Raw genomic sequence first — 72,089 nt, forward strand, 5'->3', positions numbered from 1 at the left:
GGCCTGCAAAAATGAAGAAAACTTTGGAGGTGGAAAAAAGGGGTTTAGAGGCATCCTAGACCCCTTAAAGTCCAGAAAATGGTTGTGGCCCAGAAAATGGTGTCAGAGAGCCCTGAATGTCCCAAAAACATTTGCAGCCCGAAAGGGACATTAACCCGCATCCTAGACCACTGAAATTCCCAAAAATATTTTTGGCACGAAAAATGCATCCTACACCCCTGAAAGTTCAGAAAATGGTGGCAGCTCAAAAAAAGGCCTTAAAATGCATTTTAGGCCTGCAAAATGTTGAAAACTTTGGAGGCCCAAAAAAGGGGTTTACAGGCATCCTAGACCCCCTAAAGTCCAGAATATGTTGGTGGCCCAAATACAGTGTCAGAGAGCTCTGAATGTCCCAAAAAGATTTGCAGCCTGAAAGGGGCATTAAGTCGCATCCTAAACCACTGAAATTCCCCAAAATATTTTTGGCACAAAAAATGCATCCTACAACCCCTAAAAGATCAGAAAATGTTGGCAGCTCAAAAAAAGGACTTAAAATGCATCTTAAGCCTGCAAAAATGTTTAAAGCTTTGGAGGCCCAAAAAAGGGGCTTACAGGCATCCTAGACCCCCTAAAGTCCAGAAAATGTTGGTGGGCCAAAATCGGTGTCAGAGAGCTCTGAATGTCCCAGAAACATGTGCAGCCTGAAAGGGGCATTAAGCCGCATCCTAGATCACTGAAATTCCCCAAAATATGTTTGGCACGAAAAATGCATACTACACCCCTGAAAGTTCTGAAAATGTTAGCAGCCCAAAAATGCCTTAAAATGCATCTTAGGCCTGCAAAAATGTAGAAAACTTTGGAGGTGGAAAAAGGGGGTTTAGAGGCATCCTAGACCCCCTAAAGTCCAGAAAATGGTTGTGGCCCAAAAATGGTGTCAGAGAGCCCTGAATGTCCCAAAAACATTGCAGCCTGAAAGGGGCATTAACCCGCATCCTAGACCACTGAAATTCCCAAAAATATATTTGGCACAAAAAATGTATCCTACAACCCTGAAAGATCAGAAAATGTTGGCAGCTCAAAAAAAGGACTTAAAATGCATCTTAAGCCTGCAAAATGTTGAAAACTTTGGAGGGCCAAAAAAGGGGTTTACAGGCATCCTAGACCCCCTAAAGTCCAGAAAATGTTGGTGGGCCAAAATCGGTGTCAGATAGCTCTGAATGTGCCAAAAACATGTGCAGCCTGAAAGGGGCATTAAGCCGCATCCTAGATCACTGAAATTCCCAAAAATATTTTTGGAACGAAAAATGCATACTACACCCATGAAAGTTCTGAAAATGTTAGCAGCCCCAAAATGCCTTAAAATACATTTTAGGCCTGCAAAAATGTAGAAAACTTTGGAGGTGGAAAAAAGGGGGTTAGAGGCATCCTAGACCCCCTAAAGTCCAGAAAATGGTTGCAGCTCAAAAATGGTGTCAGAGAGCCCTGAATGTCCCAAAACCATTGCAGCCTGAAAGGGGCATTAACCCGCATCCTAGACCACTGAAATTCCCAAAAATATTTTTGGCACGAAAAATGCAACCTATACCCCTGAAGCTCAGAATATGTTAGCAGCCCAAAAAATGCCTTAAAATGCATTTTAGGCCTGTAAAAATGTTGAAAAGTTTGGAGGCCCAAAAAAGGGGTTTACAGGCATCCTAGACCCCCTAAAGTCCAGAAAATGTTGGTGGCCCAAAATCTGTGTCAGAGAGCTCTGAATACCCCAAAAACATTTGCAGAGTCAAAGGGGCATCACCTGCATCCTAGACCACTGAAATTCCCAAAAATATTTTTGGCATAAAAAATGCATACTACACCCCTGAAAGTTCTGGAAATGTTAGCAGCCCAAAAATGCCTTAAAATGCATCTTAGGCCTGCAAAAATGTAGAAAACTTTGGAGGTGGAAAAAAGGGGTTTAGAGGCATCTAGACCCCCTAAAGTCCAGAAAATGGTTGTGGCCCAAAAATGGTGTCAGAGAGCTCTGAATGTCCCAAAAACATGTGCAGCCTGAAAGGGACATTAAGCCGCATCCTAGATCACTGAAACTCCTCAAAATATTTTTGGCACGAAAAATGCATACTACACCCCTGAAAGTTCTGAAAATGTTAGCAGCCCAAAAATGCCTTAAAATGCATCTTAAGCCTGCAAAAATGTTGAAAACTTTGGAGGCCCAAAAAAGGGGTTTACAGGCATCCTAGACCCCCTAAAGTCCAGAAAATGTTGGTGGCCCAAAAACAGTGTCAGAGAGCTCTGAATGTCCCAAAAACATGTGCAGCCTGAGGGGCATTAAGCCGCATCCTAGATCACTGAAATTCCCCAAAATATTTTTGGCACGAAAAATGCAACCTATACCCCTGAAGCTCAGAATATGTTAGCAGCCCAAAAAAGGCCTTAAAATGCATGTTAGGCCTGCAAAAATGTAGAAAACTTTGGAGGCCCAAAAAAGGGGTTTACAGGCATCCTAGACCCCCTAAAGTCCAGAAAATGTTGGTGGCCCAAAAACAGTGTCAGAGAGCTCTGAATGTCCCAAAAACATGTGCAGCCTGAGGGGCATTAAGCCGCATCCTAGATCACTGAAATTCCCCAAAATATTTTTGGCACGAAAAATGCAACCTATACGCCTGAAGCTCAGAATATGTTAGCAGCCCAAAAAGGCCTTAAAATGCATGTTAGGCTTGCAAAAATGTTGAAAACTTTGAAGGCCCAAAAAAGGGGTTTACAGGCATCCTAGACCCCTTAAAGTCTAGAAAATGTTGGTGGGCCAAAATCGGTGTCAGAGAGCTCTGAATGCCCCAAAAACATTTGCAGAGTGAACGGGGCATTAACCCGCATCCTAGACCACTGAAATTCCCAAAAATATTGTTGGCACAAAAAATGCATACTTCACCACTGAAAGTTCTGAAAATGTTAGCAGCCCAAAAATGCCTTAAAATGCATCTTAGGCCTGCAAAAATGTTGAAAACTTTGGAGGTGGAAAAAAGGGGTTTAGAGGCATCCTAGACCCTTAAAGTCCAGAAAATGTTGGTGGACCAAAAATCGGTGTCAGAGAGCTCTGAATGTCCCAAAAACATTTGCAGCCTGAAAGGGACATTAACCCGCATCCTAGACCACTAAAATTCCCAAAAATATTTTTGGCACGAAAAATGCATCCTACACCCCTGAAAGTTCAGAAAATGGTGGCAGCTCAAAAAAAGGCCTTAAAATGCATTTTAGGCCTGCAAAAATGTTCAAAACTTTGGAGGCCCAAAAAAGGGGTTTACAGGCATCCTAGACCCCCTAAAGTCCAGAAAATGTTGGTGGCCCAAATACAGTGTCAGAGAGCTCTGAATGTCCCAAAAAGATTTGCAGCCTGAAAGGGGCATTAAGTCGCATCCTAAACCACTGAAATTCCCCAAAATATTTTTGGCACAAAAAATGCATCCTACAACCCTAAAAGATCAGAAAATGTTGGCAGCTCAAAAAAAGGACTTAAAATGCTTCTTAGGCCTGCACAAATGTTGAAAACTTTGGAGGCCGAAAAAAGGGGTTTACAGGCATCCTAGACCCCCTAAAGTCCAGAAAATGTTGGTGGGCCAAAATCGGTGTCAGAGAGCTCTGAATGTCCCAAAAACATGTGCAGCCTGAAAGTGGCACTAACCCACATCCCAGACCACTGAAATTCCCAAAAATATTTTTGGCACAAAAACATGTATCCTACAACCCTGAAAGATCAGAAAATGTTGGCAGCTCAAAAAAAGGACTTAAAATGCATCTTAAGCCTGCAAAAATGTTTAAAGCTTTGGAGGCCCAAAAAAGGGGTTTACAGGCATCCTAGACCCCCTAAAGTCCAGAAAATGTTGGTGGGCCAAAATCGGTGTCAGAGAGCTCTGAATGTCCCAAAAACATGTGCAGCCTGAAAGGGGCATTAACCCGCATCCTAGACCACTGAAATTCCCAAAAATATCTTTGGCACGAAAAATGCATCCTACACCCCTGAAAGCTCAGAATATGTTAACAGCCCAAAAAAGGCCTTACAATGCATTTTAGGCCTGCAAAAATGTTGAAAACTTTAGAGGCCCAAAAAAGGGCTTTACAGGCATCCTAGACCCCCTAAAGTCCAGAAAATATTGGTGGCCCAAAAACAGTGTCAGGGAGCTCTGAATGTCCCAAAAGCATCTGCAGCCTGAAAGTGGCACTAACTCACCCCAGACCATTGAAATTCCCAAAAATATATTTGGCACAAAAAATGCATACTACACCCCTGAAAGTTCTGAAAATGTTAGCAGCCCAAAAATGCCTTAAAATGCATCTTAGGCCTGCAAAAATGTTGAAAACTTTGGAGGCCCAAAAAAGGGTTTTACAGGCATCCTAGACCCTTAAAGTCCAGAAAATGTTGTGGACCAAAATCGGTGTCAGAGAGCTCTGAATGTCCCGAAAACATTTGCAGCCTGAAAGTGGCACTAACTCACATCCCAGACCACTGAAATTCCCAAAAATATTTTTGGCACAAAAAATGCATCCTACAACCCTGAAAGATCAGAAAATGTTAGCAGCCCAAAAATGCCTTAAAATGCATCTTAGGCCTGCAAAAATGTTGAAAACTTTGGAGGCCCAAAAAAGGGTTTTACAGGCATCCTAGACCCTTAAAGTCCAGAAAATGGTTGTGGCCCAAAAAATGGTGTCAGAGAGCCCTGAATGTCCCAAAAACATTTGCAGCCTGAAAGGGACATTAACCCGCATCCTAGACCACTGAAATTCCCAAAAATATTTTTGGCAGGAAAAATGCATCCTACACCCCTGAAAGTTCAGAAAATGGTGGCAGCTCAAAAAAAGGCCTTAAAATGCATTTTAGGCCTGCAGAAATGTTGAAAACTTTGGAGGCCCAAAAAAGGGGTTTACAGGCATCCTAGACCCCCTAAAGTCCAGAAAATGTTGGTGGCCCAAATACAGTGTCAGAGAGCTCTGAATGTCCCAAAAAGATTTGCAGCCTGAAAGGGGCATTAAGTCGCATCCTAAACCACTGAAATTCCCCAAAATATTTTTGGCACAAAAAATACATCCTACAACCCTTAAATATCAGAAAATGTTGGCAGCTCAAAAAAAGGACTTAAAATGCTTCTTAGGCCTGCACAAATGTTGAAAACTTTGGAGGCCCAAAAAAGGGGTTTACAAGCATCCTAGACCCCCTAAAGTCCAGAAAATGTTGGTGGGCCAAAATCGGTGTCAGAGAGCCCTGAATGTCCCAAAAACATGTGCAGCCTGAAAGGGGCCTTAAGCCGCATCCTAGATCACTGAAATTCCCCAAAATATGTTTGGCACGAAAAATGCATACTACACCCCTGAAAGTTCTGAAAATGTTAGCAGCCCAAAAATGCCTTAAAATGCATCTTAGGCCTGCAAAAATGTAGAAAATTTTGGAGGTGGAAAAAAGGGGTTTAGAGACATCCTAGACCCCCTAAAGTCCAGAGAATGGTTGTGGCTCAAAAATGGTGTCAGAGAGCCCTGAATGTCCCAAAAACATTTGCAGCCTGAAAGATGCATTAACCCGCATCCTAGACCACTGAAATTCCCAAAAATATCTTTGGCACGAAAAATGGATCCTACTCCCCTGAAAGCTCAGAATATGTTAGCAGCCCAAAAAAGGCCTTACAATGCATTTTAGGCCTGCAAAAATGTTGAAAACTTTGGAGGCCCAAAGAAGGGGTTTACAGGCATCCTAGACCGCCTAAAGTCCAGAAAATGGTTGTGGCCCAAAAATGGTGTCAGAGAGCCCTGAATGTCCCAAAAACATTTCCAGCCTGAAAGTGGCACTAACCCACATCCCAGACCACTGAAATTGCCAAAAATATTTTTGGCACAAAAAATGCATCCTACAATCCTGAAAGATCAGAAAATGTTGGCAGCTCAAAAAAAGGACTTAAAATGCATCTTATGCCTGCAAAAATGTTGAAAACTTTGGAGGCCCAAAAATGGGGTTGACAGGCATCCTAGACCCCCTAAAGTGCAGAAAATGTTGGTGGCACAAAAACAGTGTCAGAGAGCTCTGAATGTCCCAAAAACATTTCCAGCCTGAAAGGGGCATTAACCCGCATCCTAGACCATTGAAATTCCCAAAAATATTTTTGCCACGAAAAATGCATCCTACACCCCTGAAAGCTCAGAATATGTTAGCAACCCAAAAATGCCTTAAAATGCATCTTAGGCCTGCAAAAATGTAGAAAACTTTGGAGGCCCAAAAAAGGGGTTTAGAGGCATCCTAGACCCCCTAAAGTCCAGAAAATGTTAGTGGCCCAAAATCTGTGTCAGAGAGCTCTGAATACCCCAAAAACATTTGCAGAGTCAAAGGGGCATCACCTGCATCCTAGACCACTGAAATTCCCAAAAATATTTTTGGCATAAAAAATGCATACTACACCCCTGAAAGTTCTGGAAATGTTAGCAGCCCAAAAATGCCTTAAAATGCATCTTAGGCCTGCAAAAATGTAGAAAACTTTGGAGGTGGAAAAAAGGGGTTTAGAGGCATCTAGACCCCCTAAAGTCCAGAAAATGGTTGTGGCCCAAAAATGGTGTCAGAGAGCTCTGAATGTCCCAAAAACATGTGCAGCCTGAAAGGGACATTAAGCCGCATCCTAGATCACTGAAACTCCTCAAAATATTTTTGGCACGAAAAATGCATACTACACCCCTGAAAGTTCTGAAAATGTTAGCAGCCCAAAAATGCCTTAAAATGCATCTTAAGCCTGCAAAAATGTTGAAAACTTTGGAGGCCCAAAAAAGGGGTTTACAGGCATCCTAGACCCCCTAAAGTCCAGAAAATGTTGGTGGCCCAAAAACAGTGTCAGAGAGCTCTGAATGTCCCAAAAACATGTGCAGCCTGAGGGGCATTAAGCCGCATCCTAGATCACTGAAATTCCCCAAAATATTTTTGGCACGAAAAATGCAACCTATACCCCTGAAGCTCAGAATATGTTAGCAGCCCAAAAAAGGCCTTAAAATGCATGTTAGGCCTGCAAAAATGTAGAAAACTTTGGAGGCCCAAAAAAGGGGTTTACAGGCATCCTAGACCCCCTAAAGTCCAGAAAATGTTGGTGGCCCAAAAACAGTGTCAGAGAGCTCTGAATGTCCCAAAAACATGTGCAGCCTGAGGGGCATTAAGCCGCATCCTAGATCACTGAAATTCCCCAAAATATTTTTGGCACGAAAAATGCAACCTATACCCCTGAAGCTCAGAATATGTTAGCAGCCCAAAAAGGCCTTAAAATGCATGTTAGGCTTGCAAAAATGTTGAAAACTTTGAAGGCCCAAAAAAGGGGTTTACAGGCATCCTAGACCCCTTAAAGTCTAGAAAATGTTGGTGGGCCAAAATCGGTGTCAGAGAGCTCTGAATGCCCCAAAAACATTTGCAGAGTGAACGGGGCATTAACCCGCATCCTAGACCACTGAAATTCCCAAAAATATTGTTGGCACAAAAAATGCATACTTCACCACTGAAAGTTCTGAAAATGTTAGCAGCCCAAAAATGCCTTAAAATGCATCTTAGGCCTGCAAAAATGTTGAAAACTTTGGAGGTGGAAAAAAGGGGTTTAGAGGCATCCTAGACCCTTAAAGTCCAGAAAATGTTGGTGGACCAAAAATCGGTGTCAGAGAGCTCTGAATGTCCCAAAAACATTTGCAACCTGAAAGGGACATTAACCCGCATCCTAGACCACTAAAATTCCCAAAAATATTTTTGGCACGAAAAATGCATCCTACACCCCTGAAAGTTCAGAAAATGGTGGCAGCTCAAAAAAAGGCCTTAAAATGCATTTTAGGCCTGCAAAAATGTTCAAAACTTTGGAGGCCCAAAAAAGGGGTTTACAGGCATCCTAGACCCCCTAAAGTCCAGAAAATGTTGGTGGCCCAAATACAGTGTCAGAGAGCTCTGAATGTCCCAAAAAGATTTGCAGCCTGAAAGGGGCATTAAGTCGCATCCTAAACCACTGAAATTCCCCAAAATATTTTTGGCACAAAAAATGCATCCTACAACCCTAAAAGATCAGAAAATGTTGGCAGCTCAAAAAAAGGACTTAAAATGCTTCTTAGGCCTGCACAAATGTTGAAAACTTTGGAGGCCGAAAAAAGGGGTTTACAGGCATCCTAGACCCCCTAAAGTCCAGAAAATGTTGGTGGGCCAAAATCGGTGTCAGAGAGCTCTGAATGTCCCAAAAACATGTGCAGCCTGAAAGTGGCACTAACCCACATCCCAGACCACTGAAATTCCCAAAAATATTTTTGGCACAAAAACATGTATCCTACAACCCTGAAAGATCAGAAAATGTTGGCAGCTCAAAAAAAGGACTTAAAATGCATCTTAAGCCTGCAAAAATGTTTAAAGCTTTGGAGGCCCAAAAAAGGGGTTTACAGGCATCCTAGACCCCCTAAAGTCCAGAAAATGTTGGTGGGCCAAAATCGGTGTCAGAGAGCTCTGAATGTCCCAAAAACATGTGCAGCCTGAAAGGGGCATTAACCCGCATCCTAGACCACTGAAATTCCCAAAAATATCTTTGGCACGAAAAATGCATCCTACACCCCTGAAGCTCAGAATATGTTAGCAGCCCAAAAACGGCCTTAAAATGCATTTTAGGCCTGCAAAAATGTTGAAAACCTTGGAGGGCAAAAAAAGGGGTTTACAGGCATCCTAGACCCCCTAAAGTCCAGAAAATGTTGGTGGCCCAAAAACAGTGTCAGAGAGCTCTGAATGTCCCAAAAACATGTGCAGCCTGAAAGGGGCATTAAGCCGCATCCTACATCACTAAAACTCCCCAAAATATTTTTGGCACGAAAAATGCATACTACACCCCTGAAAGTTCTGAATATGTTAACAGCCCAAAAAAGGCCTTCAAATGCATTTTAGGCCTGCAAAAATGTTGAAAACTTTGGAGGCCCAAAAAAGGGGTTTACAGGCATCCTAGACCCCCTAAAGTCCAGAAAATGTTGGTGGCCCAAAAACAGTGTCAGAGAGCTGTGAATGTCCCAAAACGATTTGCAGCCTGAAAGGGGCATTAAGTCGCATCCTAGACCACTGAAATTCCCCAAAATATTTTTGGCACAAAAAATGCATCCTACAACCCTGAAAGATCAGAAAATGTTGGCAGCTCAAAAAAAGGACTTAAAATGCTTCTTAGGCCTGCACAAATGTTGAAAACTTTGGAGGCTGAAAAAAGGGGTTAACAGGCATCCTAGACCCCCTAAAGTCCAGAAAATGTTGGTGGGCCAAAATCTGTGTCAGAGAGCTCTGAATGTCCCAAAAACATTTGAAGCCTCAAAGGGGCATTAACCCGCATCCTAGACCATTGAAATTCCCAAAAATATTTTTGGCACGAAAAATGCATCCTACACCCCTGAAGCTCAGAATATGTTAGCAGCCCAAAAAAGGCCTTAAAATGTATTTTAGGCCTGAAAAAATGTTGAAAACTTTGGAGCCCCAGAAAAGGGGTTTACAGGCATCCTAGACCCCCTAAAGTCCAGAAAATGTTGGTGGACCAAAAACAGTGTCAGAGAACGCTAAATGTCTCAAAAGGATTTGTAGCCCGAAAGGGACATTAAGTCGCATCCTAGACCACTGAAATTCCCCAAAATATTTTTGGCACGAAAAATTCATCCTACACCCCTGAAAGCTCAGAATATGTTAGCAGCCCAAAAAAGGCCTTAAAATGCATGTTAGGCCTGCAAAAATGTTGAAAACTTTGGAGGCCCAAAAAAGGGGTTTACAGGCATCCTAGACCCCCTAAAGTCCAGAAAATGTTGGTGGCCCAAAAACAGTGTCAGAGAGCTCTGAATGTCCCAAAAACATTTGCAGCCTGAAAAGGGCACTAACCCACATCCCAGACCACTGAAATTCCCAACAATATCTTTGCCACAAAAAATGCATCCTACAACCCTGAAAGTTCAGAAAATGTTGGCAGCTCAATAAAAGGACTTAAAATGCATCTTAAGCCTGCAAAAATGTTGAAAACTTTGGAGGCCCAAAAAAGGGGTTTACAGGCATCCTAGACCCCCTTAAGTTCAGAAAATGTTGGTGGGACAAAATCGGTGTCAGAGAGCTCTGAATGTCCCAAAAACATGTGCAGCCTGAAAGGGGCATTAAGCCGCATCCTAGATCACTGAAATTCCCCAAAATATTTTTGACACGAAAAATGCAACCTATACCCCTGAAGCTCAGAATATGTTAGCAGCCCAAAAAAGGCCTTAAAATGCATTTTAGGCCTGCGAAAATGTTGAAAACTTTGGAGGCCCAAAAAAGGGGTTTACAGGCATCCTAGACCCCCTAAAGTCCAGAAAATGATGGTGGCCCAAAAACAGTGTCAGAGAGCGCTGAATGTCCCAAAACGATTTGCAGCCTGAAAGGGGCATTAAGTCGCATCCTAGACCACTGAAATTCCCCAAAATATTTTTGGCACAAAAAATGCATCCTACAACCCTGAAAGATCAGAAAATGTTGGCAGCTCAAAAAAAGGACTTAAAATGCTTCTTAGGCCTGCACAAATGTTGAAAACTTCGGAGGCCGAAAAAAGGGGTTTACTTGCATCCTAGACCCCCTAAAGTCCAGAAAATGTTGGTGGGCCAAAATCTGTGTCAGAGAGCTCTGAATGTCCCAAAAACATTTGCAGCCTCAAAGGGGCATTAACCCGTATCCTAGACCACTGAAATTCCAAAAAATATTTTTGGCACGAAAAATGCATCCTACACCCCTGAAGCTCAGAATATGTTAGCAGCCCAAAAACGGACTTAAAATGCATTTTAGGCCTGCAAAAATGTTGAAAACTTTGAAGGACCAAAAAAGGGGTTTACAGGCATCCTAGACACCCTAAAGTCCAGAAAATGTTGGTGGCCAAAAAATGGTGTCAGAGAGCCCTGAATGTCTCAAAAAGATTTGTAGCCCGAAAGGGACATTAAGTCGCATCCTAAACCACTGAAATTCCCCAAAATATTTTGGCACGAAAAATTCATCCTACACCCCTGAAAGCTCAGAATATGTTAGCAGCCCAAAAAAGGCCTTAAAATGCATCTTAGGCCTGCAAAAATGTAGAAAACTTTGGAGGTGGAAAAAAGGGGTTTAGAGGCATCCTAGACCCCCTAAAGTCCAGAAAATGGTTGTGGCTCAAGAATGGTGTCAGAGAGCCCTGAATGTCCCAAAAACATTTGCAGCCTGAAAGGGGCATTGACCTGCATCCTAGACCACTGAAATTCCCAAAAATATTTTTGCCACGAAAAATGCATCCTACACCCCTGAAAGCTCGAATATGTTAGCAGCCCAAAAAAGGCCTTAAAATGCATTTTAGGCCTGCAAAAATGTTGAAAACTTTGGAGGCCCAAAAAAGGGGTTTACAGGCATCCTAGACCCCCTAAAGTCCAGAAAATGTTGGTGGGCCAAAATCTGTGTCAGAGAGCTCTGAATGTCCCAAAAACATTTGCAGCTTCAAAGGGGCATTAACCTGCATCCTAGACCACTGAAATTCCCAAAAATATTTTTGGCACGAAAAATGCATCCTACACCCCTGAAAGCTCGAATATTTTAGCAGCCCAAAAACGGCCTTAAAATACATTTTAGGCCTGCAAAAATGTTGAAAACTTTGGAGGCCCAAAAAAGGGGTTTACAGGCAATCTAGGCCCCCGAAAGTCCAGAAAATGTTGGTGGCCCAAAAACAGTGTCAGAGAGCTCTGAATGTCCCAAAACGATTTGCAGCCTGAAAGGGGCATTAAGTCGCATCCTGGACCACTGAAATTCCCCAAAATATTTTTTTCACAAAAAATGCATCCTACAACCCTGAAAGATCAGAAAATGTTGGCAGCTCAAAAAAAGGACTTAAAATGCTTCTTAGGCCTGCACAAATGTTGAAAACTTCGGAGGCCGAAAAAAGGGGTTTACAGGCATCCTAGACCCCCTAAATTCCAGAAAATGTTGGTGGGCCAAAATCTGTGTCAGAGAGCTCTGAATGTCCCAAAAACATTTGCAGCCTCAAAGGGGCATTAACTCACATCCTAGACCACTGAAATTCCCAAAAATATTTTTGGCACGAAAAATGCATCCTACACCCCTGAAGCTCAGAATATGTTAGCAGCCCAAAAACGGCCTTAAAATACATTTTAGGCCTGCAAAAATATTTTAAACTTTGAAGGGCCAAAAAAGGGGTTTACAGGCATCCTAGACACCCTAAAGTCCAGAAAATGTTGGTGGCCCAAAAACAGTGTCAGAGAGCTCTGAATGTCCCAAAAACATTTGCAGCCTGAAAGGGGCATTAAGTCGCATCCTAGACCACTGAAATTCCCCAAAATATTTTTGGCACAAAAAATGCATCCTACAACCCTGAAAGATCAGAAAATGTTGGCAGCTCAAAAAAAGGACTTAAAATGCTTCTTAGGCCTGCACAAATGTTGAAAACTTTGGAGGCTGAAAAAAGGGGTTAACAGGCATCCTAGACCCCCTAAAGTCCAGAAAATGTTGGTGGGCCAAAATCTGTGTCAGAGAGCTCTGAATGTCCCAAAAACATTTGAAGCCTCAAAGGGGCATTAACCCGCATCCTAGACCATTGAAATTCCCAAAAATATTTTTGGCACGAAAAATGCATCCTACACCCCTGAAGCTCAGAATATGTTAGCAGCCCAAAAACGGCCTTAAAATGCATTTTAGGCCTGCAAAAATGTTGAAAACTTTGAAGGACCAAAAAAGGGGTTTACAGGCATCCTAGACACCCTAAAGTCCAGAAAATGTTGGTGGACCAAAAACAGTGTCAGAGAACTCTGAATGTCTCAAAAAGATTTGTAGCCCGAAAGGGGCATTAAGTCGCATCCCAGACCACTGAAATTCGAAATTCCCCAAAATATTTTTGGCACGAAAAAGGCAACCTATACCCCCGAAGCTCAGAATATGTTAGCAGCCCAAAAAAGGCCTTAAAATGTATTTTAGGCCTGAAAACATGTTGAAAACTTTGGAGCCCCACAAAAGGGGTTTACAGGCATCCTAGACCCCCTAAAGTCCAGAAAATGTTGGTGGACCAAAAACAGTGTCAGAGAACGCTAAATGTCTCAAAAGGATTTGTAGCCCGAAAGGGACATTAAGTCGCATCCTAGACCACTGAAATTCCCCAAAATATTTTTGGCACGAAAAATTCATCCTACACCCCTGAAAGCTCAGAATATGTTAGCAGCCCAAAAAAGGCCTTAAAATGCATGTTAGGCCTGCAAAAATGTTGAAAACTTTGGAGGCCCAAAAAAGGGGTTTACAGGCATCCTAGACCCCCTAAAGTCCAGAAAATGTTGGTGGCCCAAAAACAGTGTCAGAGAGCTCTGAATGTCCCAAAAACATTTGCAGCCTGAAAAGGGCACTAACCCACATCCCAGACCACTGAAATTCCCAAAAATATCTTTGCCACAAAAAATGCATCCTACAACCCTGAAAGTTCAGAAAATGTTGGCAGCTCAATAAAATGACTTAAAATGCATCTTAAGCCTGCAAAAATGTTGAAAACTTTGGAGGCCCAAAAAAGGGGTTTACAGGCATCCTAGACCCCCTTAAGTTCAGAAAATGTTGGTGGGACAAAATCGGTGTCAGAGAGCTCTGAATCTCCCAAAAACATGTGCAGCCTGAAAGGGGCATTAAGCCGCATCCTAGATCACTGAAATTCCCCAAAATATTTTTGACACGAAAAATGCAACCTATACCCCTGAAGCTCAGAATATGTTAGCAGCCCAAAAAAGGCCTTAAAATGCATTTTAGGCCTGCGAAAATGTTGAAAACTTTGGAGGCCCAAAAAAGGGGTTTACAGGCATCCTAGACCCCCTAAAGTCCAGAAAATGATGGTGGCCCAAAAACAGTGTCAGAGAGCTCTGAATGTCCCAAAACGATTTGCAGCCTGAAAGGGGCATTAAGTCGCATCCTAGACCAGTGAAATTCCCCAAAATATTTTTGGCACAAAAAATGCATCCTACAACCCTGAAAGATCAGAAAATGTTGGCAGCTCAAAAAAAGGACTTAAAATCCTTCTTAGGCCTGCACAAATGTTGAAAACTTCGGAGGCCGAAAAAAGGGGTTTACATGCATCCTAGACCCCCTAAAGTCCAGAAAATGTTGGTGGGCCAAAATCTGTGTCAGAGAGCTCTGAATGTCCCAAAAACATTTGCAGCCTCAAAGGGGCATTAACCCGTATCCTAGACCACTGAAATTCCGAAAAATATTTTTGGCACGAAAAATGCATCCTACACCCCTGAAGCTCAGAATATGTTAGCAGCCCAAAAACGGCCTTAAAATGCATTTTAGGCCTGCAAAAATGTTGAAAACTTTGAAGGACCAAAAAAGGGGTTTACAGGCATCCTAGACACCCTAAAGTCCAGAAAATGTTGGTGGCCAAAAAATGGTGTCAGAGAGCCCTGAATGTCTCAAAAAGATTTGTAGCCCGAAAGGGACATTAAGTAGCATCCTAAACCACTGAAATTCCCCAAAATATTTTGGCACGAAAAATTCATCCTACACCCCTGAAAGCTCAGAATATGTTAGCAGCCCAAAAAAGGCCTCAAAATGCATTATAGGCCTGCAAAAATGTTGAAAACTTTGAAGTACCAAAAAAGGGGTTTACCGGCATCCTAGACACCCTAAAGTCCAGAAAATGTTGGTGGCCCAAAAAGAGGGTCAGAGAGCTCTGAATGTCCCAAGAGCTCTGAATGTCCCAAAAACATTTGCAGAGTGAAAGGGGCATTAACCCGCATCCTAGAACACTGAAATTCCCCAAAATATTTTTGGCATGAAAAATCCATCCTACAACGCTGAAAGTTCAGAAAATGTTGGAAGCTCAAAAAAAGGACTTAAAATGCATCTTAGGCCTGCGAAAATGTTGAAAACTTTGGAGGCCCAAAAAAGGGGTTTACAGGCATCCTAGACCCCCTAAAGTCCAGAAAATGTTGGTGCGCCAAAATCTGTGTCAGAGAGCTCTGAATGTCCCAAAAACATTTGCAGCCTGAAAGGGGCATTAACCCACATCCTAGACCACAGAAATGTCCAAAAATATTTTTGGCCAGAAAAATGCATACTACACCCCTGAAAGTTCTGAAAATGTTAGCAGCCCAAAAATGCCTTAAAATGCATCGTAGGCATGCAAAAATGTAGAAAACTTTGGAGGCCCAAAAAGGGGTTTACAGGCATCCTAGACCCCCTAAAGTCCAGAAAATGTTGGTGGCCCAAAAACAGTGTCAGAGAGCTCTGAATGTCCCAAAAACATTTGCAGCCTGAAAAGGGCACTAACCCACATCCCAGACCACTGAAATTCCCAAAAATATTTTTGCCACAAAAAATGCATCCTACAACCCTAAAAGTTCAGAAAATGGTGGCAGCTCAAAAAAAGGACTTAAAATGCATTTTAAGCCTGCAAAAATGTTGAAAACTTTGGCGGCCCAAAAAAGGGGTTTACAGGCATCCTAGACCCCCTAAAGTCCACAAAATGTTGGTGGGCCAAAATCGGTGTCAGAGAGCTCTGAATGTCCCAAAAACATTTGCAGCCTGAAAGGGGCAGTAACCCGCATCCCAGACCACTGAAATTCCCAAAAATATTTTTGGCACAAAAAATGCATCCTACACCCCTGAAAGCTCAGAATATGTTAGCAGCCCAAAAAAGGCCTTCAAATGCATTTTAGGCCTGCAAAAATGTTGAAAACTTTGGAGGCCCAAAAAAGGGGTTTACAGGCATCCTAGACCCCCTAAAGTCCAGAAAATGTTGGTGGCCCAAAAACAGTGTCAGAGAGCTGTGAATGTCCCAAAACGATTTGCAGCCTGAAAGGGGCATTAAGTCGCATCCTAGACCACTGAAATTCCCCAAAATATTTTTGGCACAAAAAATGCATCCTACACCCCTGAAAGATCAGAAAATGTTTGCAGCACAAAAAAAGGACTTAAAATGCATCTTAAGCCTGCAAAAATGTTGAAAACTTTGGAGGCCCAAAAAAGGGGTTTACAGGCATCCTAGACCCCCTAAAGTCCAGAAAATGTTGGTGGGCCAAAATCTGTGTCAGAGAGCTCTGAATGTCCCAAAAACATTTGCAGCCTCAAAGGGGCAGTAACCCGCATCCTAGACCATTGAAATTCCCAAAAATATTTTTGGCACGAAAAATGCATCCTACACCCCTGAAGCTCAGAATATGTTAGCAGCCCAAAAACGGCCTTAAAATGCATTTTAGGCCTGCAAAAATGTTGAAAACTTTGAAGGACCAAAAAAGGGGTTTACAGGCCTCCTAGACACCCTAAAGTCCAGAAAATGTTGGTGGACCAAAAACAGTGTCAGAGAACTCTGAATGTCTCAAAAAGATTTGTAGCCCGAAAAGGGCATTAAGTCGCATCCTAGACCACTGAAATTCCCAAAAATATTTTTGGCACGAAAAATTCATCCTACACCCCTGAAAGCTCAGAATATGTTAGCAGCCCAAAAAATGCCTTAAAATGCATGTTAGGCCTGTAAAAATGTTGAAAACTTTGGAGGACCGAAAAAGGGGTTTACAGGCATCCTAGACCCCCTAAAGTCCAAAAAATGTTGGTGGGCCAAAATCGGTGTCAGAGAGCTCTGAATGTCCCAAAAACATGTGCAGCCTGAAAGGGGCATTAAGCCGCATCCTAGATCACTGAAATTCCCCAAAATATTTTTGGCACGAAAAATGCAACCTATACCCCTGAAGCTCTGAATATGTTAGCAGCCCAAAAAGGCCTTAAAATGCATTTCAGGCCTGCAAAAATGTTGAAAAGTTTGGAGGCCCAAAAAAGGGGTTTACAGGCATCCTAGACCCCCTAAAGTCCAGAAAATGTTGGTGGGCCAAAATCTGTGTCAGAGAGCTCTAAATACCCCAAAAATATTTGCAGAGTCAAAGGGGCATCACCTGCATCCTAGACCACTGAAATTCCCAAAAATATTTTTGGCATAAAAACTGCATACTACACCCCTGAAAGTTCTGAAAATGTTAGCAGCCCAAAAATGCCTTAAAATGCATCTTAGGCCTGCAAAAATGTAGAAAACTTTGGAGGTGGAAAAAAGGGGTTTAGAGGCATCTAGACCCCCTAAAGTCCAGAAAATGGTTGTGGCCCAAAAATGGTGTCAGAGAGTCCTGACTGTCCCAAAAACATTTGCAGCCTGAAAGGGGCATTAACCCGCTTCCCAGACCACTGAAATTCCCAAAAATATTTTTGGCCCAAAAAATGCATCCTACAACCCTGAAAGATCAGAAAATGTTGGCAGCTCCAAAAAAGGACTTAAAATGCATCTTAAGCCTGCAAAAATGTTGAAAACTTTGGAGGCCAAAAAAGGGGGTTACAGGCATCCTAGACCCCCTAAAGTCCAGAAAATGTTGGTGGGCCAAAATCGGTGTCAGAGAGCTCTGAATGTCCCAAAAAACATGTGCAGCCTGAAAGAGACATTAAGCCGCATCCTAGATCACTGAAACTCCTCAAAATATTTTTGGCACGAAAAATGCATACTACACCCCTGAAAGTTCTGAAAATGTTAGCAGCCCAAAAACGGCCTTAAAATGCATTTTAGGCCTGCAAAAATGTTGAAAACTTTGAAGGACCAAAAAAGGCGTTTACAGGCATCCTAGACACCCTAAAGTCCAGAAAATGGTTGCTGCCCAAAAATGGTGTCAGAGAGCCCTGAATGTCCCAAAAACATTGCAGCCTGAAAGGGGCATTAACCCGCATCCTAGACCACTGAAATTCCCAAAAATATTTTTGGCACGAAAAATGCATACTACACCACTGAAAGTTCTGAAAATGTTAGCAGCCCAAAAATGCCTTAAAATGCATTTTAGGCCTGCAAAAATGTAGAAAACTTTGGAGGTGGAAAAAAGGGGTTTAGAGGCATCTAGACCCCCTAAAGTCCAGAAAATGGTTGTGGCCCAAAAATGGTGTCAGAGAGTCCTGACTGTCCCAAAAACATTTGCAGCCTGAAAGGGGCATTAACCCGCTTCCCAGACCACTGAAATTCCCAAAAATATTTTTGGCCCAAAAAATGCATCCTACAACCCTGAAAGATCAGAAAATGTTGGCAGCTCCAAAAAAGGACTTAAAATGCATCTTAAGCCTGCAAAAATGTTGAAAACTTTGGAGGCCAAAAAAGGGGTTTACAGGCATCCTAGACCCCCTAAAGTCCAGAAAATGTTGGTGGGCCAAAATCGGTGTCAGAGAGCTCTGAATGTCCCAAAACCATTTGCAGCCTGAAAAGGGCACTAACCCACATCCCAGACCACTGAAATTCCCAAAAATATTTTTGCCACAAAAAATGCATCCTACAACCCTGAAACTTCAGAAAATGTTGGCAGCTCAAAAAAAGGACTTAAAATGCATCTTAAGCCTGCAAAAATGTTGAAAACTTTGGCGGCCCAAAAAAGGGGTTTACAGGCATCCTAGACCCACTAAAGTCCAAAAAATGGTGGTGGGCCAAAATCGGTGTCAGAGAGCTCTGAATGTCCCAAAAACACGTGCAGCCTGAAACGGGCATTAAGCCGCATCCTATATCACTGAAATTCCCCAAAATATTTTTGGCACGAAAAATGCATCCTACACCCCTGAAAGCTCAGAATATGTTAGCAGCCCAAAAAAGGCCTTAAAATGCTTTTTAGGCCTGCAAAAATGTTGAAAACTTTGGAGGCCCAAAAAAGGGGTTTACAGGCATCCTAGATCCCCTAAAGTCCTGAAAATGTTGGTGGCCCAAGAACAGTGTCAGAGAGCTGTGAATGTCCCAAAACGATTTGCAGCCTGAAAGGGGCATTAAGTCGCATCCTGGACCACTGAAATTCCACAAAATATTTTTGGCACAAAAAATGCATCCTACAACCCTGAAAGATCAGAAAATGTTGGCAGCTCAAAAAAAAGGACTTAAAATGCTTCTTAGGCCTGCACAAATGTTGAAAAATTCGGAGGCCAAAAAAAGGGGTTTACAGGCATCCTAGACCCCCTAAAGTCCAGAAAATGTTGGTGGGCCAAAATCTGTGTCAGAGAGCTCTGAATGTCCCAAAAACATTTGCAGCCTCAAAGGGGCATTAACCCGCATCCTAGACCACTGAAATTCCCAAAAATATTTTTGGCACGAAAAATGCATCCTACACCCCTGAAGCTCAGAATATGTTAGCAGCCCAAAAACGGCCTTAAAATGCATTTTAGGCCTGCAAAAATGTTGAAAACTTTGAAGGACCAAAAATGGTGTTTACAGGCATCCTAGACCCCCTAAAGTCCAGAAAATGTTGGTGGCCCAAAAAGATTGTCAGAGAGCTCTGAATGTCCAAAAAACATTTGCAGAGTGAAAGGGGCATTAACCCACATCCTAGAACACTGAAATTCCCCAAAATATTTTTGGCACGAAAAATCCATCCTACAACCCTGAAAGTTCAGAAAATGTTGGAAGCTCAAAAAAAGGACTTAAAATGCATCGCAGGCATGCAAAAATGTAGAAAACTTTGGCGGCCCAAAAAGGGGTTTACAGGCATCCTAACCACCTAAAGTCCAGAAAATGTTGGGGGGCCAAAATCTGTGTCAGAGAGCTCTGAATGTCCCAAAAACACTTGCAGCCTGAAAGTGGCACTAACCCACATCCCAGACCACTGAAATTCCCAAAAATATTTTTGGCATGAAAAAAGGCATCCTACACCCCTGAAAGTTCAGAAAATGTTGGCAGCTCAAAAAAAGGACTTAAAATGCATCTTAAGCCTGCAAAAATGTTGAAAACTTTGGCGGCCCAAAAAAGGGGTTTACAGGCATCCTAGACCCCCTAAAGTCCAAAAAATGGTGGTGGGCCAAAATCGGTGTCAGAGAGCTCTGAATGTCCCAAAAACATGTGCAGCCTTAAACGGGCATGAAGCCGCATCCTATATCACTGAAATTCCCCAAAATATTTTTGGCACGAAAAATGCAACCTATACCCCTGAAGCTCCGAATATGTTAGCAGCCCAAAAAAGGCCTTAAAATGCATTTCAGGCCTGCAAAAATGTTGAAAAGTTTGGAGGCCCAAAAAAGGGGTTTACAGGCATCCTAGACCCCCTAAAGTCCAGAAAATGTTGGTGGGCCAAAATCTGTGTCAGAGAGCTCTGAATACCCCAAAAACATTTGCAGAGTGAAAGGGGCATTCACCTGCATCCTAGACCACTGAAATTCCCAAAAATATTTTTGGCACAAAAAATGCATACTACACCCCTGAAAGATCAGAAAATGTTGGCAGCTCAAAAAAGGACTTAAAATGCATCTTAAGCCTGCAAAAATGTTGAAAACTTTGGAGGTGGAAAAAAGGGGTTTACAGGCATCCTAGACCCCCTAAAGTCCAGAAAATGTTGGTGGCCCAAAAATGGTGTCAGAGAGTCCTGAATGTCCCAAAAATATTTGCAGCCTGAAAGGGGCAGTAACCCGCATCCCAGACCACTGAAATTCCCAAAAATATTTTTGGCACAAAAAATGCATACTACACCCCTGAAAGATCAGAAAATGTTGGCAGCTCAAAAAAAGGACTTAAAATGCATCTTAAGCCTGCAAAAAATGTTGAAATCTTTGGAGGCCCAAAAAAGGGGTTTACAGGCATCCTAGACCCCCTAAAGTCCAGAAAATGTTGGTGGCCCAAAAACAGTGTCAGAGAGCTCTGAATGTCCCAAAAACATTTGCAGCCTGAAAGTGGCACTAACCCACATCCCAGACCACTGAAATTCCCAAAAATATTTTTGGCATGAAAAATGCATCCTACAACCCTGAAAGATCAGAAAATGTTGGCAGCTCAAAAAAAGGACTTAAAATGCTTTTTAGGCCTGCAAAAATGTTGAAAACTTTGGAGGCCCAAAAAAGGGGTTTACAGGCATCCTAGACCCCCTAAAGTCCAGAAAATGTTGGTGGGCCAAAATCTGTGTCAGAGAGCTCTGAATGTCCCAAAAACATTTGCAGCCTCAAAGGGGCATTAACCCGCATCCTAGACCACTGAAATTCCCAAAAATATTTTTGGCACAAAAAATGCATACTACACCCTGAAAGATCAGAAAATGTTGGCAGCTCAAAAAAGGACTTAAAATGCATCTTAAGCCTGCAAAAATGTTGAAAACTTTGGAGGTGGAAAAAAGGGGTTTACAGGCATCCTAGACCCCCTAAAGTCCAGAAAATGTTGGTGGCCCAAAAATGGTGTCAGAGAGTCCTGAATGTCCCAAAAATATTTGCAGCCTGAAAGGGGCAGTAACCCGCATCCCAGACCACTGAAATTCCCAAAAATATTTTTGGCACAAAAAATGCATACTACACCCCTGAAAGATCAGAAAATGTTGGCAGCTCAAAAAAGGACTTAAAATGCATCTTAAGCCTGCAAAAATGTTGAAAACTTTGGAGGCCCAAAAAAGGGGTTTACAGGCATCCTAGACCCCCTAAAGTCCAGAAAATGTTGGTGGCCCAAAAATGGTGTCAGAGAGTCCTGAATGTCCCAAAAATATTTGCAGCCTGAAAGGGGCAGTAACCCGCATCCCAGACCACTGAAATTCCCAAAAATATTTTTGGCATGAAAAATGCATCCTACAACCCTGAAAGAGCAGAAAATGTTGGCAGCTCAAAAAAAGGACTTAAAATGCTTTTTAGGCCTGCAAAAATGTTGAAAACTTTGGAGGCCCAAAAAAGGGGGTTACAGGCATCCTAGACCCCCTAAAGTCCAGAAAATGTTGGTGGGCCAAAATCTGTGTCAGAGAGCTCTGAATGTCCCAAAAACATTTGCAGCCTCAAAGGGGCATTAACCCGCATCCTAGACCACTGAAATTCCCAAAAATATTTTTGGCACGAAAAATGCATCCTACACCCCTGAAGCTCAGAATATGTTAGCAGCCCAAAAACGGCCTTAAAATGCATGTTAGGCCTGCAAAAATGTTGAAAACTTTGAAGGACCAAAAAAGGGGTTTACAGGCATCCTAGACACCCTAAAGTCCAGAAAATGTTGGTGGCCCAAAAAGAGGGTCAGAGAGCTCTGAATGTCCCAAGAGCTCTGAATGTCCCAAAAACATTTGCAGAGTGAAAGGGGCATTAACCCGCATCCTAGAACACTGAAATTCCCCAAAATATTTTTGGCATGAAAAATCCATCCTACAACGCTGAAAGTTCAGAAAATGTTGGAAGCTCAAAAAAAGGACTTAAAATGCATCTTAGGCCTGCAAAAATGTTGAAAACTTTGGAGGCCCAAAAAAGGGGTTTACAGGCATCCTAGACCCCCTAAAGTCCAGAAAATGTTGGTGGGCCAAAATCTGTGTCAGAGAGCTCTGAATGTCCCAAAAACACTTGCAGCCTGAAAGGGGCATTAACCCACATCCTAGACCACAGAAATGTCCAAAAATATTTTTGGCCAGAAAAATGCATACTACACCCCTGAAAGTTCTGAAAATGTTAGCAGCCCAAAAATGCCTTAAAATGCATCGTAGGCATGCAAAAATGTAGAAAACTTTGGAGGCCCAAAAAGGGGTTTACAGGCATCCTAGACCCCCTAAAGTCCAGAAAATGTTGGTGGCCCAAAAACAGTGTCAGAGAGCTCTGAATGTCCCAAAAACATTTGCAGCCTGAAAAGGGCACTAACCCACATCCCAGACCACTGAAATTCCCAAAAATATTTTTGGCACAAAAAATGCATCCTACAACCCTAAAAGTTCAGAAAATGGTGGCAGCTCAAAAAAGGACTTAAAATGCATCTTAAGCCTGCAAAAATGTTGAAAACTTTGGCGGCCCAAAAAAGGGGTTTACAGGCATCCTAGACCCCCTAAAGTCCACAAAATGTTGGTGGGCCAAAATCGGTGTCAGAGAGCTCTGAATGTCCCAAAAACATGCACAGCCTGAGGGGCATTAAGCCGCATCCTAGATCACTGGAATTCCCCAAAATATTTTTGGCACGAAAAATGCAACCTATATCCCTGAAGCTCAGAATATGTTAGCAGCCCAAAAAATGCCTTAAAATGCATTTTAGGCCTGTAAAAATGTAGAAAACTTTGGAGGCCCAAAAAAGGGGTTTACAGGCATCCTAGACCCCCTAAAGTCCAGAAAATGTTGGTGGCCCAAAAACAGTGTCAGAGAGCTCTGAATGTCCCAAAAACATGTGCAGCCTGAGGGGCATTAAGCCGCATCCTAGATCACTGAAATTCCCCAAAATATTTTTGGCACGAAAAATGCAACCTATACCCCTGAAGCTCAGAATATGTTAGCAGCCCAAAAAGGCCTTAAAATGCATGTTAGGCTTGCAAAAATGTTGAAAACTTTGAAGGCCCAAAAAAGGGGTTTACAGGCATCCTAGACCCCTTAAAGTCTAGAAAATGTTGGTGGGCCAAAATCGGTGTCAGAGAGCTCTGAATGCCCCAAAAACATTTGCAGAGTGAACGGGGCATTAACCCGCATCCTAGACCACTGAAATTCCCAAAAATATTGTTGGCACAAAAAATGCATACTTCACCACTGAAAGTTCTGAAAATGTTAGCAGCCCAAAAATGCCTTAAAATGCATCTTAGGCCTGCAAAAATGTTGAAAACTTTGGAGGTGGAAAAAAGGGGTTTAGAGGCATCCTAGACCCTTAAAGTCCAGAAAATGTTGGTGGACCAAAAATCGGTGTCAGAGAGCTCTGAATGTCCCAAAAACATTTGCAACCTGAAAGGGACATTAACCCGCATCCTAGACCACTAAAATTCCCAAAAATATTTTTGGCACGAAAAATGCATCCTACACCCCTGAAAGTTCAGAAAATGGTGGCAGCTCAAAAAAAGGCCTTAAAATGCATTTTAGGCCTGCAAAAATGTTCAAAACTTTGGAGGCCCAAAAAAGGGGTTTACAGGCATCCTAGACCCCCTAAAGTCCAGAAAATGTTGGTGGCCCAAATACAGTGTCAGAGAGCTCTGAATGTCCCAAAAAGATTTGCAGCCTGAAAGGGGCATTAAGTCGCATCCTAAACCACTGAAATTCCCCAAAATATTTTTGGCACAAAAAATGCATCCTACAACCCTAAAAGATCAGAAAATGTTGGCAGCTCAAAAAAAGGACTTAAAATGCTTCTTAGGCCTGCACAAATGTTGAAAACTTTGGAGGCCGAAAAAAGGGGTTTACAGGCATCCTAGACCCCCTAAAGTCCAGAAAATGTTGGTGGGCCAAAATCGGTGTCAGAGAGCTCTGAATGTCCCAAAAACATGTGCAGCCTGAAAGTGGCACTAACCCACATCCCAGACCACTGAAATTCCCAAAAATATTTTTGGCACAAAAACATGTATCCTACAACCCTGAAAGATCAGAAAATGTTGGCAGCTCAAAAAAAGGACTTAAAATGCATCTTAAGCCTGCAAAAATGTTTAAAGCTTTGGAGGCCCAAAAAAGGGGTTTACAGGCATCCTAGACCCCCTAAAGTCCAGAAAATGTTGGTGGGCCAAAATCGGTGTCAGAGAGCTCTGAATGTCCCAAAAACATGTGCAGCCTGAAAGGGGCATTAACCCGCATCCTAGACCACTGAAATTCCCAAAAATATCTTTGGCACGAAAAATGCATCCTACACCCCTGAAGCTCAGAATATGTTAGCAGCCCAAAAACGGCCTTAAAATGCATTTTAGGCCTGCAAAAATGTTGAAAACCTTGGAGGGCAAAAAAAGGGGTTTACAGGCATCCTAGACCCCCTAAAGTCCAGAAAATGTTGGTGGCCCAAAAACAGTGTCAGAGAGCTCTGAATGTCCCAAAAACATGTGCAGCCTGAAAGGGGCATTAAGCCGCATCCTACATCACTAAAACTCCCCAAAATATTTTTGGCACGAAAAATGCATACTACACCCCTGAAAGTTCTGAATATGTTAACAGCCCAAAAAAGGCCTTCAAATGCATTTTAGGCCTGCAAAAATGTTGAAAACTTTGGAGGCCCAAAAAAGGGGTTTACAGGCATCCTAGACCCCCTAAAGTCCAGAAAATGTTGGTGGCCCAAAAACAGTGTCAGAGAGCTGTGAATGTCCCAAAACGATTTGCAGCCTGAAAGGGGCATTAAGTCGCATCCTAGACCACTGAAATTCCCCAAAATATTTTTGGCACAAAAAATGCATCCTACAACCCTGAAAGATCAGAAAATGTTGGCAGCTCAAAAAAAGGACTTAAAATGCTTCTTAGGCCTGCACAAATGTTGAAAACTTTGGAGGCTGAAAAAAGGGGTTAACAGGCATCCTAGACCCCCTAAAGTCCAGAAAATGTTGGTGGGCCAAAATCTGTGTCAGAGAGCTCTGAATGTCCCAAAAACATTTGAAGCCTCAAAGGGGCATTAACCCGCATCCTAGACCATTGAAATTCCCAAAAATATTTTTGGCACGAAAAATGCATCCTACACCCCTGAAGCTCAGAATATGTTAGCAGCCCAAAAAAGGCCTTAAAATGTATTTTAGGCCTGAAAAAATGTTGAAAACTTTGGAGCCCCAGAAAAGGGGTTTACAGGCATCCTAGACCCCCTAAAGTCCAGAAAATGTTGGTGGACCAAAAACAGTGTCAGAGAACGCTAAATGTCTCAAAAGGATTTGTAGCCCGAAAGGGACATTAAGTCGCATCCTAGACCACTGAAATTCCCCAAAATATTTTTGGCACGAAAAATTCATCCTACACCCCTGAAAGCTCAGAATATGTTAGCAGCCCAAAAAAGGCCTTAAAATGCATGTTAGGCCTGCAAAAATGTTGAAAACTTTGGAGGCCCAAAAAAGGGGTTTACAGGCATCCTAGACCCCCTAAAGTCCAGAAAATGTTGGTGGCCCAAAAACAGTGTCAGAGAGCTCTGAATGTCCCAAAAACATTTGCAGCCTGAAAAGGGCACTAACCCACATCCCAGACCACTGAAATTCCCAACAATATCTTTGCCACAAAAAATGCATCCTACAACCCTGAAAGTTCAGAAAATGTTGGCAGCTCAATAAAAGGACTTAAAATGCATCTTAAGCCTGCAAAAATGTTGAAAACTTTGGAGGCCCAAAAAAGGGGTTTACAGGCATCCTAGACCCCCTTAAGTTCAGAAAATGTTGGTGGGACAAAATCGGTGTCAGAGAGCTCTGAATGTCCCAAAAACATGTGCAGCCTGAAAGGGGCATTAAGCCGCATCCTAGATCACTGAAATTCCCCAAAATATTTTTGACACGAAAAATGCAACCTATACCCCTGAAGCTCAGAATATGTTAGCAGCCCAAAAAAGGCCTTAAAATGCATTTTAGGCCTGCGAAAATGTTGAAAACTTTGGAGGCCCAAAAAAGGGGTTTACAGGCATCCTAGACCCCCTAAAGTCCAGAAAATGATGGTGGCCCAAAAACAGTGTCAGAGAGCGCTGAATGTCCCAAAACGATTTGCAGCCTGAAAGGGGCATTAAGTCGCATCCTAGACCACTGAAATTCCCCAAAATATTTTTGGCACAAAAAATGCATCCTACAACCCTGAAAGATCAGAAAATGTTGGCAGCTCAAAAAAAGGACTTAAAATGCTTCTTAGGCCTGCACAAATGTTGAAAACTTCGGAGGCCGAAAAAAGGGGTTTACTTGCATCCTAGACCCCCTAAAGTCCAGAAAATGTTGGTGGGCCAAAATCTGTGTCAGAGAGCTCTGAATGTCCCAAAAACATTTGCAGCCTCAAAGGGGCATTAACCCGTATCCTAGACCACTGAAATTCCAAAAAATATTTTTGGCACGAAAAATGCATCCTACACCCCTGAAGCTCAGAATATGTTAGCAGCCCAAAAACGGACTTAAAATGCATTTTAGGCCTGCAAAAATGTTGAAAACTTTGAAGGACCAAAAAAGGGGTTTACAGGCATCCTAGACACCCTAAAGTCCAGAAAATGTTGGTGGCCAAAAAATGGTGTCAGAGAGCCCTGAATGTCTCAAAAAGATTTGTAGCCCGAAAGGGACATTAAGTCGCATCCTAAACCACTGAAATTCCCCAAAATATTTTGGCACGAAAAATTCATCCTACACCCCTGAAAGCTCAGAATATGTTAGCAGCCCAAAAAAGGCCTTAAAATGCATCTTAGGCCTGCAAAAATGTAGAAAACTTTGGAGGTGGAAAAAAGGGGTTTAGAGGCATCCTAGACCCCCTAAAGTCCAGAAAATGGTTGTGGCTCAAGAATGGTGTCAGAGAGCCCTGAATGTCCCAAAAACATTTGCAGCCTGAAAGGGGCATTGACCTGCATCCTAGACCACTGAAATTCCCAAAAATATTTTTGCCACGAAAAATGCATCCTACACCCCTGAAAGCTCGAATATGTTAGCAGCCCAAAAAAGGCCTTAAAATGCATTTTAGGCCTGCAAAAATGTTGAAAACTTTGGAGGCCCAAAAAAGGGGTTTACAGGCATCCTAGACCCCCTAAAGTCCAGAAAATGTTGGTGGGCCAAAATCTGTGTCAGAGAGCTCTGAATGTCCCAAAAACATTTGCAGCTTCAAAGGGGCATTAACCTGCATCCTAGACCACTGAAATTCCCAAAAATATTTTTGGCACGAAAAATGCATCCTACACCCCTGAAAGCTCGAATATTTTAGCAGCCCAAAAACGGCCTTAAAATACATTTTAGGCCTGCAAAAATGTTGAAAACTTTGGAGGCCCAAAAAAGGGGTTTACAGGCAATCTAGGCCCCCGAAAGTCCAGAAAATGTTGGTGGCCCAAAAACAGTGTCAGAGAGCTCTGAATGTCCCAAAACGATTTGCAGCCTGAAAGGGGCATTAAGTCGCATCCTGGACCACTGAAATTCCCCAAAATATTTTTTTCACAAAAAATGCATCCTACAACCCTGAAAGATCAGAAAATGTTGGCAGCTCAAAAAAAGGACTTAAAATGCTTCTTAGGCCTGCACAAATGTTGAAAACTTCGGAGGCCGAAAAAAGGGGTTTACAGGCATCCTAGACCCCCTAAATTCCAGAAAATGTTGGTGGGCCAAAATCTGTGTCAGAGAGCTCTGAATGTCCCAAAAACATTTGCAGCCTCAAAGGGGCATTAACTCACATCCTAGACCACTGAAATTCCCAAAAATATTTTTGGCACGAAAAATGCATCCTACACCCCTGAAGCTCAGAATATGTTAGCAGCCCAAAAACGGCCTTAAAATACATTTTAGGCCTGCAAAAATATTTTAAACTTTGAAGGGCCAAAAAAGGGGTTTACAGGCATCCTAGACACCCTAAAGTCCAGAAAATGTTGGTGGCCCAAAAACAGTGTCAGAGAGCTCTGAATGTCCCAAAAACATTTGCAGCCTGAAAGGGGCATTAAGTCGCATCCTAGACCACTGAAATTCCCCAAAATATTTTTGGCACAAAAAATGCATCCTACAACCCTGAAAGATCAGAAAATGTTGGCAGCTCAAAAAAAGGACTTAAAATGCTTCTTAGGCCTGCACAAATGTTGAAAACTTTGGAGGCTGAAAAAAGGGGTTAACAGGCATCCTAGACCCCCTAAAGTCCAGAAAATGTTGGTGGGCCAAAATCTGTGTCAGAGAGCTCTGAATGTCCCAAAAACATTTGAAGCCTCAAAGGGGCATTAACCCGCATCCTAGACCATTGAAATTCCCAAAAATATTTTTGGCACGAAAAATGCATCCTACACCCCTGAAGCTCAGAATATGTTAGCAGCCCAAAAACGGCCTTAAAATGCATTTTAGGCCTGCAAAAATGTTGAAAACTTTGAAGGACCAAAAAAGGGGTTTACAGGCATCCTAGACACCCTAAAGTCCAGAAAATGTTGGTGGACCAAAAACAGTGTCAGAGAACTCTGAATGTCTCAAAAAGATTTGTAGCCCGAAAGGGGCATTAAGTCGCATCCCAGACCACTGAAATTCGAAATTCCCCAAAATATTTTTGGCACGAAAAAGGCAACCTATACCCCCGAAGCTCAGAATATGTTAGCAGCCCAAAAAAGGCCTTAAAATGTATTTTAGGCCTGAAAACATGTTGAAAACTTTGGAGCCCCACAAAAGGGGTTTACAGGCATCCTAGACCCCCTAAAGTCCAGAAAATGTTGGTGGACCAAAAACAGTGTCAGAGAACGCTAAATGTCTCAAAAGGATTTGTAGCCCGAAAGGGACATTAAGTCGCATCCTAGACCACTGAAATTCCCCAAAATATTTTTGGCACGAAAAATTCATCCTACACCCCTGAAAGCTCAGAATATGTTAGCAGCCCAAAAAAGGCCTTAAAATGCATGTTAGGCCTGCAAAAATGTTGAAAACTTTGGAGGCCCAAAAAAGGGGTTTACAGGCATCCTAGACCCCCTAAAGTCCAGAAAATGTTGGTGGCCCAAAAACAGTGTCAGAGAGCTCTGAATGTCCCAAAAACATTTGCAGCCTGAAAAGGGCACTAACCCACATCCCAGACCACTGAAATTCCCAAAAATATCTTTGCCACAAAAAATGCATCCTACAACCCTGAAAGTTCAGAAAATGTTGGCAGCTCAATAAAATGACTTAAAATGCATCTTAAGCCTGCAAAAATGTTGAAAACTTTGGAGGCCCAAAAAAGGGGTTTACAGGCATCCTAGACCCCCTTAAGTTCAGAAAATGTTGGTGGGACAAAATCGGTGTCAGAGAGCTCTGAATCTCCCAAAAACATGTGCAGCCTGAAAGGGGCATTAAGCCGCATCCTAGATCACTGAAATTCCCCAAAATATTTTTGACACGAAAAATGCAACCTATACCCCTGAAGCTCAGAATATGTTAGCAGCCCAAAAAAGGCCTTAAAATGCATTTTAGGCCTGCGAAAATGTTGAAAACTTTGGAGGCCCAAAAAAGGGGTTTACAGGCATCCTAGACCCCCTAAAGTCCAGAAAATGATGGTGGCCCAAAAACAGTGTCAGAGAGCTCTGAATGTCCCAAAACGATTTGCAGCCTGAAAGGGGCATTAAGTCGCATCCTAGACCAGTGAAATTCCCCAAAATATTTTTGGCACAAAAAATGCATCCTACAACCCTGAAAGATCAGAAAATGTTGGCAGCTCAAAAAAAGGACTTAAAATCCTTCTTAGGCCTGCACAAATGTTGAAAACTTCGGAGGCCGAAAAAAGGGGTTTACATGCATCCTAGACCCCCTAAAGTCCAGAAAATGTTGGTGGGCCAAAATCTGTGTCAGAGAGCTCTGAATGTCCCAAAAACATTTGCAGCCTCAAAGGGGCATTAACCCGTATCCTAGACCACTGAAATTCCGAAAAATATTTTTGGCACGAAAAATGCATCCTACACCCCTGAAGCTCAGAATATGTTAGCAGCCCAAAAACGGCCTTAAAATGCATTTTAGGCCTGCAAAAATGTTGAAAACTTTGAAGGACCAAAAAAGGGGTTTACAGGCATCCTAGACACCCTAAAGTCCAGAAAATGTTGGTGGCCAAAAAATGGTGTCAGAGAGCCCTGAATGTCTCAAAAAGATTTGTAGCCCGAAAGGGACATTAAGTAGCATCCTAAACCACTGAAATTCCCCAAAATATTTTGGCACGAAAAATTCATCCTACACCCCTGAAAGCTCAGAATATGTTAGCAGCCCAAAAAAGGCCTCAAAATGCATTATAGGCCTGCAAAAATGTTGAAAACTTTGAAGTACCAAAAAAGGGGTTTACCGGCATCCTAGACACCCTAAAGTCCAGAAAATGTTGGTGGCCCAAAAAGAGGGTCAGAGAGCTCTGAATGTCCCAAGAGCTCTGAATGTCCCAAAAACATTTGCAGAGTGAAAGGGGCATTAACCCGCATCCTAGAACACTGAAATTCCCCAAAATATTTTTGGCATGAAAAATCCATCCTACAACGCTGAAAGTTCAGAAAATGTTGGAAGCTCAAAAAAAGGACTTAAAATGCATCTTAGGCCTGCGAAAATGTTGAAAACTTTGGAGGCCCAAAAAAGGGGTTTACAGGCATCCTAGACCCCCTAAAGTCCAGAAAATGTTGGTGCGCCAAAATCTGTGTCAGAGAGCTCTGAATGTCCCAAAAACATTTGCAGCCTGAAAGGGGCATTAACCCACATCCTAGACCACAGAAATGTCCAAAAATATTTTTGGCCAGAAAAATGCATACTACACCCCTGAAAGTTCTGAAAATGTTAGCAGCCCAAAAATGCCTTAAAATGCATCGTAGGCATGCAAAAATGTAGAAAACTTTGGAGGCCCAAAAAGGGGTTTACAGGCATCCTAGACCCCCTAAAGTCCAGAAAATGTTGGTGGCCCAAAAACAGTGTCAGAGAGCTCTGAATGTCCCAAAAACATTTGCAGCCTGAAAAGGGCACTAACCCACATCCCAGACCACTGAAATTCCCAAAAATATTTTTGCCACAAAAAATGCATCCTACAACCCTAAAAGTTCAGAAAATGGTGGCAGCTCAAAAAAAGGACTTAAAATGCATTTTAAGCCTGCAAAAATGTTGAAAACTTTGGCGGCCCAAAAAAGGGGTTTACAGGCATCCTAGACCCCCTAAAGTCCACAAAATGTTGGTGGGCCAAAATCGGTGTCAGAGAGCTCTGAATGTCCCAAAAACATTTGCAGCCTGAAAGGGGCAGTAACCCGCATCCCAGACCACTGAAATTCCCAAAAATATTTTTGGCACAAAAAATGCATCCTACACCCCTGAAAGCTCAGAATATGTTAGCAGCCCAAAAAAGGCCTTCAAATGCATTTTAGGCCTGCAAAAATGTTGAAAACTTTGGAGGCCCAAAAAAGGGGTTTACAGGCATCCTAGACCCCCTAAAGTCCAGAAAATGTTGGTGGCCCAAAAACAGTGTCAGAGAGCTGTGAATGTCCCAAAACGATTTGCAGCCTGAAAGGGGCATTAAGTCGCATCCTAGACCACTGAAATTCCCCAAAATATTTTTGGCACAAAAAATGCATCCTACACCCCTGAAAGATCAGAAAATGTTTGCAGCACAAAAAAAGGACTTAAAATGCATCTTAAGCCTGCAAAAATGTTGAAAACTTTGGAGGCCCAAAAAAGGGGTTTACAGGCATCCTAGACCCCCTAAAGTCCAGAAAATGTTGGTGGGCCAAAATCTGTGTCAGAGAGCTCTGAATGTCCCAAAAACATTTGCAGCCTCAAAGGGGCAGTAACCCGCATCCTAGACCATTGAAATTCCCAAAAATATTTTTGGCACGAAAAATGCATCCTACACCCCTGAAGCTCAGAATATGTTAGCAGCCCAAAAACGGCCTTAAAATGCATTTTAGGCCTGCAAAAATGTTGAAAACTTTGAAGGACCAAAAAAGGGGTTTACAGGCCTCCTAGACACCCTAAAGTCCAGAAAATGTTGGTGGACCAAAAACAGTGTCAGAGAACTCTGAATGTCTCAAAAAGATTTGTAGCCCGAAAAGGGCATTAAGTCGCATCCTAGACCACTGAAATTCCCAAAAATATTTTTGGCACGAAAAATTCATCCTACACCCCTGAAAGCTCAGAATATGTTAGCAGCCCAAAAAATGCCTTAAAATGCATGTTAGGCCTGTAAAAATGTTGAAAACTTTGGAGGACCGAAAAAGGGGTTTACAGGCATCCTAGACCCCCTAAAGTCCAAAAAATGTTGGTGGGCCAAAATCGGTGTCAGAGAGCTCTGAATGTCCCAAAAACATGTGCAGCCTGAAAGGGGCATTAAGCCGCATCCTAGATCACTGAAATTCCCCAAAATATTTTTGGCACGAAAAATGCAACCTATACCCCTGAAGCTCTGAATATGTTAGCAGCCCAAAAAGGCCTTAAAATGCATTTCAGGCCTGCAAAAATGTTGAAAAGTTTGGAGGCCCAAAAAAGGGGTTTACAGGCATCCTAGACCCCCTAAAGTCCAGAAAATGTTGGTGGGCCAAAATCTGTGTCAGAGAGCTCTAAATACCCCAAAAATATTTGCAGAGTCAAAGGGGCATCACCTGCATCCTAGACCACTGAAATTCCCAAAAATATTTTTGGCATAAAAACTGCATACTACACCCCTGAAAGTTCTGAAAATGTTAGCAGCCCAAAAATGCCTTAAAATGCATCTTAGGCCTGCAAAAATGTAGAAAACTTTGGAGGTGGAAAAAAGGGGTTTAGAGGCATCTAGACCCCCTAAAGTCCAGAAAATGGTTGTGGCCCAAAACTGGTGTCAGAGAGTCCTGACTGTCCCAAAAACATTTGCAGCCTGAAAGGGGCATTAACCCGCTTCCCAGACCACTGAAATTCCCAAAAATATTTTTGGCCCAAAAAATGCATCCTACAACCCTGAAAGATCAGAAAATGTTGGCAGCTCCAAAAAAGGACTTAAAATGCATCTTAAGCCTGCAAAAATGTTGAAAACTTTGGAGGCCAAAAAAGGGGGTTACAGGCATCCTAGACCCCCTAAAGTCCAGAAAATGTTGGTGGGCCAAAATCGGTGTCAGAGAGCTCTGAATGTCCCAAAAAACATGTGCAGCCTGAAAGAGACATTAAGCCGCATCCTAGATCACTGAAACTCCTCAAAATATTTTTGGCACGAAAAATGCATACTACACCCCTGAAAGTTCTGAAAATGTTAGCAGCCCAAAAACGGCCTTAAAATGCATTTTAGGCCTGCAAAAATGTTGAAAACTTTGAAGGACCAAAAAAGGCGTTTACAGGCATCCTAGACACCCTAAAGTCCAGAAAATGGTTGCTGCCCAAAAATGGTGTCAGAGAGCCCTGAATGTCCCAAAAACATTGCAGCCTGAAAGGGGCATTAACCCGCATCCTAGACCACTGAAATTCCCAAAAATATTTTTGGCACGAAAAATGCATACTACACCACTGAAAGTTCTGAAAATGTTAGCAGCCCAAAAATGCCTTAAAATGCATTTTAGGCCTGCAAAAATGTAGAAAACTTTGGAGGTGGAAAAAAGGGGTTTAGAGGCATCTAGACCCCCTAAAGTCCAGAAAATGGTTGTGGCCCAAAAATGGTGTCAGAGAGTCCTGACTGTCCCAAAAACATTTGCAGCCTGAAAGGGGCATTAACCCGCTTCCCAGACCACTGAAATTCCCAAAAATATTTTTGGCCCAAAAAATGCATCCTACAACCCTGAAAGATCAGAAAATGTTGGCAGCTCCAAAAAAGGACTTAAAATGCATCTTAAGCCTGCAAAAATGTTGAAAACTTTGGAGGCCAAAAAAGGGGTTTACAGGCATCCTAGACCCCCTAAAGTCCAGAAAATGTTGGTGGGCCAAAATCGGTGTCAGAGAGCTCTGAATGTCCCAAAACCATTTGCAGCCTGAAAAGGGCACTAACCCACATCCCAGACCACTGAAATTCCCAAAAATATTTTTGCCACAAAAAATGCATCCTACAACCCTGAAACTTCAGAAAATGTTGGCAGCTCAAAAAAAGGACTTAAAATGCATCTTAAGCCTGCAAAAATGTTGAAAACTTTGGCGGCCCAAAAAAGGGGTTTACAGGCATCCTAGACCCACTAAAGTCCAAAAAATGGTGGTGGGCCAAAATCGGTGTCAGAGAGCTCTGAATGTCCCAAAAACACGTGCAGCCTGAAACGGGCATTAAGCCGCATCCTATATCACTGAAATTCCCCAAAATATTTTTGGCACGAAAAATGCATCCTACACCCCTGAAAGCTCAGAATATGTTAGCAGCCCAAAAAAGGCCTTAAAATGCTTTTTAGGCCTGCAAAAATGTTGAAAACTTTGGAGGCCCAAAAAAGGGGTTTACAGGCATCCTAGATCCCCTAAAGTCCTGAAAATGTTGGTGGCCCAAGAACAGTGTCAGAGAGCTGTGAATGTCCCAAAACGATTTGCAGCCTGAAAGGGGCATTAAGTCGCATCCTGGACCACTGAAATTCCACAAAATATTTTTGGCACAAAAAATGCATCCTACAACCCTGAAAGATCAGAAAATGTTGGCAGCTCAAAAAAAAGGACTTAAAATGCTTCTTAGGCCTGCACAAATGTTGAAAAATTCGGAGGCCAAAAAAAGGGGTTTACAGGCATCCTAGACCCCCTAAAGTCCAGAAAATGTTGGTGGGCCAAAATCTGTGTCAGAGAGCTCTGAATGTCCCAAAAACATTTGCAGCCTCAAAGGGGCATTAACCCGCATCCTAGACCACTGAAATTCCCAAAAATATTTTTGGCACGAAAAATGCATCCTACACCCCTGAAGCTCAGAATATGTTAGCAGCCCAAAAACGGCCTTAAAATGCATTTTAGGCCTGCAAAAATGTTGAAAACTTTGAAGGACCAAAAATGGTGTTTACAGGCATCCTAGACCCCCTAAAGTCCAGAAAATGTTGGTGGCCCAAAAAGATTGTCAGAGAGCTCTGAATGTCCAAAAAACATTTGCAGAGTGAAAGGGGCATTAACCCACATCCTAGAACACTGAAATTCCCCAAAATATTTTTGGCACGAAAAATCCATCCTACAACCCTGAAAGTTCAGAAAATGTTGGAAGCTCAAAAAAAGGACTTAAAATGCATCGCAGGCATGCAAAAATGTAGAAAACTTTGGCGGCCCAAAAAGGGGTTTACAGGCATCCTAACCACCTAAAGTCCAGAAAATGTTGGGGGGCCAAAATCTGTGTCAGAGAGCTCTGAATGTCCCAAAAACACTTGCAGCCTGAAAGTGGCACTAACCCACATCCCAGACCACTGAAATTCCCAAAAATATTTTTGGCATGAAAAAAGGCATCCTACACCCCTGAAAGTTCAGAAAATGTTGGCAGCTCAAAAAAAGGACTTAAAATGCATCTTAAGCCTGCAAAAATGTTGAAAACTTTGGCGGCCCAAAAAAGGGGTTTACAGGCATCCTAGACCCCCTAAAGTCCAAAAAATGGTGGTGGGCCAAAATCGGTGTCAGAGAGCTCTGAATGTCCCAAAAACATGTGCAGCCTTAAACGGGCATGAAGCCGCATCCTATATCACTGAAATTCCCCAAAATATTTTTGGCACGAAAAATGCAACCTATACCCCTGAAGCTCCGAATATGTTAGCAGCCCAAAAAAGGCCTTAAAATGCATTTCAGGCCTGCAAAAATGTTGAAAAGTTTGGAGGCCCAAAAAAGGGGTTTACAGGCATCCTAGACCCCCTAAAGTCCAGAAAATGTTGGTGGGCCAAAATCTGTGTCAGAGAGCTCTGAATACCCCAAAAACATTTGCAGAGTGAAAGGGGCATTCACCTGCATCCTAGACCACTGAAATTCCCAAAAATATTTTTGGCACAAAAAATGCATACTACACCCCTGAAAGATCAGAAAATGTTGGCAGCTCAAAAAAGGACTTAAAATGCATCTTAAGCCTGCAAAAATGTTGAAAACTTTGGAGGTGGAAAAAAGGGGTTTACAGGCATCCTAGACCCCCTAAAGTCCAGAAAATGTTGGTGGCCCAAAAATGGTGTCAGAGAGTCCTGAATGTCCCAAAAATATTTGCAGCCTGAAAGGGGCAGTAACCCGCATCCCAGACCACTGAAATTCCCAAAAATATTTTTGGCACAAAAAATGCATACTACACCCCTGAAAGATCAGAAAATGTTGGCAGCTCAAAAAAAGGACTTAAAATGCATCTTAAGCCTGCAAAAAATGTTGAAATCTTTGGAGGCCCAAAAAAGGGGTTTACAGGCATCCTAGACCCCCTAAAGTCCAGAAAATGTTGGTGGCCCAAAAACAGTGTCAGAGAGCTCTGAATGTCCCAAAAACATTTGCAGCCTGAAAGTGGCACTAACCCACATCCCAGACCACTGAAATTCCCAAAAATATTTTTGGCATGAAAAATGCATCCTACAACCCTGAAAGATCAGAAAATGTTGGCAGCTCAAAAAAAGGACTTAAAATGCTTTTTAGGCCTGCAAAAATGTTGAAAACTTTGGAGGCCCAAAAAAGGGGTTTACAGGCATCCTAGACCCCCTAAAGTCCAGAAAATGTTGGTGGGCCAAAATCTGTGTCAGAGAGCTCTGAATGTCCCAAAAACATTTGCAGCCTCAAAGGGGCATTAACCCGCATCCTAGACCACTGAAATTCCCAAAAATATTTTTGGCACAAAAAATGCATACTACACCCTGAAAGATCAGAAAATGTTGGCAGCTCAAAAAAGGACTTAAAATGCATCTTAAGCCTGCAAAAATGTTGAAAACTTTGGAGGTGGAAAAAAGGGGTTTACAGGCATCCTAGACCCCCTAAAGTCCAGAAAATGTTGGTGGCCCAAAAATGGTGTCAGAGAGTCCTGAATGTCCCAAAAATATTTGCAGCCTGAAAGGGGCAGTAACCCGCATCCCAGACCACTGAAATTCCCAAAAATATTTTTGGCACAAAAAATGCATACTACACCCCTGAAAGATCAGAAAATGTTGGCAGCTCAAAAAAGGACTTAAAATGCATCTTAAGCCTGCAAAAATGTTGAAAACTTTGGAGGCCCAAAAAAGGGGTTTACAGGCATCCTAGACCCCCTAAAGTCCAGAAAATGTTGGTGGCCCAAAAATGGTGTCAGAGAGTCCTGAATGTCCCAAAAATATTTGCAGCCTGAAAGGGGCAGTAACCCGCATCCCAGACCACTGAAATTCCCAAAAATATTTTTGGCATGAAAAATGCATCCTACAACCCTGAAAGAGCAGAAAATGTTGGCAGCTCAAAAAAAGGACTTAAAATGCTTTTTAGGCCTGCAAAAATGTTGAAAACTTTGGAGGCCCAAAAAAGGGGGTTACAGGCATCCTAGACCCCCTAAAGTCCAGAAAATGTTGGTGGGCCAAAATCTGTGTCAGAGAGCTCTGAATGTCCCAAAAACATTTGCAGCCTCAAAGGGGCATTAACCCGCATCCTAGACCACTGAAATTCCCAAAAATATTTTTGGCACGAAAAATGCATCCTACACCCCTGAAGCTCAGAATATGTTAGCAGCCCAAAAACGGCCTTAAAATGCATTTTAGGCCTGCAAAAATGTTGAAAACTTTGAAGGACCAAAAAAGGGGTTTACAGGCATCCTAGACACCCTAAAGTCCAGAAAATGTTGGTGGCCAAAAAATGGTGTCAGAGAGCCCTGAATGTCTCAAAAAGATTTGTAGCCCGAAAGGGACATTAAGTCGCATCCTAAACCACTGAAATTCCCCAAAATATTTTGGCACAAAAAATTCATCCTACACCCCTGAAAGCTCAGAATATGTTAGCAGCCCAAAAAAGGCCTTAAAATGCACGTTAGGCCTGCAAAAATGTTGAAAACTTTGAAGGACCAAAAAAGGGGTTTACAGGCATCCTAGACACCCTAAAGTCCAGAAAATGTTGGTGGCCCAAAAAGAGGGTCAGAGAGCTCTGAATGTCCCAAGAGCTCTGAATGTCCCAAAAACATTTGCAGAGTGAAAGGGGCATTAACCCGCATCCTAGAACACTGAAATTCCCCAAAATATTTTTGGCATGAAAAATCCATCCTACAACGCTGAAAGTTCAGAAAATGTTGGAAGCTCAAAAAAAGGACTTAAAATGCATCTTAGGCCTGCGAAAATGTTGAAAACTTTGGAGGCCCAAAACAGGGGTTTACAGGCATCCTAGACCTCCTAAAGTCCAGAAAATGTTGGTGCGCCAAAATCTGTGTCAGAGAGCTCTGAATGTCCCAAAAACATTTGCAGCCTGAAAGGGGCATTAACCCACATCCTAGACCACAGAAATGTCCAAAAATATTTTTGGCCAGAAAAATGCATACTACACCCCTGAAAGTTCTGAAAATGTTAGCAGCCCAAAAATGCCTTAAAATGCATCGTAGGCATGCAAAAATGTAGAAAACTTTGGAGGCCCAAAAAGGGGTTTACAGGCATCCTAGACCCCCTAAAGTCCAGAAAATGTTGGTGGCCCAAAAACAGTGTCAGAGAGCTCTGAATGTCCCAAAAACATTTGCAGCCTGAAAAGGGCACTAACCCACATCCCAGACCACTGAAATTCCCAAAAATATTTTTGCCACAAAAAATGCATCCTACAACCCTAAAAGTTCAGAAAATGGTGGCAGCTCAAAAAAAGGACTTAAAATGCATTTTAAGCCTGCAAAAATGTTGAAAACTTTGGCGGCCCAAAAAAGGGGTTTACAGGCATCCTAGACCCCCTAAAGTCCACAAAATGTTGGTGGGCCAAAATCGGTGTCAGAGAGCTCTGAATGTCCCAAAAACATGCACAGCCTGAGGGGCATTAATCCGCATCCTAGATCACTGGAATTCCCCAAAATATTTTTGGCACGAAAAATGCAACCTATATCCCTGAAGCTCAGAATATGTTAGCAGCCCAAAAAATGCCTTAAAATGCGTTTTAGGCCTGTAAAAATGTTGAAAACTTTGGAGGACCAAAAAAGGGGTTTACAGGCATCCTAGACCCCCTAAAGTCCAAAAAATGTTGGTGGGCCAAAATCGGTGTCAGAGAGCTCTGAATGTCCCAAAAACATGTGCAGCCTGAAAGGGGCATTAAGCCGCATCCTAGATCACTGAAATTCCCCAAAATAGTTTTGGCACGAAAAATGCAACCTATACCCCTGAAGCTCCGAATATGTTAGCAGCCCAAACAAGGCTTTAAAATGCATTTCAGGCCTGCAAAAATGTTGAAAAGTTTGGAGGCCCAAAAAAGGGGTTTACAGGCATCCTAGACCCCCTAAAGTCCTGAAGATCTTGGTGGGCCAAAATCTGTGTCAGAGAGCTCTGAATACCCCAAAAACATTTGCAGAGTCAAAGGGGCATCACCTGCATCCTAGACCACTGAAATTCCCAAAAATATTTTTGGCATAAAAAATGCATACTACACCCCTGAAAGTTCTGAAAATGTTAGCAGCCCAAAAATGCCTTAAAATGCATCTTAGGCCTGCAAAAATGTAGAAAACTTTGGAGGTGGAAAAAAGGGGTTTAGAGGCATCTAGACCCCCTAAAGTCCAGAAAATGGTTGTGGCCCAAAAATGGTGTCAGAGAGCTCTGAATGTCCCAAAAACATGTGCAGCCTGAGGGGCATTAAGCCGCATCCTAGATCACTGAAATTCCCCAAAATATTTTTGGCACGAAAAATGCAACCTATACCCCTGAAGCTCAGAATATGTTAGCAGCCCAAAAAAGGCCTTAAAATGCATGTTAGGCCTGCAAAAATGTTGAAAACTTTGGAGGCCCAAAAAAGGGGTTTACAGGCATCCTAGACCCCCTAAAGTCCAGAAAATGTTGGTGGCCCAAAAACAGTGTCAGAGAGCTCTGAATGTCCCAAAAACATGTGCAGCCTGAAAGGGGCATTAAGCCGCATCCGAGATCACTGAAATTCCCCAAAATATTTTTGGCACGAAAAATGCAACCTATACCCCTGAAGCTCAGAATATGTTAGCAGCCCAAAAAAGGCCTTCAAATGCATTTTAGGCCTGCGAAAATGTTAAAAACTTTGGAGGCCCAAAAAAGGGGTTTACAGGCATCCTAGACCCCCTAAAGTTCAGAAAATGTTGGTGGGACAAAATCAGTGTCAGAGAGCTCTGAATGTCCCAAAAACATGTGCAGCCTGAAAGGGGCATTAAGCCGCATCCTAGATCACTGAAATTCCCCAAAGAAATGCATCCTACAACCCTGAAAGATCAGAAAATGTTGGCAGCTCAAAAAAAGGACTTAAAATGCTTCTTAGGCCTGCACAAATGTTGAAAACTTCGGAGGCCGAAAAAATGGGTTTACATGCATCCTAGACCCCCTAAAGTCCAGAAAATGTTGGTGGGCCAAAATCTGTGTCAGAGAGCTCTGAATGTCCCAAAAACATTTGCAGCCTCAAAGGGGCATTAACCCGTATCCTAGACCACTGAAATTCCGAAAAATATTTTTGGTACGAAAAATGCATCCTACACCCCTGAAGCTCAGAATATGTTAGCAGCCCAAAAACGGCCTTAAAATGCATTTTAGGCCTGCAAAAATGTTGAAAACTTTGAAGGACCAAAAAAGGGGTTACAGGCATCGTAGACACCCTAAAGTCCAGAAAATGTTGGTGGCCAAAAAATGGTGTCAGAGAGCCCTGAATGTCTCAAAAAGATTTGTAGCCCGAAAGGGACATTAAGTCGCATCCTAAACCACTGAAATTCCCCAAAATATTTTGGCACGAAAAATTCATCCTACACCCCTGAAAGCTCAGAATATGTTAGCAGCCCAAAAAAGGCCTTAAAATGCATGTTAGGCCTGCAAAAATGTTGAAAACTTTGAAGGACCAAAAAAGGGGTTTACAGGCATCCTAGACACCCTAAAGTCCAGAAAATGTTGGTGGCCCAAAAAGAGGGTCAGAGAGCTCTGAATGTCCCAAGAGCTCTGAATGTCCCAAAAACATTTGCAGAGTGAAAGGGGCATTAACCCGCATCCTAGAACACTGAAATTCCCCAAAATATTTTTGGCATGAAAAATCCATCCTACAACGCTGAAAGTTCAGAAAATGTTGGAAGCTCAAAAAAAGGACTTAAAATGCATCTTAGGCCTGCAAAAATGTTGAAAACTTTGGAGGCCCAAAAAAGGGGTTTACAGGCATCCTAGACCCCCTAAAGTCCAGAAAATGTTGGTGGGCCAAAATCTGTGTCAGAGAGCTCTGAATGTCCCAAAAACACTTGCAGCCTGAAAGGGGCATTAACCCACATCCTAGACCACAGAAATGTCCAAAAATATTTTTGGCCAGAAAAATGCATACTACACCCCTGAAAGTTCTGAAAATGTTAGCAGCCCAAAAATGCCTTAAAATGCATCGTAGGCATGCAAAAATGTAGAAAACTTTGGAGGCCCAAAAAGGGGTTTACAGGCATCCTAGACCCCCTAAAGTCCAGAAAATGTTGGTGGCCCAAAAACAGTGTCAGAGAGCTCTGAATGTCCCAAAAACATTTGCAGCCTGAAAAGGGCACTAACCCACATCCCAGACCACTGAAATTCCCAAAAATATTTTTGGCACAAAAAATGCATCCTACAACCCTAAAAGTTCAGAAAATGGTGGCAGCTCAAAAAAGGACTTAAAATGCATCTTAAGCCTGCAAAAATGTTGAAAACTTTGGCGGCCCAAAAAAGGGGTTTACAGGCATCCTAGACCCCCTAAAGTCCACAAAATGTTGGTGGGCCAAAATCGGTGTCAGAGAGCTCTGAATGTCCCAAAAACATGCACAGCCTGAGGGGCATTAAGCCGCATCCTAGATCACTGGAATTCCCCAAAATATTTTTGGCACGAAAAATGCAACCTATATCCCTGAAGCTCAGAATATGTTAGCAGCCCAAAAAATGCCTTAAAATGCATTTTAGGCCTGTAAAAATGTTGAAAACTTTGGAGGACCAAAAAAGGGGTTTACAGGCATCCTAGACCCCCTAAAGTCCAAAAAATGTTGGTGGGCCAAAATCGGTGTCAGAGAGCTCTGAATGTCCCAAAAACATGTGCAGCCTGAAAGGGGCATTAAGCCGCATCCTAGATCACTGAAATTCCCCAAAATAGTTTTGGCACGAAAAATGCAACCTATACCCCTGAAGCTCAGAATATGTTAGCAGCCCAAAAAATGCCTTAAAATGCATTTTAGGCCTGTAAAAATGTTGAAAAGTTTGGAGGCCCAAAAAAGGGGTTTACAGGCATCCTAGACCCCCTAAAGTCCAGAAAATGTTGGTGGCCCAAAATCTGTGTCAGAGAGCTCTGAATACCCCAAAAACATTTGCAGAGTCAAAGGGGCATCACCTGCATCCTAGACCACTGAAATTCCCAAAAATATTTTTGGCATAAAAAATGCATACTACACCCCTGAAAGTTCTGGAAATGTTAGCAGCCCAAAAATGCCTTAAAATGCATCTTAGGCCTGCAAAAATGTAGAAAACTTTGGAAGTGGAAAAAAGGGGTTTAGAGGCATCTAGACCCCCTAAAGTCCAGAAAATGGTTGTGGCCCAAAAATGGTGTCAGAGAGCTCTGAATGTCCCAAAAACATGTGCAGCCTGAAAGGGACATTAAGCCGCATCCTAGATCACTGAAACTCCTCAAAATATTTTTGGCACGAAAAATGCATACTACACCCCTGAAAGTTCTGAAAATGTTAGCAGCCCAAAAATGCCTTAAAATGCATCTTAAGCCTGCAAAAATGTTGAAAACTTTGGAGGCCCAAAAAAGGGGTTTACAGGCATCCTAGACCCCCTAAAGTCCAGAAAATGTTGGTGGCCCAAAAACAGTGTCAGAGAGCTCTGAATGTCCCAAAAACATGTGCAGCCTGAGGGGCATTAAGCCGCATCCTAGATCACTGAAATTCCCCAAAATATTTTTGGCACGAAAAATGCAACCTATACCCCTGAAGCTCAGAATATGTTAGCAGCCCAAAAAAGGCCTTAAAATGCATGTTAGGCCTGCAAAAATGTAGAAAACTTTGGAGGCCCAAAAAAGGGGTTTACAGGCATCCTAGACCCCCTAAAGTCCAGAAAATGTTGGTGGCCCAAAAACAGTGTCAGAGAGCTCTGAATGTCCCAAAAACATGTGCAGCCTGAGGGGCATTAAGCCGCATCCTAGATCACTGAAATTCCCCAAAATATTTTTGGCACGAAAAATGCAACCTATACGCCTGAAGCTCAGAATATGTTAGCAGCCCAAAAAGGCCTTAAAATGCATGTTAGGCTTGCAAAAATGTTGAAAACTTTGAAGGCCCAAAAAAGGGGTTTACAGGCATCCTAGACCCCTTAAAGTCTAGAAAATGTTGGTGGGCCAAAATCGGTGTCAGAGAGCTCTGAATGCCCCAAAAACATTTGCAGAGTGAACGGGGCATTAACCCGCATCCTAGACCACTGAAATTCCCAAAAATATTGTTGGCACAAAAAATGCATACTTCACCACTGAAAGTTCTGAAAATGTTAGCAGCCCAAAAATGCCTTAAAATGCATCTTAGGCCTGCAAAAATGTTGAAAACTTTGGAGGTGGAAAAAAGGGGTTTAGAGGCATCCTAGACCCTTAAAGTCCAGAAAATGTTGGTGGACCAAAAATCGGTGTCAGAGAGCTCTGAATGTCCCAAAAACATTTGCAGCCTGAAAGGGACATTAACCCGCATCCTAGACCACTAAAATTCCCAAAAATATTTTTGGCACGAAAAATGCATCCTACACCCCTGAAAGTTCAGAAAATGGTGGCAGCTCAAAAAAAGGCCTTAAAATGCATTTTAGGCCTGCAAAAATGTTCAAAACTTTGGAGGCCCAAAAAAGGGGTTTACAGGCATCCTAGACCCCCTAAAGTCCAGAAAATGTTGGTGGCCCAAATACAGTGTCAGAGAGCTCTGAATGTCCCAAAAAGATTTGCAGCCTGAAAGGGGCATTAAGTCGCATCCTAAACCACTGAAATTCCCCAAAATATTTTTGGCACAAAAAATGCATCCTACAACCCTAAAAGATCAGAAAATGTTGGCAGCTCAAAAAAAGGACTTAAAATGCTTCTTAGGCCTGCACAAATGTTGAAAACTTTGGAGGCCGAAAAAAGGGGTTTACAGGCATCCTAGACCCCCTAAAGTCCAGAAAATGTTGGTGGGCCAAAATCGGTGTCAGAGAGCTCTGAATGTCCCAAAAACATGTGCAGCCTGAAAGTGGCACTAACCCACATCCCAGACCACTGAAATTCCCAAAAATATTTTTGGCACAAAAACATGTATCCTACAACCCTGAAAGATCAGAAAATGTTGGCAGCTCAAAAAAAGGACTTAAAATGCATCTTAAGCCTGCAAAAATGTTTAAAGCTTTGGAGGCCCAAAAAAGGGGTTTACAGGCATCCTAGACCCCCTAAAGTCCAGAAAATGTTGGTGGGCCAAAATCGGTGTCAGAGAGCTCTGAATGTCCCAAAAACATGTGCAGCCTGAAAGGGGCATTAACCCGCATCCTAGACCACTGAAATTCCCAAAAATATCTTTGGCACGAAAAATGCATCCTACACCCCTGAAAGCTCAGAATATGTTAACAGCCCAAAAAAGGCCTTACAATGCATTTTAGGCCTGCAAAAATGTTGAAAACTTTAGAGGCCCAAAAAAGGGCTTTACAGGCATCCTAGACCCCCTAAAGTCCAGAAAATATTGGTGGCCCAAAAACAGTGTCAGGGAGCTCTGAATGTCCCAAAAGCATTTGCAGCCTGAAAGTGGCACTAACTCACCCCAGACCATTGAAATTCCCAAAAATATATTTGGCACAAAAAATGCATACTACACCCCTGAAAGTTCTGAAAATGTTAGCAGCCCAAAAATGCCTTAAAATGCATCTTAGGCCTGCAAAAATGTTGAAAACTTTGGAGGCCCAAAAAAGGGTTTTACAGGCATCCTAGACCCTTAAAGTCCAGAAAATGTTGTGGACCAAAATCGGTGTCAGAGAGCTCTGAATGTCCCGAAAACATTTGCAGCCTGAAAGTGGCACTAACTCACATCCCAGACCACTGAAATTCCCAAAAATATTTTTGGCACAAAAAATGCATCCTACAACCCTGAAAGATCAGAAAATGTTAGCAGCCCAAAAATGCCTTAAAATGCATCTTAGGCCTGCAAAAATGTTGAAAACTTTGGAGGCCCAAAAAAGGGTTTTACAGGCATCCTAGACCCTTAAAGTCCAGAAAATGGTTGTGGCCCAAAAAATGGTGTCAGAGAGCCCTGAATGTCCCAAAAACATTTGCAGCCTGAAAGGGACATTAACCCGCATCCTAGACCACTGAAATTCCCAAAAATATTTTTGGCAGGAAAAATGCATCCTACACCCCTGAAAGTTCAGAAAATGGTGGCAGCTCAAAAAAAGGCCTTAAAATGCATTTTAGGCCTGCAGAAATGTTGAAAACTTTGGAGGCCCAAAAAAGGGGTTTACAGGCATCCTAGACCCCCTAAAGTCCAGAAAATGTTGGTGGCCCAAATACAGTGTCAGAGAGCTCTGAATGTCCCAAAAAGATTTGCAGCCTGAAAGGGGCATTAAGTCGCATCCTAAACCACTGAAATTCCCCAAAATATTTTTGGCACAAAAAATACATCCTACAACCCTTAAATATCAGAAAATGTTGGCAGCTCAAAAAAAGGACTTAAAATGCTTCTTAGGCCTGCACAAATGTTGAAAACTTTGGAGGCCCAAAAAAGGGGTTTACAAGCATCCTAGACCCCCTAAAGTCCAGAAAATGTTGGTGGGCCAAAATCGGTGTCAGAGAGCCCTGAATGTCCCAAAAACATGTGCAGCCTGAAAGGGGCCTTAAGCCGCATCCTAGATCACTGAAATTCCCCAAAATATGTTTGGCACGAAAAATGCATACTACACCCCTGAAAGTTCTGAAAATGTTAGCAGCCCAAAAATGCCTTAAAATGCATCTTAGGCCTGCAAAAATGTAGAAAATTTTGGAGGTGGAAAAAAGGGGTTTAGAGACATCCTAGACCCCCTAAAGTCCAGAGAATGGTTGTGGCTCAAAAATGGTGTCAGAGAGCCCTGAATGTCCCAAAAACATTTGCAGCCTGAAAGATGCATTAACCCGCATCCTAGACCACTGAAATTCCCAAAAATATCTTTGGCACGAAAAATGGATCCTACTCCCCTGAAAGCTCAGAATATGTTAGCAGCCCAAAAAAGGCCTTACAATGCATTTTAGGCCTGCAAAAATGTTGAAAACTTTGGAGGCCCAAAGAAGGGGTTTACAGGCATCCTAGACCGCCTAAAGTCCAGAAAATGGTTGTGGCCCAAAAATGGTGTCAGAGAGCCCTGAATGTCCCAAAAACATTTCCAGCCTGAAAGTGGCACTAACCCACATCCCAGACCACTGAAATTGCCAAAAATATTTTTGGCACAAAAAATGCATCCTACAATCCTGAAAGATCAGAAAATGTTGGCAGCTCAAAAAAAGGACTTAAAATGCATCTTATGCCTGCAAAAATGTTGAAAACTTTGGAGGCCCAAAAATGGGGTTGACAGGCATCCTAGACCCCCTAAAGTGCAGAAAATGTTGGTGGCACAAAAACAGTGTCAGAGAGCTCTGAATGTCCCAAAAACATTTCCAGCCTGAAAGGGGCATTAACCCGCATCCTAGACCATTGAAATTCCCAAAAATATTTTTGCCACGAAAAATGCATCCTACACCCCTGAAAGCTCAGAATATGTTAGCAACCCAAAAATGCCTTAAAATGCATCTTAGGCCTGCAAAAATGTAGAAAACTTTGGAGGCCCAAAAAAGGGGTTTAGAGGCATCCTAGACCCCCTAAAGTCCAGAAAATGGTTGTGGCCCACAAATGGTGTCAGAGAGCCCTGAATGTCCCAAAAACATTTGCAGCCTGAAAGATGCATTAAACCGCATCCTAGACCACTGAAATTACCAAAAATATTTTTGGCACAAAAAATGCATCCTACAACCCTGAAAGATCAGAAAATATTGGCAGCTCAAAAAAAGGACTTAAAATGCATCTTAAGCCTGCAAAAAATGTTGAAATCTTTGGAGGCCCAAAAAAGGGGTTTACAGGCATCCCAGACCCCCTAATGTCCAGAAAATGTTGGTGGGCCAAAAATGGTGTCAGAGAGTCCTGAATGTCCCAAAAACATTTGCAGCCTGAAAGGGGCATTAACCCGCATCCTAGACCACTGAAATTCCCCAAAATATTTTTGACACGAAAAATGCATCCTACACCCCTGAACCCTCAGAATATGTTAGCAGCCCAAAAAAGGCCTTAAAATGCATTTTAGATCTGCAAAAATGTTGAAAACTTCGGAGGCCCGAAAAAGGGGTTTACAGGCATCCTAGACCCTTAAAGTCCAGAAAATGTTGTTGGGCCAAAATCTGTGTCAGAGAGCTCTGCATGCCCCAAAAACATTTGCAGAGTGAAAGGGGCATTAACCCGCATCCTAGACCACTGAAATTCCCAAAAATATTGTTGGCACAAAAAAGCACAAAAAATGCATACTACACCCCTGAAAGTTCTGAAAATGTTAGCAGCCCAAAAAAGGCCTTAAAATGCATTTTAGGCCTGCAAAAATGTTGAAAACTTTGGAGGCTCAAAAAAGGGGTTTACAGGCATCCTAGACCCCCTAAAGTCCAGAAAATGTTGGTGGAACAAAATCGGTATCAGAGAGCTCTGAATGTCCCAAAAACATTTGCAGCCTGAAAGTGGCACTAACCCACATCCCAGACCACTGAAATTCCAAAAATAATTTTGGCACAAAAACATGTATCCTACAACCCTGAAAGATCAGAAAATGTTGGCAGCTCAAAAAAAGAACTTAAATTGCATCTTAAGCCTGAAAAAATGTTGAAAACTTTGGAGGCCCAAAGAAGGGGTTTACAGGCATCCTAGACCCCTTAAAGTCCAGAAAATGTTGGTGGGCCAAAATCGGTGTCAGAGAGCTCTGAATGTCCCAAAAACATTTGCAGCCTGAAAGTGGCACTAACTCACATCCCAGACCACTGAAATTCCCAAAAATATTTTTGGCACAAAAAATGCATCCTACAACCCTGAAAGATCAGAAAATGTTGGCAGCTCAAAAAAAAGGACTTAAAATGCATCTTAGGCCTGCAAAAATGAAGAAAACTTTGGAGGTGGAAAAAAGGGGTTTAGAGGCATCCTAGACCCCTTAAAGTCCAGAAAATGGTTGTGGCCCAGAAAATGGTGTCAGAGAGCCCTGAATGTCCCAAAAACATTTGCAGCCCGAAAGGGACATTAACCCGCATCCTAGACCACTGAAATTCCCAAAAATATTTTTGGCACGAAAAATGCATCCTACACCCCTGAAAGTTCAGAAAATGGTGGCAGCTCAAAAAAAGGCCTTAAAATGCATTTTAGGCCTGCAAAATGTTGAAAACTTTGGAGGCCCAAAAAAGGGGTTTACAGGCATCCTAGACCCCCTAAAGTCCAGAATATGTTGGTGGCCCAAATACAGTGTCAGAGAGCTCTGAATGTCCCAAAAAGATTTGCAGCCTGAAAGGGGCATTAAGTCGCATCCTAAACCACTGAAATTCCCCAAAATATTTTTGGCACAAAAAATGCATCCTACAACCCCTAAAAGATCAGAAAATGTTGGCAGCTCAAAAAAAGGACTTAAAATGCATCTTAAGCCTGCAAAAATGTTTAAAGCTTTGGAGGCCCAAAAAAGGGGCTTACAGGCATCCTAGACCCCCTAAAGTCCAGAAAATGTTGGTGGGCCAAAATCGGTGTCAGAGAGCTCTGAATGTCCCAGAAACATGTGCAGCCTGAAAGGGGCATTAAGCCGCATCCTAGATCACTGAAATTCCCCAAAATATGTTTGGCACGAAAAATGCATACTACACCCCTGAAAGTTCTGAAAATGTTAGCAGCCCAAAAATGCCTTAAAATGCATCTTAGGCCTGCAAAAATGTAGAAAACTTTGGAGGTGGAAAAAGGGGGTTTAGAGGCATCCTAGACCCCCTAAAGTCCAGAAAATGGTTGTGGCCCAAAAATGGTGTCAGAGAGCCCTGAATGTCCCAAAAACATTGCAGCCTGAAAGGGGCATTAACCCGCATCCTAGACCACTGAAATTCCCAAAAATATATTTGGCACAAAAAATGTATCCTACAACCCTGAAAGATCAGAAAATGTTGGCAGCTCAAAAAAAGGACTTAAAATGCATCTTAAGCCTGCAAAATGTTGAAAACTTTGGAGGGCCAAAAAAGGGGTTTACAGGCATCCTAGACCCCCTAAAGTCCAGAAAATGTTGGTGGGCCAAAATCGGTGTCAGATAGCTCTGAATGTGCCAAAAACATGTGCAGCCTGAAAGGGGCATTAAGCCGCATCCTAGATCACTGAAATTCCCAAAAATATTTTTGGAACGAAAAATGCATACTACACCCATGAAAGTTCTGAAAATGTTAGCAGCCCCAAAATGCCTTAAAATACATTTTAGGCCTGCAAAAATGTAGAAAACTTTGGAGGTGGAAAAAAGGGGGTTAGAGGCATCCTAGACCCCCTAAAGTCCAGAAAATGGTTGCAGCTCAAAAATGGTGTCAGAGAGCCCTGAATGTCCCAAAACCATTGCAGCCTGAAAGGGGCATTAACCCGCATCCTAGACCACTGAAATTCCCAAAAATATTTTTGGCACGAAAAATGCAACCTATACCCCTGAAGCTCAGAATATGTTAGCAGCCCAAAAAATGCCTTAAAATGCATTTTAGGCCTGTAAAAATGTTGAAAAGTTTGGAGGCCCAAAAAAGGGGTTTACAGGCATCCTAGACCCCCTAAAGTCCAGAAAATGTTGGTGGCCCAAAATCTGTGTCAGAGAGCTCTGAATACCCCAAAAACATTTGCAGAGTCAAAGGGGCATCACCTGCATCCTAGACCACTGAAATTCCCAAAAATATTTTTGGCATAAAAAATGCATACTACACCCCTGAAAGTTCTGGAAATGTTAGCAGCCCAAAAATGCCTTAAAATGCATCTTAGGCCTGCAAAAATGTAGAAAACTTTGGAGGTGGAAAAAAGGGGTTTAGAGGCATCTAGACCCCCTAAAGTCCAGAAAATGGTTGTGGCCCAAAAATGGTGTCAGAGAGCTCTGAATGTCCCAAAAACATGTGCAGCCTGAAAGGGACATTAAGCCGCATCCTAGATCACTGAAACTCCTCAAAATATTTTTGGCACGAAAAATGCATACTACACCCCTGAAAGTTCTGAAAATGTTAGCAGCCCAAAAATGCCTTAAAATGCATCTTAAGCCTGCAAAAATGTTGAAAACTTTGGAGGCCCAAAAAAGGGGTTTACAGGCATCCTAGACCCCCTAAAGTCCAGAAAATGTTGGTGGCCCAAAAACAGTGTCAGAGAGCTCTGAATGTCCCAAAAACATGTGCAGCCTGAGGGGCATTAAGCCGCATCCTAGATCACTGAAATTCCCCAAAATATTTTTGGCACGAAAAATGCAACCTATACCCCTGAAGCTCAGAATATGTTAGCAGCCCAAAAAAGGCCTTAAAATGCATGTTAGGCCTGCAAAAATGTAGAAAACTTTGGAGGCCCAAAAAAGGGGTTTACAGGCATCCTAGACCCCCTAAAGTCCAGAAAATGTTGGTGGCCCAAAAACAGTGTCAGAGAGCTCTGAATGTCCCAAAAACATGTGCAGCCTGAGGGGCATTAAGCCGCATCCTAGATCACTGAAATTCCCCAAAATATTTTTGGCACGAAAAATGCAACCTATACGCCTGAAGCTCAGAATATGTTAGCAGCCCAAAAAGGCCTTAAAATGCATGTTAGGCTTGCAAAAATGTTGAAAACTTTGAAGGCCCAAAAAAGGGGTTTACAGGCATCCTAGACCCCTTAAAGTCTAGAAAATGTTGGTGGGCCAAAATCGGTGTCAGAGAGCTCTGAATGCCCCAAAAACATTTGCAGAGTGAACGGGGCATTAACCCGCATCCTAGACCACTGAAATTCCCAAAAATATTGTTGGCACAAAAAATGCATACTTCACCACTGAAAGTTCTGAAAATGTTAGCAGCCCAAAAATGCCTTAAAATGCATCTTAGGCCTGCAAAAATGTTGAAAACTTTGGAGGTGGAAAAAAGGGGTTTAGAGGCATCCTAGACCCTTAAAGTCCAGAAAATGTTGGTGGACCAAAAATCGGTGTCAGAGAGCTCTGAATGTCCCAAAAACATTTGCAGCCTGAAAGGGACATTAACCCGCATCCTAGACCACTAAAATTCCCAAAAATATTTTTGGCACGAAAAATGCATCCTACACCCCTGAAAGTTCAGAAAATGGTGGCAGCTCAAAAAAAGGCCTTAAAATGCATTTTAGGCCTGCAAAAATGTTCAAAACTTTGGAGGCCCAAAAAAGGGGTTTACAGGCATCCTAGACCCCCTAAAGTCCAGAAAATGTTGGTGGCCCAAATACAGTGTCAGAGAGCTCTGAATGTCCCAAAAAGATTTGCAGCCTGAAAGGGGCATTAAGTCGCATCCTAAACCACTGAAATTCCCCAAAATATTTTTGGCACAAAAAATGCATCCTACAACCCTAAAAGATCAGAAAATGTTGGCAGCTCAAAAAAAGGACTTAAAATGCTTCTTAGGCCTGCACAAATGTTGAAAACTTTGGAGGCCGAAAAAAGGGGTTTACAGGCATCCTAGACCCCCTAAAGTCCAGAAAATGTTGGTGGGCCAAAATCGGTGTCAGAGAGCTCTGAATGTCCCAAAAACATGTGCAGCCTGAAAGTGGCACTAACCCACATCCCAGACCACTGAAATTCCCAAAAATATTTTTGGCACAAAAACATGTATCCTACAACCCTGAAAGATCAGAAAATGTTGGCAGCTCAAAAAAAGGACTTAAAATGCATCTTAAGCCTGCAAAAATGTTTAAAGCTTTGGAGGCCCAAAAAAGGGGTTTACAGGCATCCTAGACCCCCTAAAGTCCAGAAAATGTTGGTGGGCCAAAATCGGTGTCAGAGAGCTCTGAATGTCCCAAAAACATGTGCAGCCTGAAAGGGGCATTAACCCGCATCCTAGACCACTGAAATTCCCAAAAATATCTTTGGCACGAAAAATGCATCCTACACCCCTGAAAGCTCAGAATATGTTAACAGCCCAAAAAAGGCCTTACAATGCATTTTAGGCCTGCAAAAATGTTGAAAACTTTAGAGGCCCAAAAAAGGGCTTTACAGGCATCCTAGACCCCCTAAAGTCCAGAAAATATTGGTGGCCCAAAAACAGTGTCAGGGAGCTCTGAATGTCCCAAAAGCATCTGCAGCCTGAAAGTGGCACTAACTCACCCCAGACCATTGAAATTCCCAAAAATATATTTGGCACAAAAAATGCATACTACACCCCTGAAAGTTCTGAAAATGTTAGCAGCCCAAAAATGCCTTAAAATGCATCTTAGGCCTGCAAAAATGTTGAAAACTTTGGAGGCCCAAAAAAGGGTTTTACAGGCATCCTAGACCCTTAAAGTCCAGAAAATGTTGTGGACCAAAATCGGTGTCAGAGAGCTCTGAATGTCCCGAAAACATTTGCAGCCTGAAAGTGGCACTAACTCACATCCCAGACCACTGAAATTCCCAAAAATATTTTTGGCACAAAAAATGCATCCTACAACCCTGAAAGATCAGAAAATGTTAGCAGCCCAAAAATGCCTTAAAATGCATCTTAGGCCTGCAAAAATGTTGAAAACTTTGGAGGCCCAAAAAAGGGTTTTACAGGCATCCTAGACCCTTAAAGTCCAGAAAATGGTTGTGGCCCAAAAAATGGTGTCAGAGAGCCCTGAATGTCCCAAAAACATTTGCAGCCTGAAAGGGACATTAACCCGCATCCTAGACCACTGAAATTCCCAAAAATATTTTTGGCAGGAAAAATGCATCCTACACCCCTGAAAGTTCAGAAAATGGTGGCAGCTCAAAAAAAGGCCTTAAAATGCATTTTAGGCCTGCAGAAATGTTGAAAACTTTGGAGGCCCAAAAAAGGGGTTTACAGGCATCCTAGACCCCCTAAAGTCCAGAAAATGTTGGTGGCCCAAATACAGTGTCAGAGAGCTCTGAATGTCCCAAAAAGATTTGCAGCCTGAAAGGGGCATTAAGTCGCATCCTAAACCACTGAAATTCCCCAAAATATTTTTGGCACAAAAAATACATCCTACAACCCTTAAATATCAGAAAATGTTGGCAGCTCAAAAAAAGGACTTAAAATGCTTCTTAGGCCTGCACAAATGTTGAAAACTTTGGAGGCCCAAAAAAGGGGTTTACAAGCATCCTAGACCCCCTAAAGTCCAGAAAATGTTGGTGGGCCAAAATCGGTGTCAGAGAGCCCTGAATGTCCCAAAAACATGTGCAGCCTGAAAGGGGCCTTAAGCCGCATCCTAGATCACTGAAATTCCCCAAAATATGTTTGGCACGAAAAATGCATACTACACCCCTGAAAGTTCTGAAAATGTTAGCAGCCCAAAAATGCCTTAAAATGCATCTTAGGCCTGCAAAAATGTAGAAAATTTTGGAGGTGGAAAAAAGGGGTTTAGAGACATCCTAGACCCCCTAAAGTCCAGAGAATGGTTGTGGCTCAAAAATGGTGTCAGAGAGCCCTGAATGTCCCAAAAACATTTGCAGCCTGAAAGATGCATTAACCCGCATCCTAGACCACTGAAATTCCCAAAAATATCTTTGGCACGAAAAATGGATCCTACTCCCCTGAAAGCTCAGAATATGTTAGCAGCCCAAAAAAGGCCTTACAATGCATTTTAGGCCTGCAAAAATGTTGAAAACTTTGGAGGCCCAAAGAAGGGGTTTACAGGCATCCTAGACCGCCTAAAGTCCAGAAAATGGTTGTGGCCCAAAAATGGTGTCAGAGAGCCCTGAATGTCCCAAAAACATTTCCAGCCTGAAAGTGGCACTAACCCACATCCCAGACCACTGAAATTGCCAAAAATATTTTTGGCACAAAAAATGCATCCTACAATCCTGAAAGATCAGAAAATGTTGGCAGCTCAAAAAAAGGACTTAAAATGCATCTTATGCCTGCAAAAATGTTGAAAACTTTGGAGGCCCAAAAATGGGGTTGACAGGCATCCTAGACCCCCTAAAGTGCAGAAAATGTTGGTGGCACAAAAACAGTGTCAGAGAGCTCTGAATGTCCCAAAAACATTTCCAGCCTGAAAGGGGCATTAACCCGCATCCTAGACCATTGAAATTCCCAAAAATATTTTTGCCACGAAAAATGCATCCTACACCCCTGAAAGCTCAGAATATGTTAGCAACCCAAAAATGCCTTAAAATGCATCTTAGGCCTGCAAAAATGTAGAAAACTTTGGAGGCCCAAAAAAGGGGTTTAGAGGCATCCTAGACCCCCTAAAGTCCAGAAAATGGTTGTGGCCCACAAATGGTGTCAGAGAGCCCTGAATGTCCCAAAAACATTTGCAGCCTGAAAGATGCATTAAACCGCATCCTAGACCACTGAAATTACCAAAAATATTTTTGGCACAAAAAATGCATCCTACAACCCTGAAAGATCAGAAAATATTGGCAGCTCAAAAAAAGGACTTAAAATGCATCTTAAGCCTGCAAAAAATGTTGAAATCTTTGGAGGCCCAAAAAAGGGGTTTACAGGCATCCCAGACCCCCTAATGTCCAGAAAATGTTGGTGGGCCAAAAATGGTGTCAGAGAGTCCTGAATGTCCCAAAAACATTTGCAGCCTGAAAGGGGCATTAACCCGCATCCTAGACCACTGAAATTCCCCAAAATATTTTTGACACGAAAAATGCATCCTACACCCCTGAACCCTCAGAATATGTTAGCAGCCCAAAAAAGGCCTTAAAATGCATTTTAGATCTGCAAAAATGTTGAAAACTTCGGAGGCCCGAAAAAGGGGTTTACAGGCATCCTAGACCCTTAAAGTCCAGAAAATGTTGTTGGGCCAAAATCTGTGTCAGAGAGCTCTGCATGCCCCAAAAACATTTGCAGAGTGAAAGGGGCATTAACCCGCATCCTAGACCACTGAAATTCCCAAAAATATTGTTGGCACAAAAAATGCATACTACACCCCTGAAAGTTCTGAAAATGTTAGCAGCCCAAAAAAGGCCTTAAAATGCATTTTAGGCCTGCAAAAATGTTGAAAACTTTGGAGGCTCAAAAAAGGGGGTTACAGGCATCCTAGACCCCCTAAAGTCCAGAAAATGTTGGTGGAACAAAATCGGTATCAGAGAGCTCTGAATGTCCCAAAAACATTTGCAGCCTGAAAGTGGCACTAACCCACATCCCAGACCACTGAAATTCCAAAAATAATTTTGGCACAAAAACATGTATCCTACAACCCTGAAAGATCAGAAAATGTTGGCAGCTCAAAAAAAGAACTTAAATTGCATCTTAAGCCTGAAAAAATGTTGAAAACTTTGGAGGCCCAAAGAAGGGGTTTACAGGCATCCTATACCCCTTAAAGTCCAGAAAATGTTGGTGGGCCAAAATCGGTGTCAGAGAGCTCTGAATGTCCCAAAAACATTTGCAGCCTGAAAGTGGCACTAACTCACATCCCAGACCACTGAAATTCCCAAAAATATTTTTGGCACAAAAAATGCATCCTACAACCCTGAAAGATCAGAAAATGTTGGCAGCTCAAAAAAAAGGACTTAAAATGCATCTTAGGCCTGCAAAAATGAAGAAAACTTTGGAGGTGGAAAAAAGGGGTTTAGAGGCATCCTAGACCCCTTAAAGTCCAGAAAATGGTTGTGGCCCAGAAAATGGTGTCAGAGAGCCCTGAATGTCCCAAAAACATTTGCAGCCCGAAAGGGACATTAACCCGCATCCTAGACCACTGAAATTCCCAAAAATATTTTTGGCACGAAAAATGCATCCTACACCCCTGAAAGTTCAGAAAATGGTGGCAGCTCAAAAAAAGGCCTTAAAATGCATTTTAGGCCTGCAAAATGTTGAAAACTTTGGAGGCCCAAAAAAGGGGTTTACAGGCATCCTAGACCCCCTAAAGTCCAGAATATGTTGGTGGCCCAAATACAGTGTCAGAGAGCTCTGAATGTCCCAAAAAGATTTGCAGCCTGAAAGGGGCATTAAGTCGCATCCTAAACCACTGAAATTCCCCAAAATATTTTTGGCACAAAAAATGCATCCTACAACCCCTAAAAGATCAGAAAATGTTGGCAGCTCAAAAAAAGGACTTAAAATGCATCTTAAGCCTGCAAAAATGTTTAAAGCTTTGGAGGCCCAAAAAAGGGGCTTACAGGCATCCTAGACCCCCTAAAGTCCAGAAAATGTTGGTGGGCCAAAATCGGTGTCAGAGAGCTCTGAATGTCCCAGAAACATGTGCAGCCTGAAAGGGGCATTAAGCCGCATCCTAGATCACTGAAATTCCCCAAAATATGTTTGGCACGAAAAATGCATACTACACCCCTGAAAGTTCTGAAAATGTTAGCAGCCCAAAAATGCCTTAAAATGCATCTTAGGCCTGCAAAAATGTAGAAAACTTTGGAGGTGGAAAAAGGGGGTTTAGAGGCATCCTAGACCCCCTAAAGTCCAGAAAATGGTTGTGGCCCAAAAATGGTGTCAGAGAGCCCTGAATGTCCCAAAAACATTGCAGCCTGAAAGGGGCATTAACCCGCATCCTAGACCACTGAAATTCCCAAAAATATATTTGGCACAAAAAATGTATCCTACAACCCTGAAAGATCAGAAAATGTTGGCAGCTCAAAAAAAGGACTTAAAATGCATCTTAAGCCTGCAAAATGTTGAAAACTTTGGAGGGCCAAAAAAGGGGTTTACAGGCATCCTAGACCCCCTAAAGTCCAGAAAATGTTGGTGGGCCAAAATCGGTGTCAGATAGCTCTGAATGTGCCAAAAACATGTGCAGCCTGAAAGGGGCATTAAGCCGCATCCTAGATCACTGAAATTCCCAAAAATATTTTTGGAACGAAAAATGCATACTACACCCATGAAAGTTCTGAAAATGTTAGCAGCCCCAAAATGCCTTAAAATACATTTTAGGCCTGCAAAAATGTAGAAAACTTTGGAGGTGGAAAAAAGGGGGTTAGAGGCATCCTAGACCCCCTAAAGTCCAGAAAATGGTTGCAGTTCAAAAATGGTGTCAGAGAGCCCTGAATGTCCCAAAACCATTGCAGCCTGAAAGGGGCATTAACCCGCATCCTAGACCACTGAAATTCCCAAAAATATTTTTGGCACGAAAAATGCAACCTATACCCCTGAAGCTCAGAATATGTTAGCAGCCCAAAAAATGTCTTAAAATGCATTTCAGGCCTGCAAAAATGTTGAAAAGTTTGGAGGCCCAAAAAATGGGTTTACAGGCATCCTAGATCCCCTAAAGTCCAGAAAATGTTGGTGGGCCAAAATCGGTGTAAGAGAGCTCTGAATGTCCCAAAAACATGTGCAGCCTGAAAGGGGCATTAAGCCGCATCCAAGACCACTGAAATTCCCCAAAATATTTTTGCCACGAAAAATGCATCCTACACCCCTGAAAGCTCAGAACCTGTTAGCAGCCCAAAAATGCCTTAAAATGCATCTTAGGCCTGTAGAAATGTGGAAAACTTTGGAGGCCGAAAAAAGGGGTTTGGAGGCATCCTAGACCCCCTAAAGTCCAGAAAATATTGGTGGCCCAAAAACAGTGTCAGGGAGCTCTGAATGTCCCAAAAACATTTGCAGCCTGAAAGATGCATTAACCCGCATCCTAGACCATTGAAATTCCCAAAAATATATTTGGCACAAAAAATGCATCCTACAACCCTGAAAGATCAGAAAATGTTGGCAGCTCAAAAAAGGCCTTACAATGCATCTTAAGCCTGCAAAAATGTTGAAAACTTTGGAGGCCCAAAGAAGGGGTTTACAGGCATCCTAGACCTCCTAAAGTCCAGAAAATGGTTGTGGCCCAAAAATGGTGTCAGAGAGCCCTGAATGTCCCAAAAACATTTGCAGCCTGAAAGATGCATTAACCCGAATCCTAGACCACTGAAATTCCCAAAAATATCTTTGGCACGAAAAATGCATCCTACACCCCTGAAAGCTCAGAATATGTTAGCACCCCAAAAAAGGCCTTACAATGCATTTTAGGCCTGCAAAAATGTTGAAAACTTTAGAGGCCCAAAAAAGGGGTTTACAGGCATCCTAGACCCCCTAAAGTCCAGAAAATATTGGTGGGCCAAAACCAGTGTCAGGGATCACTGAATGTTCCAAAAACATTTGCAGCCTGAAAGTGCCACTAAAAGCTCAGAATATGTTAGCAGCCCAAAAAAGGCCTTAAAATGCATGTTAGGCCTGCAAAAATGTTGAAAACTTTGGAGGCCCAAAAAAGGGGTTTACAGGCATCCTAGACCCCCTAAAGTCCAGAAAATGTTGGTGGCCCAAAAACAGTGTCAGAGAGCTCTGAATGTCCCAAAAACATGTGCAGCCTGAAAGGGGCATTAAGCCGCATCCGAGATCACTGAAATTCCCCAAAATATTTTTGGCACGAAAAATGCAACCTATACCCCTGAAGCTCAGAATATGTTAGCAGCCCAAAAAAGGCCTTCAAATGCATTTTAGGCCTGCGAAAATGTTAAAAACTTTGGAGGCCCAAAAAAGGGGTTTACAGGCATCCTAGACCCCCTAAAGTTCAGAAAATGTTGGTGGGACAAAATCAGTGTCAGAGAGCTCTGAATGTCCCAAAAACATGTGCAGCCTGAAAGGGGCATTAAGCCGCATCCTAGATCACTGAAATTCCCCAAAGAAATGCATCCTACAACCCTGAAAGATCAGAAAATGTTGGCAGCTCAAAAAAAGGACTTAAAATGCTTCTTAGGCCTGCACAAATGTTGAAAACTTCGGAGGCCGAAAAAATGGGTTTACATGCATCCTAGACCCCCTAAAGTCCAGAAAATGTTGGTGGGCCAAAATCTGTGTCAGAGAGCTCTGAATGTCCCAAAAACATTTGCAGCCTCAAAGGGGCATTAACCCGTATCCTAGACCACTGAAATTCCGAAAAATATTTTTGGTACGAAAAATGCATCCTACACCCCTGAAGCTCAGAATATGTTAGCAGCCTAAAAACGGCCTTAAAATGCATTTTAGGCCTGCAAAAATGTTGAAAACTTTGAAGGACCAAAAAAGGGGTTTACAGGCATCCTAGACACCCTAAAGTCCAGAAAATGTTGGTGGCCAAAAAATGGTGTCAGAGAGCCCTGAATGTCTCAAAAAGATTTGTAGCCCGAAAGGGACATTAAGTCGCATCCTAAACCACTGAAATTCCCCAAAATATTTTGGCACGAAAAATTCATCCTACACCCCTGAAAGCTCAGAATATGTTAGCAGCCCAAAAAAGGCCTTAAAATGCATGTTAGGCCTGCAAAAATGTTGAAAACTTTGAAGGACCAAAAAAGGGGTTTACAGGCATCCTAGACACCCTAAAGTCCAGAAAATGTTGGTGGCCCAAAAAGAGGGTCAGAGAGCTCTGAATGTCCCAAGAGCTCTGAATGTCCCAAAAACATTTGCAGAGTGAAAAGGGCATTAACCCGCATCCTAGAACACTGAAATTCCCCAAAATATTTTTGGCATGAAAAATCCATCCTACAACGCTGAAAGTTCAGAAAATGTTGGAAGCTCAAAAAAAGGACTTAAAATGCATCTTAGGCCTGCAAAAATGTTGAAAACTTTGGAGGCCCAAAAAAGGGGTTTACAGGCATCCTAGACCCCCTAAAGTCCAGAAAATGTTGGTGGGCCAAAATCTGTGTCAGAGAGCTCTGAATGTCCCAAAAACACTTGCAGCCTGAAAGGGGCATTAACCCACATCCTAGACCACAGAAATGTCCAAAAATATTTTTGGCCAGAAAAATGCATACTACACCCCTGAAAGTTCTGAAAATGTTAGCAGCCCAAAAATGCCTTAAAATGCATCGTAGGCATGCAAAAATGTAGAAAACTTTGGAGGCCCAAAAAGGGGTTTACAGGCATCCTAGACCCCCTAAAGTCCAGAAAATGTTGGTGGCCCAAAAACAGTGTCAGAGAGCTCTGAATGTCCCAAAAACATTTGCAGCCTGAAAAGGGCACTAACCCACATCCCAGACCACTGAAATTCCCAAAAATATTTTTGGCACAAAAAATGCATCCTACAACCCTAAAAGTTCAGAAAATGGTGGCAGCTCAAAAAAGGACTTAAAATGCATCTTAAGCCTGCAAAAATGTTGAAAACTTTGGCGGCCCAAAAAAGGGGTTTACAGGCATCCTAGACCCCCTATAGTCCACAAAATGTTGGTGGGCCAAAATCGGTGTCAGAGAGCTCTGAATGTCCCAAAAACATGCACAGCCTGAGGGGCATTAAGCCGCATCCTAGATCACTGGAATTCCCCAAAATATTTTTGGCACGAAAAATGCAACCTATATCCCTGAAGCTCAGAATATGTTAGCAGCCCAAAAAATGCCTTAAAATGCATTTTAGGCCTGTAAAAATGTTGAAAACTTTGGAGGACCAAAAAAGGGGTTTACAGGCATCCTAGACCCCCTAAAGTCCAAAAAATGTTGGTGGGCCAAAATCGGTGTCAGAGAGCTCTGAATGTCCCAAAAACATGTGCAGCCTGAAAGGGGCATTAAGCCGCATCCTAGATCACTGAAATTCCCCAAAATAGTTTTGGCACGAAAAATGCAACCTATACCCCTGAAGCTCAGAATATGTTAGCAGCCCAAAAAATGCCTTAAAATGCATTTTAGGCCTGTAAAAATGTTGAAAAGTTTGGAGGCCCAAAAAAGGGGTTTACAGGCATCCTAGACCCCCTAAAGTCCAGAAAATGTTGGTGGCCCAAAATCTGTGTCAGAGAGCTCTGAATACCCCAAAAACATTTGCAGAGTCAAAGGGGCATCACCTGCATCCTAGACCACTGAAATTCCCAAAAATATTTTTGGCATAAAAAATGCATACTACACCCCTGAAAGTTCTGAAAATGTTAGCAGCCCAAAAATGCCTTAAAATGCATCTTAGGCCTGCAAAAATGTAGAAAACTTTGGAGGTGGAAAAAAGGGGTTTAGAGGCATCTAGACCCCCTAAAGTCCAGAAAATGGTTGTGGCCCAAAAATGGTGTCAGAGAGCTCTGAATGTCCCAAAAACATGTGCAGCCTGAAAGGGACATTAAGCCGCATCCTAGATCACTGAAACTCCTCAAAATATTTTTGGCACGAAAAATGCATACTACACCCCTGAAAGTTCTGAAAATGTTAGCAGCCCAAAAATGCCTTAAAATGCATCTTAAGCCTGCAAAAATGTTGAAAACTTTGGAGGCCCAAAAAAGGGGTTTACAGGCATCCTAGACCCCCTAAAGTCCAGAAAATGTTGGTGGCCCAAAAACAGTGTCAGAGAGCTCTGAATGTCCCAAAAACATGTGCAGCCTGAGGGGCATTAAGCCGCATCCTAGATCACTGAAATTCCCCAAAATATTTTTGGCACGAAAAATGCAACCTATACCCCTGAAGCTCAGAATATGTTAGCAGCCCAAAAAAGGCCTTAAAATGCATGTTAGGCCTGCAAAAATGTAGAAAACTTTGGAGGCCCAAAAAAGGGGTTTACAGGCATCCTAGACCCCCTAAAGTCCAGAAAATGTTGGTGGCCCAAAAACAGTGTCAGAGAGCTCTGAATGTCCCAAAAACATGTGCAGCCTGAGGGGCATTAAGCCGCATCCTAGATCACTGAAATTCCCCAAAATATTTTTGGCACGAAAAATGCAACCTATACGCCTGAAGCTCAGAATATGTTAGCAGCCCAAAAAGGCCTTAAAATGCATGTTAGGCTTGCAAAAATGTTGAAAACTTTGAAGGCCCAAAAAAGGGGTTTACAGGCATCCTAGACCCCTTAAAGTCTAGAAAATGTTGGTGGGCCAAAATCGGTGTCAGAGAGCTCTGAATGCCCCAAAAACATTTGCAGAGTGAACGGGGCATTAACCCGCATCCTAGACCACTGAAATTCTCAAAAATATTGTTGGCACAAAAAATGCATACTTCACCACTGAAAGTTCTGAAAATGTTAGCAGCCCAAAAAGGCCTTAAAATGCATCTTAGGCCTGCAAAAATGTTGAAAACTTTGGAGGTGGAAAAAAGGGGTTTAGAGGCATCCTAGACCCTTAAAGTCCAGAAAATGTTGGTGGACCAAAAATCGGTGTCAGAGAGCTCTGAATGTCCCAAAAACATTTGCAGCCTGAAAGGGACATTAACCCGCATCCTAGACCACTGAAATTCCCAAAAATATTTTTGGCACGAAAAATGCATCCTACACCCCTGAAAGTTCAGAAAATGGTGGCAGCTCAAAAAAAGGCCTTAAAATGCATTTTAGGCCTGCAAAAATGTTCAAAACTTTGGAGGCCCAAAAAAGGGGTTTACAGGCATCCTAGACCCCCTAAAGTCCAGAAAATGTTGGTGGCCCAAATACAGTGTCAGAGAGCTCTGAATGTCCCAAAAAGATTTGCAGCCTGAAAGGGGCATTAAGTCGCATCCTAAACCACTGAAATTCCCCAAAATATTTTTGGCACAAAAAATGCATCCTACAACCCTAAAAGATCAGAAAATGTTGGCAGCTCAAAAAAAGGACTTAAAATGCTTCTTAGGCCTGCACAAATGTTGAAAACTTTGGAGGCCGAAAAAAGGGGTTTACAGGCATCCTAGACCCCCTAAAGTCCAGAAAATGTTGGTGGGCCAAAATCGGTGTCAGAGAGCTCTGAATGTCCCAAAAACATGTGCAGCCTGAAAGTGGCACTAACCCACATCCCAGACCACTGAAATTCCCAAAAATATTTTTGGCACAAAAACATGTATCCTACAACCCTGAAAGATCAGAAAATGTTGGCAGCTCAAAAAAAGGACTTAAAATGCATCTTAAGCCTGCAAAAATGTTTAAAGCTTTGGAGGCCCAAAAAAGGGGTTTACAGGCATCCTAGACCCCCTAAAGTCCAGAAAATGTTGGTGGGCCAAAATCGGTGTCAGAGAGCTCTGAATGTCCCAAAAACATGTGCAGCCTGAAAGGGGCATTAACCCGCATCCTAGACCACTGAAATTCCCAAATATATCTTTGGCACGAAAAATGCATCCTACACCCCTGAAAGCTCAGAATATGTTAACAGCCCAAAAAAGGCCTTACAATGCATTTTAGGCCTGCAAAAATGTTGAAAACTTTAGAGGCCCAAAAAAGGGGTTTACAGGCATCCTAGACCCCCTAAAGTCCAGAAAATATTGGTGGCCCAAAAACAGTGTCAGGGAGCTCTGAATGTCCCAAAAGCATTTGCAGCCTGAAAGTGGCACTAACTCACCCCAGACCATTGAAATTCCCAAAAATATATTTGGCACAAAAAATGCATACTACACCCCTGAAAGTTCTGAAAATGTTAGCAGCCCAAAAATGCCTTAAAATGCATCTTAGGCCTGCAAAAATGTTGAAAACTTTGGAGGCCCAAAAAAGGGTTTTACAGGCATCCTAGACCCTTAAAGTCCAGAAAATGTTGTGGACCAAAATCGGTGTCAGAGAGCTCTGAATGTCCCGAAAACATTTGCAGCCTGAAAGTGGCACTAACTCACATCCCAGACCACTGAAATTCCCAAAAATATTTTTGGCACAAAAAATGCATCCTACAACCCTGAAAGATCAGAAAATGTTAGCAGCCCAAAAATGCCTTAAAATGCATCTTAGGCCTGCAAAAATGTTGAAAACTTTGGAGGCCCAAAAAAGGGTTTTACAGGCATCCTAGACCCTTAAAGTCCAGAAAATGGTTGTGGCCCAAAAAATGGTGTCAGAGAGCCCTGAATGTCCCAAAAACATTTGCAGCCTGAAAGGGACATTAACCCGCATCCTAGACCACTGAAATTCCCAAAAATATTTTTGGCAGGAAAAATGCATCCTACACCCCTGAAAGTTCAGAAAATGGTGGCAGCTCAAAAAAAGGCCTTAAAATGCATTTTAGGCCTGCAGAAATGTTGAAAACTTTGGAGGCCCAAAAAAGGGGTTTACAGGCATCCTAGACCCCCTAAAGTCCAGAAAATGTTGGTGGCCCAAATACAGTGTCAGAGAGCTCTGAATGTCCCAAAAAGATTTGCAGCCTGAAAGGGGCATTAAGTCGCATCCTAAACCACTGAAATTCCCCAAAATATTTTTGGCACAAAAAATACATCCTACAACCCTTAAATATCAGAAAATGTTGGCAGCTCAAAAAAAGGACTTAAAATGCTTCTTAGGCCTGCACAAATGTTGAAAACTTTGGAGGCCCAAAAAAGGGGTTTACAAGCATCCTAGACCCCCTAAAGTCCAGAAAATGTTGGTGGGCCAAAATCGGTGTCAGAGAGCCCTGAATGTCCCAAAAACATGTGCAGCCTGAAAGGGGCCTTAAGCCGCATCCTAGATCACTGAAATTCCCCAAAATATGTTTGGCACGAAAAATGCATACTACACCCCTGAAAGTTCTGAAAATGTTAGCAGCCCAAAAATGCCTTAAAATGCATCTTAGGCCTGCAAAAATGTAGAAAATTTTGGAGGTGGAAAAAAGGGGTTTAGAGACATCCTAGACCCCCTAAAGTCCAGAGAATGGTTGTGGCTCAAAAATGGTGTCAGAGAGCCCTGAATGTCCCAAAAACATTTGCAGCCTGAAAGATGCATTAACCCGCATCCTAGACCACTGAAATTCCCAAAAATATCTTAGGCACGAAAAATGGATCCTACTCCCCTGAAAGCTCAGAATATGTTAGCAGCCCAAAAAAGGCCTTACAATGCATTTTAGGCCTGCAAAAATGTTGAAAACTTTGGAGGCCCAAAGAAGGGTTTTACAGGCATCCTAGACCGCCTAAAGTCCAGAAAATGGTTGTGGCCCAAAAATGGTGTCAGAGAGCCCTGAATGTCCCAAAAACATTTCCAGCCTGAAAGTGGCACTAACCCACATCCCAGACCACTGAAATTGCCAAAAATATTTTTGGCACAAAAAATGCATCCTACAATCCTGAAAGATCAGAAAATGTTGGCAGCTCAAAAAAAGGACTTAAAATGCATCTTATGCCTGCAAAAATGTTGAAAACTTTGGAGGCCCAAAAATGGGGTTGACAGGCATCCTAGACCCCCTAAAGTGCAGAAAATGTTGGTGGCACAAAAACAGTGTCAGAGAGCTCTGAATGTCCCAAAAACATTTCCAGCCTGAAAGGGGCATTAACCCGCATCCTAGACCATTGAAATTCCCAAAAATATTTTTGCCACGAAAAATGCATCCTACACCCCTGAAAGCTCAGAATATGTTAGCAACCCAAAAATGCCTTAAAATGCATCTGAGGCCTGCAAAAATGTAGAAAACTTTGGAGGCCAAAAAAAGGGGTTTAGAGGCATCCTAGACCCCCTAAAGTCCAGAAAATGGTTGTGGCCCACAAATGGTGTCAGAGAGCCCTGAATGTCCCAAAAACATTTGCAGCCTGAAAGATGCATTAAACCGCATCCTAGACCACTGAAATTACCAAAAATATTTTTGGCACAAAAAATGCATCCTACAACCCTGAAAGATCAGAAAATATTGGCAGCTCAAAAAAAGGACTTAAAATGCATCTTAAGCCTGCAAAAAATGTTGAAATCTTTGGAGGCCCAAAAAAGGGGTTTACAGGCATCCCAGACCCCCTAATGTCCAGAAAATGTTGGTGGGCCAAAAATGGTGTCAGAGAGTCCTGAATGTCCCAAAAACATTTGCAGCCTGAAAGGGGCATTAACCCGCATCCTAGACCACTGAAATTCCCCAAAATATTTTTGACACGAAAAATGCATCCTACACCCCTGAACCCTCAGAATATGTTAGCAGCCCAAAAAAGGCCTTAAAATGCATTTTAGATCTGCAAAAATGTTGAAAACTTCGGAGGCCCGAAAAAGGGGTTTACAGGCATCCTAGACCCTTAAAGTCCAGAAAATGTTGTTGGGCCAAAATCTGTGTCAGAGAGCTCTGCATGCCCCAAAAACATTTGCAGAGTGAAAGGGGCATTAACCCGCATCCTAGACCACTGAAATTCCCAAAAATATTGTTGGCACAAAAAATGCACACTACACCCCTGAAAGTTCTGAAAATGTTAGCAGCCCAAAAAAGGCCTTAAAATGCATTTTAGGCCTGCAAAAATGTTGAAAACTTTGGAGGCTCAAAAAAGGGGTTTACAGGCATCCTAGACCCCCTAAAGTCCAGAAAATGTTGGTGGAACAAAATCGGTATCAGAGAGCTCTGAATGTCCCAAAAACATTTGCAGCCTGAAAGTGGCACTAACCCACATCCCAGACCACTGAAATTCCAAAAATAATTTTGGCACAAAAACATGTATCCTACAACCCTGAAAGATCAGAAAATGTTGGCAGCTCAAAAAAAGAACTTAAATTGCATCTTAAGCCTGAAAAAATGTTGAAAACTTTGGAGGCCCAAAGAAGGGGTTTACAGGCATCCTAGACCCCTTAAAGTCCAGAAAATGTTGGTGGGCCAAAATCGGTGTCAGAGAGCTCTGAATGTCCCAAAAACATTTGCAGCCTGAAAGTGGCACTAACTCACATCCCAGACCACTGAAATTCCCAAAAATATTTTTGGCACAAAAAATGCATCCTACAACCCTGAAAGATCAGAAAATGTTGGCAGCTCAAAAAAAAGGACTTAAAATGCATCTTAGGCCTGCAAAAATGAAGAAAACTTTGGAGGTGGAAAAAAGGGGTTTAGAGGCATCCTAGACCCCTTAAAGTCCAGAAAATGGTTGTGGCCCAGAAAATGGTGTCAGAGAGCCCTGAATGTCCCAAAAACATTTGCAGCCCGAAAGGGACATTAACCCGCATCCTAGACCACTGAAATTCCCAAAAATATTTTTGGCACGAAAAATGCATCCTACACCCCTGAAAGTTCAGAAAATGGTGGCAGCTCAAAAAAAGGCCTTAAAATGCATTTTAGGCCTGCAAAATGTTGAAAACTTTGGAGGCCCAAAAAAGGGGTTTACAGGCATCCTAGACCCCCTAAAGTCCAGAATATGTTGGTGGCCCAAATACAGTGTCAGAGAGCTCTGAATGTCCCAAAAAGATTTGCAGCCTGAAAGGGGCATTAAGTCGCATCCTAAACCACTGAAATTCCCCAAAATATTTTTGGCACAAAAAATGCATCCTACAACCCCTAAAAGATCAGAAAATGTTGGCAGCTCAAAAAAAGGACTTAAAATGCATCTTAAGCCTGCAAAAATGTTTAAAGCTTTGGAGGCCCAAAAAAGGGGCTTACAGGCATCCTAGACCCCCTAAAGTCCAGAAAATGTTGGTGGGCCAAAATCGGTGTCAGAGAGCTCTGAATGTCCCAGAAACATGTGCAGCCTGAAAGGGGCATTAAGCCGCATCCTAGATCACTGAAATTCCCCAAAATATGTTTGGCACGAAAAATGCATACTACACCCCTGAAAGTTCTGAAAATGTTAGCAGCCCAAAAATGCCTTAAAATGCATCTTAGGCCTGCAAAAATGTAGAAAACTTTGGAGGTGGAAAAAGGGGGTTTAGAGGCATCCTAGACCCCCTAAAGTCCAGAAAATGGTTGTGGCCCAAAAATGGTGTCAGAGAGCCCTGAATGTCCCAAAAACATTGCAGCCTGAAAGGGGCATTAACCCGCATCCTAGACCACTGAAATTCCCAAAAATATATTTGGCACAAAAAATGTATCCTACAACCCTGAAAGATCAGAAAATGTTGGCAGCTCAAAAAAAGGACTTAAAATGCATCTTAAGCCTGCAAAATGTTGAAAACTTTGGAGGGCCAAAAAAGGGGTTTACAGGCATCCTAGACCCCCTAAAGTCCAGAAAATGTTGGTGGGCCAAAATCGGTGTCAGATAGCTCTGAATGTGCCAAAAACATGTGCAGCCTGAAAGGGGCATTAAGCCGCATCCTAGATCACTGAAATTCCCAAAAATATTTTTGGAACGAAAAATGCATACTACACCCATGAAAGTTCTGAAAATGTTAGCAGCCCCAAAATGCCTTAAAATACATTTTAGGCCTGCAAAAATGTAGAAAACTTTGGAGGTGGAAAAAAGGGGGTTAGAGGCATCCTAGACCCCCTAAAGTCCAGAAAATGGTTGCAGCTCAAAAATGGTGTCAGAGAGGCCTGAATGTCCCAAAACCATTGCAGCCTGAAAGGGGCATTAACCCGCATCCTAGACCACTGAAATTCCCAAAAATATTTTTGGCACGAAAAATGCAACCTATACCCCTGAAGCTCAGAATATGTTAGCAGCCCAAAAAATGTCTTAAAATGCATTTCAGGCCTGCAAAAATGTTGAAAAGTTTGGAGGCCCAAAAAATGGGTTTACAGGCATCCTAGATCCCCTAAAGTCCAGAAAATGTTGGTGGGCCAAAATCGGTGTAAGAGAGCTCTGAATGTCCCAAAAACATGTGCAGCCTGAAAGGGGCATTAAGCCGCATCCAAGACCACTGAAATTCCCCAAAATATTTTTGCCACGAAAAATGCATCCTACACCCCTGAAAGCTCAGAACCTGTTAGCAGCCCAAAAATGCCTTAAAATGCATCTTAGGCCTGTAGAAATGTGGAAAACTTTGGAGGCCGAAAAAAGGGGTTTGGAGGCATCCTAGACCCCCTAAAGTCCAGAAAATATTGGTGGCCCAAAAACAGTGTCAGGGAGCTCTGAATGTCCCAAAAGCATTTGCAGCCTGAAAGTGGCACTAACTCACCCCAGACCATTGAAATTCCCAAAAATATATTTGGCACAAAAAATGCATACTACACCCCTGAAAGTTCTGAAAATGTTAGCAGCCCAAAAATGCCTTAAAATGCATCTTAGGCCTGCAAAAATGTTGAAAACTTTGGAGGCCCAAAAAAGGGTTTTACAGGCATCCTAGACCCTTAAAGTCCAGAAAATGTTGTGGACCAAAATCGGTGTCAGAGAGCTCTGAATGTCCCGAAAACATTTGCAGCCTGAAAGTGGCACTAACTCACATCCCAGATCACTGAAATTCCCAAAAATATTTTAGGCCCAAAAAATGCATCCTACAACCCTGAAAGATCAGAAAATGTTAGCAGCCCAAAAATGCCTTAAAATGCATCTTAGGCCTGCAAAAATGTTGAAAACTTTGGAGGCCCAAAAAAGGGTTTTACAGGCATCCTAGACCCTTAAAGTCCAGAAAATGGTTGTGGCCCAAAAAATGGTGTCAGAGAGCCCTGAATGTCCCAAAAACATTTGCAGCCTGAAAGGGACATTAACCCGCATCCTAGACCACTGAAATTCCCAAAAATATTTTTGGCAGGAAAAATGCATCCTACACCCCTGAAAGTTCAGAAAATGGTGGCAGCTCAAAAAAAGGCCTTAAAATGCATTTTAGGCCTGCAGAAATGTTGAAAACTTTGGAGGCCCAAAAAAGGGGTTTACAGGCATCCTAGACCCCCTAAAGTCCAGAAAATGTTGGTGGCCCAAATACAGTGTCAGAGAGCTCTGAATGTCCCAAAAAGATTTGCAGCCTGAAAGGGGCATTAAGTCGCATCCTAAACCACTGAAATTCCCCAAAATATTTTTAGCACAAAAAATGCATCCTACAACCCTGAAAGATCAGAAAATGTTAGCAGCCCAAAAATGCCTTAAAATGCATCTTAGGCCTGCAAAAATGTTGAAAACTTTGGAGGCCCAAAAAAGGGGTTTACAAGCATCCTAGACCCCCTAAAGTCCAGAAAATGTTGGTGGGCCAAAATCGGTGTCAGAGAGCCCTGAATGTCCCAAAAACATGTGCAGCCTGAAAGGGGCCTTAAGCCGCATCCTAGATCACTGAAATTCCCCAAAATATGTTTGGCACGAAAAATGCATACTACACCCCTGAAAGTTCTGAAAATGTTAGCAGCCCAAAAATGCCTTAAAATGCATCTTAGGCCTGCAAAAATGTAGAAAATTTTGGTGGAAAAAAGGTGGAAAAAAGGGGTTTAGAGACATCCTAGACCCCCTAAAGTCCAGAGAATGGTTGTGGCTCAAAAATGGTGTCAGAGAGCCCTGAATGTCCCAAAAACATTTGCAGCCTGAAAGATGCATTAACCCGCATCCTAGACCACTGAAATTCCCAAAAATATCTTTGGCACGAAAAATGGATCCTACTCCCCTGAAAGCTCAGAATATGTTAGCAGCCCAAAAAAGGCCTTACAATGCATTTTAGGCCTGCAAAAATGTTGAAAACTTTGGAGGCCCAAAGAAGGGGTTTACAGGCATCCTAGACCGCCTAAAGTCCAGAAAATGGTTGTGGCCCAAAAATGGTGTCAGAGAGCCCTGAATGTCCCAAAAACATTTCCAGCCTGAAAGTGGCACTAACCCACATCCCAGACCACTGAAATTGCCAAAAATATTTTTGGCACAAAAAATGCATCCTACAATCCTGAAAGATCAGAAAATGTTGGCAGCTCAAAAAAAGGACTTAAAATGCATCTTATGCCTGCAAAAATGTTGAAAACTTTGGAGGCCCAAAAATGGGGTTGACAGGCATCCTAGACCCCCTAAAGTGCAGAAAATGTTGGTGGCACAAAAACAGTGTCAGAGAGCTCTGAATGTCCCAAAAACATTTCCAGCCTGAAAGGGGCATTAACCCGCATCCTAGACCATTGAAATTCCCAAAAATATTTTTGCCACGAAAAATGCATCCTACACCCCTGAAAGCTCAGAATATGTTAGCAACCCAAAAATGCCTTAAAATGCATCTTAGGCCTGCAAAAATGTAGAAAACTTTGGAGGCCCAAAAAAGGGGTTTAGAGGCATCCTAGACCCCCTAAAGTCCAGAAAATGGTTGTGGCCCACAAATGGTGTCAGAGAGCCCTGAATGTCCCAAAAACATTTGCAGCCTGAAAGATGCATTAAACCGCATCCTAGACCACTGAAATTACCAAAAATATTTTTGGCACAAAAAATGCATCCTACAACCCTGAAAGATCAGAAAATATTGGCAGCTCAAAAATAGGACTTAAAATGCATCTTAAGCCTGCAAAAAATGTTGAAATCTTTGGAGGCCCAAAAAAGGGGTTTACGGGCATCCCAGACCCCCTAATGTCCAGAAAATGTTGGTGGGCCAAAAATGGTGTCAGAGAGTCCTGAATGTCCCAAAAACATTTGCAGCCTGAAAGGGGCATTAACCCGCATCCTAGACCACTGAAATTCCCCAAAATATTTTTGACACGAAAAATGCATCCTACACCCCTGAACCCTCAGAATATGTTAGCAGCCCAAAAAAGGCCTTAAAATGCATTTTAGATCTGCAAAAATGTTGAAAACTTCGGAGGCCCGAAAAAGGGGTTTACAGGCATCCTAGACCCTTAAAGTCCAGAAAATGTTGTTGGGCCAAAATCTGTGTCAGAGAGCTCTGCATGCCCCAAAAACATTTGCAGAGTGAAAGGGGCATTAACCCGCATCCTAGACCACTGAAATTCCCAAAAATATTGTTGGCACAAAAAATGCATACTACACCCCTGAAAGTTCTGAAAATGTTAGCAGCCCAAAAAAGGCCTTAAAATGCATTTTAGGCCTGCAAAAATGTTGAAAACTTTGGAGGCTCAAAAAAGGGGTTTACAGGCATCCTAGACCCCCTAAAGTCCAGAAAATGTTGGTGGAACAAAATCGGTATCAGAGAGCTCTGAATGTCCCAAAAACATTTGCAGCCTGAAAGTGGCACTAACCCACATCCCAGACCACTGAAATTCCAAAAATAATTTTGGCACAAAAACATGTATCCTACAACCCTGAAAGATCAGAAAATGTTGGCAGCTCAAAAAAAGAACTTAAATTGCATCTTAAGCCTGAAAAAATGTTGAAAACTTTGGAGGCCCAAAGAAGGGGTTTACAGGCATCCTAGACCCCTTAAA

Source organism: Ambystoma mexicanum, chromosome 3p (genome assembly GCF_040938575.1).
Source record: "Ambystoma mexicanum isolate Mex_15411 chromosome 3p, UKY_AmexF1_1, whole genome shotgun sequence".
Lineage (NCBI taxonomy): Eukaryota > Metazoa > Chordata > Amphibia > Caudata > Ambystomatidae > Ambystoma > Ambystoma mexicanum.